We start from the raw sequence: 72,089 nt of genomic DNA on the forward strand, positions 1-72,089 counted from the left end.
AGAAACATTACTTAATTCTTTTCTTTTGTGATTTGTCCTTTGCTTTTAGAAACAAGAAATGTAAAGCTAAAAAAAAAAAAAGTATGCGACTCTTTTCAAAAACTGGAATATGTTCTTGAAGAAGGGAAGATGCATGGATTAATAGACTGAGCACTGGATGGTGATTCAAAAAAACCCTGAGATAATTTTTATCTGTCTTTTGATTCTTTTATCCATTTTGCCCCAAATTCTACAGTAGTCTAGGGGAGGAGCATCAAAAGGAGGAGTAGGCAACAATATAAGGTTATGACTCCCACATCTCTACCTCCAGCCCCAAACTCTTCCTTGAATTCAAGCTTTTTTTTAAATCTATTTGGATACCTCCTCTTGGATATCTAATAGACATTTCAACGCAACATGTTCAAAATTACACTCTTGATTTCTAGCTCTCATAAACCTGTGTCTCTTCTAGTTTTCCTCATTTGACTACCATTCTCCTACTTGCTTAGGCCAAAGACTTTGGAATCATTCTTGAATTCTCTTTTTTTCTCCCCAACTCCCACAAACACTTTAGGAACAAATATGGTCCACTTTCCCTGGAAAAGGTCCCTCAATCTGACCGTTCTCATCACCTTCACTGTTACCTCTCTGGTAAGCACCACCATCGTTGAAGTAGAGAAAATACATTTTCTCTAGTGTTTTAATATTAAAGTGGAGAGAATATATTTTCTAGTTTGTTTTAGTATAGCTATATAAGCTGTGGTTAATCTCTAGTCTTTGAAAAATGGTGCACGTTCTGCTCAAGATATGGCTGAGCAGCCAGTTCTGCTCTTAACATAACAAGCATGACTGAGCTTTGTTTTCCAAATGGCCTTCAGCCTGCAAGACAGCAGCTAGGAAGGCTGCCTGACATTTTTTGATCTGCAACTTTCTTTCTTGCACCTTATCTCAGTCAGAGTGGACTTGGCAGAACAGTTCCACTAGCCGAGAGATTCTTATGTAAGTTTTTTTTCCAGCCTGTTACAAACATACAAATTGGAGTTCAGATGTCTGACATACATATTTTTAGTTTAACAGAGTTTCTTGTAGTTGTTTTGTGATGTATAAGACCATCTGTGGGCTACGTGCTTAAAAACATTAGGTAACCCTGACCTCTCCCCTATGAAACCCTCCCATTAGCTCTTTAGAGTTAGAATTTGGGAGAAATTTAACCCCTTCTGTCTCTTGGATACTGGTATTCAATAAAGCCCTCTTGCTGCTTACCTCCTCCTGTCTCAGTTTTGGCTATGTGGCAGGTGGCTTGAATCTGCGATTTGCGGTAACATTACATTTAGCCTGAAAAATGGCAGTGTCCTGTCTCCTTGCATCTACTCATGTGCCCTTCCATTCTTTTTGCTACCCAGCAGCCACAGTGATGCTTTAAAACTAAGTCAGATCGTGTTCTGCATTCACTCAAAACCCTTCAGCAGATTATCCTCACCACATCAGAGTGAAATCTGATCTCCTTGTGTGACCCATGAGGCTATGGTTTGGCCCCTCTGCCTCCCTGACCTCATCTCTTTCTTTCTTACTCACTGGCTCCATCATGCTAGTCCTCCTGCTGTGCTTCAAACATGTCCAACCCCTTCCCTGCTCAAGGCCTTGCTCTGATTGCTTTCTCTGCCGAAAATGCCTAGATACCTACATGGCTCCTCTCCTCGCCCTTCACTCAAGACCGCGCAAATGTCCTTGACTTAATATGGCTTTTCCCCAAGGACCTTTTATAAAATGGCACCCCCAGCACCCTTTATCCCCTTCCTTAATTTATTTTTTTCACAGCATTTTTTTTACCATCCTTTATTATTTTTAGATTTATTTGTTGATTTGAATATTGTTTGCCTCTCTCAGTAGAATGTTAGCTTCTTGTGGGCAGAAGTTTATGCTAGAATGTAATTCGTTGAGAATAGAGACCTGCCGATAGTAAATACTTAATATTTTTTAAATGAATACTGAGGGCGAGGATGGTTGGGTAAGTAGATCCTTCAAAAAGGCTGAATTGTTTATTTGTGGAGCTGGAACTATTTTAGAGCAGACATGAAGCCTTCTAAAAGAAACTGCTGAGAAAAGTATCAACTTTCTGAAATTGCTGATTCATATATAAAAATATATCTAAAATTTAGCAAATCAATGCACTAGAATCATTGGGCTCTTTGAGATTCTGGCGGAATACGTTGTAATAGGATTTTTGACATCCCATCCTCCATAGGGGCAGCTGTAAACACATTTACTAACCAACCTCAAAAGCTTACATTAGCTCTCATTGCATTACAGGCCTGGGATTTTATAAACCCAAATTAAACAAATTGCTAACTATTTATATAGATGTGCTTTTTTTCCTTTGGCAGATGATCTGAGATGGACTGACATGTTACATTTCTCACCTGGTCTGCTGCAGTTTTCTTATTGACTTTCTCAGTCCTTCTCTCTTCTGACCTCTCCTCCAACTCATGTCAGAACTGTATTGTGAAACAAGCAGTTCGATTTTGTCCCAAAGTATTTTTTAATGATACTTGGATATAAAGAAAAGGATGTCTGATAAGGAATAATGGAAAAGAGAGTTAAAATGTGGATATGTGCATTAAAAAAGAATCCTCTTTTGGCCCTCAAAATTACGCACTAATTTCCCGCTATAATTTATTTACAAGCCTGCTTTCCTGTTTTGCCCTTAGTTCAGTTCTGAGAGTCTGTTTGGTGGGAGCAAGGCAGAGGTTGTGCCACTGTGAGTAGAACAGAATGTCTTTTAGTCTGGTCATGTTGACAATCCACTTTGGGATGGGAATGGGGCTAGAGGCAGGTTGAACAGGTGAAGATGATCAGAGGATGTGGTTCTTCCTTTTACCCAGGTCTACAGGGGAGGGGGAAACCCTGGTTTTGTAGTGGTTAAGTACTACAGCTGCTAGCCAAAATGTTGGCAGTTCAAATCCTCCAGGTGCTCCTTGGAAACTCTATGGGGCAGTTCTATCCCATCCTATGGGGTCACTATGTATCAGAATTGACTCGACAGCAATGGGTTTGGTTTTTGTTTTATAGGGGAGGGAGGGAGGGAGAGGATGACCTCCAAGAAATATAGAAAGTATTTTTACTAGAACTCTTCCATGCTTCATTAAGGGAGTCTAAATCCCCAACCTGTTGACAGCATTGTATATTTCTCTCAAATGGCATTTCATTTGGTAATTTTAGCTGTGAAAATTCACAAAGAACCTTCAGTATCATTGCCTGTAAAGAGAAATGACTAAAAACAGGAATAAAGGGAAAACACCTGGATGATATGTAAATGAAAACACTGTGAAGACCTGGCGATCATTTATATATATTTCACACAAAATTCTAAATAAAAAACTGCACGGTTTGTTGCCAAAAGAACAGAAGACCTAATAGACAAAGCTAATTCTGTCGTTTCCTGTAACATTAATGGAAGACAGCTTGGTTCTAACCACAGAAAATTATATGCAGAGCTAGTAGGTAAACTACAACCAGAATGAATCCCTAAGTCCCTTAGACTAAGGGCTTCTGGGCTGCCCTTAAACTGTCATCACCAAGGTTAGTAAGGCTAGTACAGAGAGGTCATCATAAAGTGTTCCATTCCCTCTTACTCCCCAAAGAGAACTGTACCTTGCTTGGCCCAAAACTATTACTTTAAAAAAAAAAAAATTTTTTTTTTTTTTTTTACACTCTGTTACTCTGAAGCCAAGTATTATAAATTATTTCTGCACAGAGTTCTTGTATCATTGAAGACCTAGATGTTCTGATTGAGTTAGGGCCCAAACACAATTACTGTGTCTTGTTCTTTAGAGAGACTATATCTTTCCAAAATACATACTAATTATACCTGGGAGCCAGGAGTTCTCTAACTCAACCAAAGGACAGTGATTTACAGGAATTTTTTTTTTTTTTTGCGGGGGGGTGAGGGTTACCCACAGTCAGTATATTTATCTGATTATTGATTTAATTTGGAACTTGGAAAAGAACAATTTCAGGTCAGTGATTATCAATCCTCATGGTGCTACAGTTCAGCTGGTCTTCAGCTATCTCACTGAATATAATCAGCCCTCCAAAATATCTCAAAACAAAATTAATTCTAACTGCTTCAGGGACAATGATAGAGCCCCTCTAGACTGCCAGAGACTACTCAAAGAGCTTTGCATATTTTCACTCATATATTTAAGCCTCTCAACATCCACAAGAGGTAAGAACTATTCTTATTCCAACTTTGCAAAGGAGGAAACAAAGAGAAAGTTTAGGGGATTTGACCAACACCACACAGAGAAAAATGGGAGATCCGAGGTTTAAATCCAGTCATTCTGACCCTAAAACACAAGCATTATTGCCCTCAAGAAGATTCGTTTATTTAATGAAGTGTCTACAAGACGCATGCCCTTGGGCTAGGATTGGAGTCAAGGAGGACTTCCAGGCATCTCCAGGTTGTGGGTTCATGGCTCTGTGGTCCCTGCCACAGTGGCCAGGGTGCATGACCTGCATGGATCATCACAGCATCTTGATCTCCTTGTTTATTTTTAATAGATATTACAGCTTCATTGAGGTATCATTCATATACCAAATAATTCACCCATTTAAAGTGTATAATTAAATAGCTCTTAGCATATTCACAGAGTTGCATAACCATCACCACAATCACTTTTAGAACATTTTTATCACCCTGAAATAAATCCTGTACACATTAGCAGTCATTTCCTATTTCTCTCCAAACTCACTCCCATCCCCTCGCCCCAGCCCTAGGCAACTACTGATGGCCTCATTGTTTTTATAGATTTCCCTATTCTGGACATCTCATATAAATGAATCATACAATATGTGGTCTTTTGTGTTTGGCTTCTTTCACTTAGCATAATGTTTTCAAGGTTCACCCATGTTATAACAAGTATCAGTACTTCATTCCTTTTTATGGCAGAATAACATTCCATTGTATGGATACACCGCATTTATTTATCCGTTCAGCACTTAATGCACATTGGTGTTGCTTTCACTTTCTGGCTGTTATGAACAATGCTGTTAGGAACATTTGTGTAGAAATTTTTGTGTGGACGTGTGTTCTCAATTCTTTTGAGTATATAGCTAGGAGTGGAATTTGTAGGTCATATAGTAAAACTCTGGGGGTGCAGTGGTTAAAAGCTACGGCTGCTAACCAAAGGTTGGCAGTTTGAATCCACCAGCAGCTCCTTGGAAACCATATGGGGAAGTCCCATCTTGTCTTTTAGGGTCACTATGAGTTGGAATTAACTCTATGACAAAGGTTTTTTTTTGTTTTTAATGCTAACTTTATGTTCAACTTTCCGAGGAATTGCCAGTCTGTTTTCCCTCCTTGTGGTGTGGTACTAAGAAACTCTCCTCAATGTTTTTGCAAGTAATTCTTTTCTCACTCCATAGAGGCAGCTTGACACTGGAGAGCAAGAACATCTGACCTTGTCTTCAACAGCCAAATATTCAGCATCTGGTTGACCACAAATAGCCACTTCGGGTAAGCTTATAGTAACTTTGAGTAATTGCCCTATCTCAACTTACTACCAAGTCTTTTCAGTGAAACAAATTTAATAAACCATGGCAATAATTGCAGCTAGTTGTTGAACAGTTTAGATGTGCAGTGTATAAAGTACTTTACATGTATTTCATCATTTAATCTTAGAACCACTAAAATGTTTTAAAATTCTTACATTGTCAAGGATGATTTTAAAAAAAAAAGAATGACAAACAGCTGTATTCTATCTCTACTGATGACTAAGTAAAAAAACAAAACAGAACAGAAAAACAAAGCTTGAAGAAAAACTAAAACAAAAGGATGAACGGCCTTAAAAGAAAAACTATTTCATTAAGGACATTACAGTCAAGAGGCAGGAAACAGAGGGAATGACTGTTGCTATTTCTTCTGGGCCTGTATACTCATGAGATATTATCTCAGGGTTTACAGTTTTCTATAGGTACACCGAATTGGCTGCAAATAAAGTTTGATAGAAGCTAGTAAATATTAGCAGAAGAGAAATGAGGAATTGTTTATTTTATTGGCCTCCATGGAAAGTTTTCCTGTTGCAAAGTTCCCATTTCCTGCCTGGTATGAAAACTCATTTGCTTAACATAACCTATTTCAGAGAACAGTGAGTACACACAGAGTTAAACAAACAACAACTAAGCCCTACGCAGTATTTTGTTTGTGATATGTTTTGAAGTAGCAATTAGAAAATTTGTATTCATCATAACAAATGTCAAGGCTGCAAAATCCACTGCTTAGAAAGGCCAATAATTATAATTTATAAGGCAACCACACTTCCTCTTAAAAAATTATGTTTCAGAAAATCCACAAGTAGGCTTCTTCCTAGGAATAAAATTCAAAGGAAACAATTTGCTTCAATACATTGGGCAAGAAAATAATAATAGGTGTCTAATAGGAGAGAGTGTGTTGTGTTGATTCTGATTTTGTATAAAGTTGGCCATATAGGAGTTTTTCTTTTGGATTAAATCTCTGAATACATGGCTGTGATAAAACCCAGAAGCACGATTATCTTCAATGAACTCTAAATTACCCTTAGAATCGAAGGCTGTGGGAAGAATCCCTATCCTACATTCTGCTTCAGTCCTTAATATCCAGTTACAGCTGCTTGTAGTCTTCATTTTTGGGGAAAGACTAGACTTTTCTATTTAGCAACCAATCCAGGAACTTGATTTCAGCACACTAACCACATCTTCCTTCTCCGTATCATACTTGTATGCTTTTGGTCCTGAAAAGAAGTAAATGTAGCCTAAAAGAGACAAAGTTGAGATTATGGTTACCAGATGACTTGCAAATATATAAATGGAAGAATTTGTAACTGCAGCATTCTCGAGGTGGCACCAGAGGGCAATTGAGAGTTTGTAGGTTCCAGTTAGCTAGTCCACTGCTTGGCTCTTGCAAAGCCCGAGAACTGGTCACCCCTAACTTCTCTATCATCTCTCATGTTTCCTCTTTGTTCCAGCTAGGGGATGGCCTTTCCTTTGAGGTCACTCATACATGTCATGCTCAGTTATGCTTTGTGCTTCTCCTAAAGTTCTTCCATTCCAGGAATCCACGCCCCGTCTTTCCTCTCCCTAGTCAAATCTCTAGCCATTCTTCAAAATCCAGCCGAAGTTCCACCATGAAATCTCCAGCTAATGCTGCTAACTCTGATCTTTTCTTTCTCAGATCACCTTTTGCAGTTACTGTGAAGATGATATTATATGATTCAATGTCAAGTTATAGGTTGTCTTGTTCTCCAGTAATTTCATATGTGTTGGATGAATGGACATTTTCCAAAGATGCTGACCGTTCCTGGAGAGCAGAGGCAAAGTTTGGAACTTTCTTTGTGTTCCTGAACAGTACCCAGCTCTGTGCTAACACTCAAGAAGTATGTGTTGGCCGGCTGATGCAACAGATTCAATTGCAATCTTCCAGGCCGGTTGAAATCAACTTTCCCAGCTGTGTATTAAAGTTCAGGTGTTGGGGTGATAGGCTGGGGAAAAGCACTGGAAAGGTTGTTTTTAAAGATGAAAAAGATAATTTTAACCTGGGGGGACTTTATGATCTAGCCAACTAATGGGTTGAATGTATACTTTTAGAACTTTTCTATTAGCAAGGAGAGAATCACAATGGCACACCTTTTATAGTGGCTCTTTCTAATGAATAACCAGGTTAGCTAAACTTGCAAAGCAACGAGGACTCTCATTTGGAAATCCATTTTCTGTTGTGTTAAAGCAGAGCCCAGGTGTTGTATTGCAATTTCCACTAAGAAATAGTTTTAGATGGAAACAAAAAAAAACAAAAACAAAAACAAAACAAAACGCTCACCATTTAATTCCACAGCAGCATCTATTTGGCCACTTACTCCTGAAAATTCTTCTTCAGTGTTCTTTGGATAGTCTTTTTCCATTTTCCCTTTCCTTTCATCATAGCTGGAAGAAGTGTTATTTCATAAATAATATTAACAAGAGGTTTTTATTGGTTGTGGATGGTCAGGCATATTTAACCAGGGCTAATTCATGATTTAATTTGGAAATTTCTCTCTCTCTATCTCACGCACGCACTTGCACACACACACACAAACCCACAAGTTTTTTGATTTTAATTAAAAAAAGAACAAACCCACTGCCATCGAGTCAATCCCAACTCATAGTGACCCTATAGGATAGAGTACAACTGCCCCATACAGTTTCTAAGGAGCACCTGGTGAATTCGAACTGCTTACCTTCTGGTGAGCAGTCGTAGGTCTTAACCGCTACACCACCAGGGTTTCCTTTTTTTTTTTTTAATTAGGCCTCTTGAAATACTAAAACCAGATTGCAGATCTTTATTACTACTATCCCTGGGTGGTGCAAATGGTTCACATGCTCAGCTGCTAACCAAAAGTTTGGTAGTTCGAGTCCACCAAGAGGCACCAAAGAAGAAAAGCCTGGAGATCCGCTTCAGAAAAATCAGCCATTGAAAACACTAGGGAGCATAGTTCTACTCTGACGTACATTGGATCACCGTGAGTTTGAATCCACTTGATGGCAGCCGGTTGTATTACTATTCTCCCAGGCTCCTGAGATTATGGAACCGCTAGGATGGGAGTAATTTATTCTAAAGAGCCTCTTGAAAAATTCCCAGATGTATTGCTTAGAATTAGTCATTCTATATATCATAGTAACATATTCCTATAATCCTTTTTAAAATATTGCCTTTCAAAACAAACTCTACGTGTATTTTTAATGCTTTATTATTTATTGTAACTATTCTCTCTCTTTCTTTTCATGTCTTCACTCACCAAATAATTGGAAGCTTATTGCTGTGTGCTCTTGGAGGAGAGGTTGAACAAATAATGCATGTTGAATGGACAAAGGTTTGTAAGTGATCAACAGATACGAAGCAAGAAAACCTAGAATAACTAAGCCTCTAACTTTTAAATAAATTAATTGAATTAAATTGGTTTTTTTTCCTGGAAAGGTAATATGTCTGACCTAATAGTAAATTAAAAAAAATTTTTTTTTTTTTTTTAATAGTAAATTATGTTTCTTTTTCTGGATCAGCAATGCCCATTCAATGAAATCCCTGAAGATTTGTAACTGCTTGTGTGAGTCAGCATGACAGTTCCCGTTTGAAGGCAAAGGGGACCCTCATCTCTTCAGTAAGACTTCTATTAAAGTGTGGAAAAGCCCACTCTTCATCGGCACAGAGCTCCCACTGGGGACATCCCAGGGTGAACACCCGAATCCCTTCCCACCAAAAGGTCAGACAATTTTTCCTGATGTTTGGGCTTCTAGGCAGTTTCCTGGGGTAGCAGATTACGCCTACCTTCTCCTGAAATGTGACTCTCATGTAGCTATGACTACACAGACTAGAGGACAAATGTCTCGTGACACACAGCAGGAGTCAAACCTTAAGAAAGAACTATTCAGGCTGAAACTGCCCAGACAGTTGCACTGCTTTATGGGGAGTCAGGGACAGAGGTGGAAGCTAACTTCTCTAAACTCCCTTCCCAGGAGAGTCATTAGAACCCTCCTGCAGGCCAAGGGGAAAACTGAACTCTCTGAGTTACCTGGAGCACAAATGAAAACGGTAATAATTTACGGTATTTCATTGTCATCAGAAAGTACCAAAAAAGAGGATGTGGGAACAAGGTACTCATACACTATCATTGCTGTTAGTTGCCATTGAGCCTATTCTGACTCGTGATGGCCCCATGTGTGCAAAGTAGAAGTGCTCCATAGTGACCTTTTGGAAGCAGAATGCCAGGCCTCGCTTCTGAGGCATCTTTGATTGGGTTCGAACTGCCAACCTTTTGGCTAGTAGCTGAGCACTTAGCCATTTGTGTCACCCAGGGACTCCCACACTATTAGGAGGAGTGATTTCATGGCATCAGGAGTGGAGTTAGGGGAAAAAAAAAAAGGATAAATAGAGGAACAGCTCAGGGACACTGGCACCTCAATAGCCTAGATTTCTTTTGCTCACACTGTTGCAGTGTCTGACATCCCACCAATAAGAATCCTTTTAAAAAAATGGAAATACTGGTTATTTACAGATTAATCTCTGTTCATTAGGTTGATTTCTCTCACTTCCCTGAGACAGCTGCACTGAGGAAATGGAAGCTTTGATTGGAGGGAGTGAGGAAGGGAATTCCAAAGTTTAAAGTATTTATGGGGGTGGGACTTAAAAGCAAGGACAAACCTACCAAGAGGCCTTTGGTATGTCTGTAGGTACAGAGGGAGACCTAAGTGGACCCCATGCTCAGGGAAAATGGTGACAAGCTATTAACCTCCTTTGTCATCCTCTGAATAGAGAATTTTAAGATGAGTTACTCATCGTTATTAGAGCTATGCCTTACCTTTGTGTATGTTAAGTAGATATTGATGAGTGAGTTTGGAAACTTAATCACCATTTATATTGTTTTATGGAAAAATATGTTCTCATTTACAAACAAGTGACTGACAAGAGAATATTTGTAACTGAACCTATTACAAGCTGGAATCTGCTTGTATTATAATTAAATTGGATGGAGAAGTCTGGAAAGCATGAAAAGACTGAACCACAGCCCCTCTTTTTTCTTGAGAATAAAGAAATAATTGAAATAATACAGGAATAAGTTTTTGAAGAGAAAACAATGAATATTAATCCAATAGAAAAGTCTGAAAAAGAAAGTTTTCTCTTTTTCTCTATTTAGTTCACTAACAGGGGTGGTACTAAAAAAACCAAACCCACTGCTGTCGAGTCGATTTCGACTTATAGCAGCCCTATAAGACAGAGTAGAACTGCCCCATAGAGTTTCCAAGGAGCACCTGATGGATCCAAACTGCCAACCCTTTGGTTAGCAGCCATAGAACTTAACTCCTACACTTCTAAAATCTTATATAATACCTATTCGGAGTATAATGGAGGTAATAATACTATATGTAAATAAAATATCAGAAGAAGTTTTAGAAAAGCTACATCTAACTGAGAATTTAAATCCTCAGTAACATGTATAAAAATTTAGACTTAATCCTTGGCAACAGTGTGACATCACTAAGTTGATTTCCTTTATTCTTTCTACCACTTTTATGTTTAATAGCCCCTATCCCTTCTACTAAGGAGTTCCTGGGTGGCAGAGATGGTTAAATGCTGGACTATTAATCAAAAGGTTGGCGTTCAAACCCACCCAGAAGCACCTTGGAAGACAGGCCTGGTGATCTGTTTAGATAGATCACACCTTGAAAACTTTATGGAGCACAGTTCTACTCAGAATAACAATACACATGGGGTCACCATGAGTTAGAATCAACTCAGTGGCACTAACAATAACAACTAGTTCTTTCTGCCCTTCCACCTCTTATTCTGTAACTGCTTTCTAAAGAATATTACTTTCAACAAATTCTCATTCACAAGATCAGTCTGACACAAATCACGATTTGGGGGTTAGCTGGGAACTAACTGAAACCTAAAAGAATGAAACTTGAATGATGGATTTCAGAAAGTAAAAGGCCACTGGGATAAAGAAAACCAGTGTTTCTTATTTTTATCACTTCATGCCAGGTATTGTTTAGTGCAGTAATTCTTGGACTCCGGATTTTATGGACAGGTAATATTTCAAAAAGAATTTTGGTACTAACACTGGTTTATTGACTTTTCATTTTACCAAGTAAGAACATTACCATCAAACTATCAAAAAATTATCATCTATTTCCAGGCACTCCTTGGAAACTATAGGTCGCTATGAGTCGGAATTGACTCAACAGCACTGGGTTTGGTTTTTGGATTTGGTATTTTCATTATCATTTCACGAAGATAAAAAAATGTAACCCCCCCCCCCAAAAATGCAGAAAGGACATAATTTCAGAATAAAATCCGGTTCTTGTCGAGAATATATCTTTACATTGACATCATCCTTCTCCCCCCTCCCCCGACTGCAAACATGATTATAATACTGTGCTTGTTTTTCTCATTTTGCTCTGGACTGATGAAGACTTTCTGATGAACTAGCCTTTGGTTTGTGGACAGACATTTGGGGATTTCTGTTATAGAGCAAAGAGTACCACATACACAGTCAGATGGCTCTGGGTTTGAACTCTGAGTCTGTTATGTACTGGCTCTGTGATCAGGAGAAAGTGCTCTGGAAAATAGTGGTTTCAAGGATAAGAAACAATTTATACACACACACACACACACACACATACACATATGCACAGGTAGACACCCAGGTCAGGCCTAAGCCATAAGGCTTTTGTAGTTTATTTTGACCCCAAGAGCCATTAACTCAGGCTTATTTGTAGGAGCTTCAGTGAATTTTGTAACTTCATCTGGGATCCCAAGGTATAGAGGAGTTTAATCTTTATCTAATCTTTAAACACAATTTATCAGGATAATGTTTTGCAGTAGTAGCCAAGGTTGAGAATGGGTGAAGAAAGGAGAGATAGAAAATGTTGGAGATGGTCCAGGGAAATTAATTAGAGATGGGATTAAGGTTAAGAAGGTCTACTGCGTGTTGAGGATTTTCCAGGAGGATAAAAGACAAATTATGTGACGAGAATCATGGGTATAGGTATTTTGACTGACGATAAATTAATGGTGAATGGGAAAGAGTCCTTAATTTGACTTCAGAGAACATAAGTTATATCCTCCAATTGACTACTTTTTACCTGTGTGACCTTGAATTAATCACTTAACCTCTCCGGGTTACAATGTTTTTTAACTGTTAAATGGAGATTAACAGTACTTACTTCTCAAGACTGTTGAGAAGGCAAATAGGAAAATGAGAGGACATGAGATAATACCCAGTATGATTCCCGACACATAATAAACCATTGAAAAATATTAGTTGAATTTGAATATTAAGGAAATAAATAAAAGTTTATTGAGAATGAACTCTGTCCTAGATACCTGCTAAAATTATCACATACATTTTCTCATCACTAAGGCCTTGTTTGTTGAACCTAAATATCAAACTAAAAATGATTTACGTATAACTGTTCATTTCCTGTATAGGCATTTGTTTCATCATTGAATATTGATTAAAGGATGTAGAGATTAAATAAATCCTCGCTAACAGTTAAACTTTACTAGCAATATCATAGTGCTTTGGATCTGAAGTAATTTTTCAGATGTGTTATTCTTTTTTATCTTACTCTCCACCTCTGTAATCTCAGGACTTGGAGACTGTTTTGGTAAAGGCCTGCAGTTTTGTTTAAGTCAATATGTATGCTTAGAGTTTAGATTTGCTAGGAATTTCCGGTGTTTTGATTGTGACCATGTCTATCATGTATCAATGGCATAACTGATTCCATTCTGACTCCTTTGAGTCTGCTAAAGGATGTTTAGAAAATGTAAGAAAGGATGGCAAATGGGTGAACTTACTGATTAGGTATCTAAGACACGTGCTTTCAGGAAATTTCTCTCAGGTGACCTTTCTGGTGTGGATCAGGAGGGACAAGGAAATGGAAATCTGGGATTTCCCTGTGAGGTTAATAATCTGCTTCTAGCCAGGAATCACATGGTTTTCATGGTGGAAGGGGCCTTTGTGATCTACTCTGGAAAAGGGCAGGGGGCTGAGAGGGATGGAAGAGTGATCAGGAATGAATAGAAGTGAGAAGAGCAAGAAGCTACCATGTTCCATCTTAGATGGGAGTTAGGAACCAGGACCCCATGGAGAAAATGGCCAAAGACCGTGAGAAGATTTTGAGGCCAGGAGTTTGTAACAATTTGGAAAAATATCCACGTAAAACATTAAGTGGGAAATGTCAGAATACAAATTTATGTATTTAACTATATAAAAATGGGGGTGAGAAAACCAAGGGCTGGGGCAGGGAACAGAAGAAAAACTATTAAAATGGTTATCTTTTGTGCTGGCAATTGGTGGAATTTCTTTCTCTTTGTTATCTTCCATGTTTTCTATAATGAGCATCACAGGCTATCCTTGGCCCCCTTCTTCCTGGGCAGGTTTATACTCTCACATATACTCTACCACCTGATTGATAAATTCCAAATCCATCTCTCCAGCGTCTGGTCTCTTGAGTTCAAGACTATACATCCAACTCTCTTCTGGACAACATTCCCATTCTGGGGTCCCACTGTGACATCAAACTTCACATGTACAAAATAGAAACTTCTCTTTATTACCCCAATTCTGCTTTATTTCTTAACTCACTAATTTGGTGGATGGCAAAATCAAAACCCTGATTATTGAAGAAGTGTCTCCCAGCTAATCAGTCACCAAGACCTTAATTTTCTATTTCTTGAAAGGCAATCAAATCCACCCCTAGCCCCAAACTCATCAGCTCTGATAGGTTTATTGTAATACTTTGTCTCTCTCTCTCCTAAGAATTTAGTGATTTTTACCATATTCACAGAATTGTGCTATCATTACCATCATCAATTTTAGAACATTTTCATCACTCTAGAAAGAAACCGTATACCTTTTAGCCATCACCCCTTCAATCCCCCTACCCCACTAAGCCCTAGGCAACTACTAAGCTACTTTCTGTCTCTATAGATTTGACTATTCTAGACATTTCGTATAAATGGGATTGTAATTACATTTTTTCACTTAGCATGATATTTTCAAGGTTCATCCATGCCATGGTGTATTAGTACTTCATTCCTTCTTATGGCTGAATAACATTCCATTGTATGAGTATACCACATTTTATTTATCCATTCATCACTTGATGGACATTTGGGTTATTTCTACCTTTTGGCTCTTATGAATAATGTTGCAATGAACATTCACGTACATACTTTTACGTAGTTTTTGTGTGGACAGATGTTTTCAGTTCTTTTTGAGTATCTACCTAGGAGTGAATTGCTGGGTAAAACAGTAATTCTGGATTAACTTTTTGAGAAACTGCCAGACTATTTTCCAAAGTGACTGTACCAATTTACATTCTCAGCAGCAGCGTATAAGGGTTCTGATTTCTCCACATCATTACCAACACTTGATAATATCTGACTTTTGATTATAGCCATCCTACTGGTGTAAAGTGATGTCGCGTTGTGGTTTTGATTAGCATTTTCCTGATGACTAACGATGTTGAGCATTTTTTGTGTGATTATGGTGTGGTGCTTAAGAGCTATGGCTGCTATCCAAGAGGTCAGCAGTTTGAATTCCCCAGGCCCTCCTTGGAAACCCTATAGGGCAGTTCTACTCTGTCCTATAGGGTTGCTATGAGTTGGAATCGACTCAGCAGCAGTGGGTTTTTTGGTTTTTGTCATTTGTATATATTCTTTGGACGAATGTTTATACAGATCCATTGTCCATTATTTAACTGAGTAATTTGTCCTTTTATTATTGAATTATGCATTCTTTTTATATTCTAGATACAAGCTTTTTTTTCAGTTATATGATTTGCCAATATTTTCTTCCATTCTGTAGGTTATCCTTTCACTTTCTTGATAGTGTCCTTTTAAGGAAAAAAGTTTTCAATTTTAATAAAGTTCAATATCTCTTTTTTTCTTTTATTGCTTGTGCTTTTGGTGTCATATCTAAGAATTCATTTTCGAATCCATGGTCATGGAGATTTACCACTATGTTTTCTTCTAAGAGTTTTACAGTTTTAATTCTATAACCTGGAACAAAGAGTTTGTAACAATATGAAAAATATCAGCTCTTTGATGAAGTTTTGAGCTAATTTTTACTTTTTGCATGAGGTGGCGGTTCAAATTCATTCTTCTGCATATGGGTATTCAGTTAGCCCAGCAACATTTGTTGAAGAGATTATTCTTTCCCATTGAATAGCCTTGGGATCCCTGTAGAAAAATCACTTGACCATAGATGTAAGGGTCTGTTTCTGGACTTTCAATTTTATTCCATTGATCTGTCCTTATGCCAATACTACACTGTCTTGATTACTGTTACTTTGTAGTAAGTCTTGAAATGGGTAAATGTGGGTCTTCCAAATTTGTTCATTTTTTTCAAGAATTTTTTTGGCTATTCTGAGTCCCTTGCAATTCCATATGAATTTCAGAATCAGCTTGTCAGTTCTATAATGAAGTCAGCTGGTATTCTGATAGGGATTGAGTTGAATTTATAGATCAAATTGGCACACAATTGTTCACAATATTCCTTTATAATTCTTTTTTATTTCAGGAAGGTCAATATTGATTTCTCGTCTTTCATTTCTGATTTTAGTAATTTGGGCCTTCTCTTTTTTACTTGTTCAATCTAGTTAAAAGTTTGTCAGTTTTGTTGATCTTTTACAAAAACCAGTTTTTGGTTTTGTTAGTTTTATTATCTACTCTCTGTTTAATTTATTTTCACTCTAATCTTTATCATTTCCTTCATCTGCTTTCTCTAGGTTTAGCTTGTGGTTCTTTTTCCAGGGCCTAAATGTGGAAGACTGGCTATTGATGTGAAATCTTTCTTTTACTATAGGCAATTACAGCTATAAATTTCCCTCTAAGCACTACTTTATCTGTATCCCATAAGTGTTGGTATGTTGTATCTGCATTTTAATTCTCCTCAAAGTATTTTATAATTCCCTTTTGATTTCTCCTTTGTACCGTGGGTTATTTAGGAGTACGTTATTTAATTTCCCCACACACCTGAGCTTCTGACATTTCTTTCTCCTATTGATTTCTAATTTTATTCCAATGTGGTCAGAGAACCTACCTTGTATTATTTTGATCTTTGTAAATTTATTGCATTTTTTTTTATGTACTAGAATATGATCTCTCCTGGAGAATGTTCTATGGGCACTTAAGAAGAATGTATATTCTGCAGTTGGGTAGAGTGTTCTATTGATGTTTGCTAGGTCTATTTGATTCAGAGGGTTAATCAAGTCTCTGTTTCCTTCTTGATCTTCTGTCCAGTTGTTTTATCCATTATTGAAAGTGGGGTATTGAAGTTTCCAGTTATTATTGTTGAATTGTAAATTGTTAATTTCTCCCTTCGTATCTCTCAGTTTTTGCTTCCAGTTTTTTTTTGGTTCCATTCTTAGGTGCGTATATGTTTAAAATTGTTATGTCTTCCTGATGAATTGACATTTTTATCTTTATAAAATATCCCTTTTTGTTTCAAGTAACTTTTTTTTTTAAGTCTATTTTGTTGGATATTGCATAACCACTCTAGCTTTCTTATAATTGGTTTTCATGCTGTATCTTCTTCCATTCTTTTACTTTCAATCTATCTGTATCTTTGACTCTAAGTATTTTTTCTGTAGACACATGTAGTTGGATCTTTTTTTTTTGACAGCCTGACAATCTCTCCTATTTAATTGGATTGTTTAATCTATTCACATTTAACGTTACTGTTTTATTGATAGAGTTGGATTTACATCTGCCATTTTACTTTTTGTTTTCTATGTATCTTGTCTTTTTTTATTCTTCTTTTCTTCCTTTACTGCTTTCTTTTGTATTTATGAATATTTTCTAATGTAAAACTTTAATATCTTTAATGGTTCTTTCATGATATATTTTTTGAGTTATTTCCTTAGTGGTTTCTGTAGGCTTACCATATAAATCTTAATTTGCTAGAACCTGCTTCAGATATATACTAATTTAATTCCAGTAAGATATAGAAACGTTACTCCTATGTAGTTCTATTCTCCCCCACCTTTTTGGTGCTATTGCTGTACATATCAAATCTGTATATATTATAAACCTGAGAATACATTGTTATAATTTTTTTTTAATATAATGGTATATTTTTCAAAGAAGTCGAGAGAAGAAAAGAGAGCAAATATATATTTATAGCTCTTCTTACATTAACCTTCTTCTTTACCATCTCTGGTTCTCTTCATTTGTCCCTGTGCATTTTAGTTACTATCTGGTATAATTTCCTTCACCTAATACAGCTTTGTTCCCATACAGCTTCTTTGTGCTGTTACTGGAAAATATATTTCTGTATGTTACAGGCCTGACAATACAATTATATATTATTTTATACAATTGAATTTTAAATCAGTTAAGAAAGGAGAAGAAATATGCATTTATATTGTTTTTTATAATTTTATAATTACATAATTTCCTTTCCTGGTGGCCTTTTAAAAATGTTGATTCAGATTACTCTCTGGCGTCTTTTGCTTTCAGCCTAAAGAACTTCTTTTAGTATCTCTTGTAAGGCAAGTTTTCTAGCAAGGGATCCTCTCAGTTTTTGTTTATCTAGGGAATGTCTTTATTTGGCCTTTGTTTTTGAAAAATAATTTTGCTGCACATAGGATTCTTGGTTGAGAGCTTTTTCTTTGAATACTTTGAATATGTTATTCACTGCCTTCCGGCCTAACTGAGTTAGGTGGCTCCCAGTCTTGCACCAGCTCTAAACCAGTGACACCGCTGCTAGAGTGATAGTTTTTTTTAAAACAAATCTGATTGGGTTATTCTCTTATTTAAAACATTTAAAGATGCACTTCTTTTCTATTGGAGCCCTGGTGGCACAGTGGTTAAGAGCTGTGGCTGTAAGCCAAAAGGTCAGCCGTAGGAATCCACCAGCTGCTCCTTGGAAACTCTATGGGGCAGTTTTACTCTGTCCTATAGGGTTACTATGAGTCGGAATCGACTTCACTGCTACGGGTTTGGTGTTTTGCTTTCTTTTCTACAGAATGAACACTGAACTCCCTAGAAAGGCATAGGCCTTCCAAGATCTACACTCTGCTTATCCTTGGGCCACATCTCTCATTTTAGCCCATTTTCTAGTCATTCTGAACTGCGTATAAATTTCCCCATACACACCAGCTATTTCATGCATCAGTGCCTTTGCTTCAACTGTTCTCTCTGCCTGGAAGCCACCCCCCTTTCTACCTCCCTGTGTAGGAAACTCCTACTCAGCTCTCAGACTGGGGTCAGTTATCACTTCCTCTATGAATTTTTTTCTGGCAACTTTGCTGGAGTTAGTGGTTCCCCTTTGTTTTGCCCAACTGATCCCTGTGCAGACTTTTGTCAAGGTACTCGTGGCGATTAGATTGCTCTTAATTATTTATCTATATATTTATTCTCAACTATAAGAACTGTTGGGGGAATTAATAACACCCAACATGAACTGAGTGCTTATTATGTGTCAGGCATTTCACATTTTTGTCATTCAATCCCATAACTCTATGATGTAGGTACTAATTTTATCTCCATTTTGTAGGTAAGGAACCTGAGACAGAGAGGTGATCTAGATTGCCAGTTGATTGCTAGTAGAGTCAAGATTAACACCATAGCTCTTACTCTTGGCCACACTGTTTACCATCAAACTCTATGTCTTCTCGTGAGTGTCAAGAGTCTAGTATAGAGCCTGACCCATAATCATGCCTTACAAATGTAGGCTGAATATGGTGATTTTATAATGAAAATAATGTTTTTTAATTTAAGACATTAAAAGTAAGATTTTGGACTCTTCATCACCTTTCTTACTTTAACTGCTTACTCTTTATTTCTCTATGGTGACTTACTTTAAAATCCTTAATTATAAAGAACCATTTTCAGTGGCCCTGGGACATCTAGGAAGGATATAATGTGGGATGTTGTGCCCTACTTTGCAGCGATGATGCCTCTAGTATATCTGGATAGAAAGAATGATTTGGGGTGGTAATATGATTAAAAAGGGATGAAATCTATAGATTTGAAAATCACTTCATATAATATTCCAAAAAGATTGACTATGTATCCCAAAGATTGATGGAGTTGATGGTAACCCCACAATATCCAGAAACCCCTTGATATAGTCACTACTGTACTATTGGTAGGTGAGGGAGAACGTCTAAAGGGGGAAATTAACCGTAAGTGATGGAAGTAATGTGAAGAAAGAAATGCTGGCTGGATTACTGAGGGCTTGCTAGAAAGAGGAAAGGAAGGAACAAAAGTAAATAGATGTATGGGGAAGTAGCCCAAGCAGGCAACATTTAACCCATATGTTATTTGATGATATAGCATGTAATATCATCCTTATAGTAGACACCCCTTTCTTGGTTTCACTTTGTGGTTCTGTGGCTGCTCCCTATAAATTACTACTGTGCTGACATGTAGATTCTCACTCTTAGAGCCTATACCAACCTGTGCCCAAGTGAATCCTGAGTTTTTAGTTGAGGAAGTTCTCCAATAGTTTTCTCAGAGCAATTCATTTGCTAAAACTGGGCCCAAGCCCTAGGAGTTCATGGAGAATTTCCCTAGCAACAAGCATATCCAGAGACTTTCTTTCTCTTAGCACATTATTTGTATCACAGACTGAACTAGCATGAGGACTAAGGAAGAACTTCAGAAAAGGCCAAGGATATAGGACCCGACACGTTGTTGGTGGATGTCAAATATAGTAAAATTCTAGGTCTATAATTTGGGGCTTAAGACCCTCTATATTATTGAATGTGGCCATGTGCTTACCTAGAAAACTTCATTTGTCTCCTTTTTACCCTTTCTTCCTCCTTCTATCTGCTTAGGATAGAGGTATAATGACTGAAGCTCCATTGGCTACCTCAAAACGTAAGGCAATCATGAGAATGGAAGCCATGCCTTAAGAATAGTAGAGCAAAATATTAGAAGGAACTTGGGTCCCGATGACCATGAACCCTGATGATCATGGACCCAAATCAGACTTTTTACATATATGAGGAAAACAAACGCTTATGTATTTAAGCCACAATTATTTTTTAGGACTCTATTACTAGCAGCTGAATACAATATCTAACCAATACAGGGGTTCACACAGCAATAAAGTATCACAGACATGAAGTGCATTGTGTAGAACACAGAACGCCACATAAGTAGGTCTGATCCCGTAGTTTTTTTTTTCTGAACTTTCAAGCTGTAAGTCAGGGTTATTTCTTATTCCTTAGCACATAAACCAGTGTGTGTTGGAGTGTGTGAAGTAGAAGAGTTGTGTCACTGAAAGGTTTGTCTGTATTTTGCCAAAAGCAGTAATTTCAGCCCAATGTCAGGACCCTTCTGTATTTCAAAAAGAAATTCCAATTCAATCTAGCTCGTAGACTGGATTGACATTCAGAGGAATACTGAGGTTTAAGCAATCATTTGTTAATTATCACAATGTTTCAAGAAATTATTGGTTAATTAGTCCATCAATTCCTACTCTCTCTAAAGAGTTACTTTTTTTTTTTAAGAGTTACTTTTTTTGAGTGACTGCTATGTGCCAGGCACTGTGCTAGGTATCTACATTATTTCATTCTATAGTCTCAATAAACTGGGAAGGTTAATATTATATTTGGAAACCCTGGTGGCGTAGTAGTTAAGAGCTTGGCTGCTAGCAAAAATGTCAGCAGTTCGAATCCACGAGACACTCCTTGGAAACTCTATGGGGCAGTTCTAGTCTATCCTATAAGGTCCCTATTAGTTGGAATGGGACTCAACAGCTATGGGTTTGGTTTTTGGTTCTAATGATTTATGTGTACTTAATCTTTACAATCTTATAAGGTAGGTATTGTTGTTAATCTCACTTTACAGATGAAGAGACTGAGGCACAGACCTTGCTCAAGGTCTCACCAGCAACTGAATGTTGGAACTCAAATCAAACCCATGGCCATTGAGTTGATTCCGACTCCTAGTGACACTATAGGACAGAGTAGAACTGCCCTATATGGTTTCCAAGGAGTGGCTGGTGGATTTGAACTGCCGACCTCTTGGTTAGCAGCCATAGCACTTAATCACTACTCCGCCAGGGTTTGCTTGGGGACATTAGAGATCACTAAAATCAGAGGATCCCTTCTCCTCAAATTTACAGAGAATTTTAAACCTCTGCCCTTATCAAACCTATTGTCTCAGCTATTAAGTCTCAATCCTGCCTGGCTGTAGGTACTTGTTTTACTGCAGGCACTAGCAGGCAGTGGATTTAGTCCAAAGATGAAGAGATAAATGGAGAAGAAAGAAAATGGAAGAGTGAGTATTCGCCCCAGTGAGAAACAGGTTGCGAGTAATCTTTGAAAAATTAACTGAATAATTATAATAATGATAACATAAACATCCACAAGCTCCTACACAGACTCTCATACATGTATTTCTCAATCTCATTTTCTGAAAATCCACTATAGGATTCACATTTCTCAATACATATTTTCTTGTACGTCAGCACTGTGATTCCAGTAAACTTATCTTAAAGAAGGACTTTGAAGAATCATACTCAGCCCAGCAAATAGTAGGTCCTTAATAAACGGTGTGACTACAATCACTATGTTTCAGAATGGAAGCTTTGAGAGAAAAAATAGTTCACACACTGAACTGAAAGTGGCCACTCATGGTGCCACATGATGCTTTGAGCTATGTTACCCAGCCTCTCAGGAGCACAGAACAGCCAGGGGCCCCACACTGTTTGGCATTCTCTTTTTTACAAAATAAAATTTCTTTCTCTTGAAATATATCTGTGCTCTGGTTACATTACTTTCCCAGCTCCAAATTGGGGTAGTACTATTAGTCAGATGGAAGAAGACAACAAACATTTATAGATTCTTTTATGCCACAAATGGCTATTAAAAATGGGTGATATTAAGTAAATTGAGAGTTGTTGGACTCAAGCTTCCAACTAGACCCTGTCATGGACTGATGGTGTTTAGCATCATTATTTCCTTGGAACCTGTTTTTGCTTCTTTGTTTTGAAGTCCAGGGAGACAGGCATTCCTGGTATAAAATTACATGTTTGGGGATGCTGCATCCAGGGCTTTGAACTGGTTCATTCCAGTTAGACCTCTTGCTGAGAATCTGAATTTCTACCCCAGATATACTGAATCAGAATCTACATTTTAACAAGATCCCCAGGTGGTTCTTATGTACAATAAATTTTGAGAACCACTGTTCTACTAGTGGCTCTCAGAATTGGTCCCTAACCAGCAGCATTAGCATTGCCTGGGAACTTGTTAGAAACGAAAATTCTCAGCAGTGGTTCATACCAGAATGAACTGGTTTGAAGCCCTGGCTGCCTCCACTCTTGTAGACCACTGGGTGTCCATTAATGAGTGCACTGACAGATCAAGATGTTTGGTATCCCGAAGACCAAACAATGGAATTATTGAGTGAGTGCTTCACTTATCTTTTGGATGGTTCGTATCTTGAAACAGAGTCAACAAGTTCTGTAAGTGGCACCCCAATGGCCTGGAAGAGTCAGTAAGCCTTCACTTCCTTTGTGTTCTTTTTTGTGAAAGATTTTTTTTCTTCCCATTGAATGCATCTGGACAATCAAAAAGACGAAGGAGAAAAGCCATACCTGTAGTATTCATCTCCCACAAAGAAAAGGGTCTTCTGGGCATTCTTGAGATAGACAGCAGCATCTATTTGCTGCACAAACCTTGGGAACCCAAAGTCATAAATACTCCTAGGAGGACCTTGCATTTGGAACCCTCTTGTTACCCAGTAGTGGGGACCTGAAAACAGAAATCAGAGTTTATAAACGCAGTGTACCACTTAGTAATGCCCTTCACTCATGAGGATGCCTGTGCAGCGTCACAAATGAGGTGAGGTCAGGGGACATTTGCCACGGCTCTAGCCCAGTAGGAGACGTAGGCCTGTAACTATTCAATTCAATAAAAGACTTCCAACTTTCCCTGGAGGCAAAAATGCCTTAGAAGCAATAATATTTATACCATTTTATCTTAAAATGTATCATTTTTTTCAAGATACTTTTCACTTACAGTCTCATTTCTGTCTTATATGGCTAGAAGAAGGGCAAGTGACATCAACTGCTATGACTCTTACTTAAGTCACACCGGCCTTCTACCTTTATCCCTCAGCATGAAGAAAATATAAGCAAAAAGTGATAGTTACCATTTATTGGCTAACTTCTATTGGCTAGCCATTGTCACAAGACATCTTCAAGGTTAATAATTCTGTAATCACTTTACAAAGGAAGAAACTGAGACTTGGGGAAGTTAGATAACTTCCAAAAGTCATTCAAATAATAGAGATCTGGGCCAGAGTTTGAAATAATGTGTGTCCAACTCCTAAAGTCACAGGTGTCACTATACTCCTAGCTGCCTTTGAGCATGGCATAGCAGCAAGGGCATTGTTTACTTTGAGTTGGATTCATGTTTGCTTTTGTTAATTAGAGGACCTCAGTAGAGTGTGCCACGTCTTTCCAAGCAGAGCCCCTAGAAGATAGGGACCAGGTTTCTAACTCCCTGGGCACCATCACTTAGCACAGTGCCACACTAGACTAAAAGGCCTGGCTCTCAGAGCCATCTGAGTCATTGTCATTCATGCCATTGATACAATACACAGGGGTGGCATTTTGTACCCAACCTGAGGAGAAGGAGCAATGGGAACGCGCTCCATGATCACGGAACAAACGCTGATAGTGCTAGATGTTGCAAGCATAGTAGGATACCTTTGAAGAAGTAAGCGGCGCCTCTCTCAGCCACTTCATAAGCTGCATCCACATTGGCCATTATTTGGGGGAAGGAGCTGGTAATAGTGCTGGGCCGGATTCCTGCCATCAAGTGCGCCTGCCGCCGCCAGAAAATCCTATTGGATGTTCCAAAAGAGATCAAGCGTTGATTTAGGTCTTACATTGAATTGGGAGTGAACTGTACTGCAAACCACACTTCAGAGGCCATTGTTGAATGCCCTTTGACATTGTAGGGATGAACACATCAGCCTATGATGACTGTACATTTTTTATTTTGTTTGCTGTCTTTAATTTTTGCTTCGTTTTTTAGGAAGGAGAACACATTTTTTTGACCTTAGTGTACAATTTCTTGTCCCTTTTCATTGTCTTCGCATCTCTGCAAATCTCCTTTTTCCCATTTATTCAAGGGTATTCAAAACACGGAAAGAGATAGCAAGGAGTTTACACCGATGTTTTATATACTTAAGCTGTGCATTCTCTTTTTCCAAGTATCATTTGATGGAAATTTCCCTTCCCTTGTCTGATTTTTTTTTTTTAGATTAAAATCTCACAAAGATGAGTATGACCCAGAAGATGAACATTATAAATGTTATATAAATGAACCAAAATTTTACGGTTGGGGGATGCTAATTATACCCCATAAAAACAGCAAAAATATTAGCATTCATAAGTTATGGTATTGCCTATATAATTATCTATCAAAATTGTTTGCATCTGTGGGCCTGATAGCTCATTAACAGAAAATCTAATACACATATATTAATTTTAGGCTTAGCCACTCAAAATGCTCCATCTACTTATCCAATATTATTTCCATAAAAACGTGGCTGTATAAAAATGAGGGTACTGGGATGAAATTTCCAATGTAAATGTGGTTCATTTTGTATTTTGGAGATGAAAATCATTTTTATAAAACATGAATAGTATATTTGGCTTTTTAGAAGCCTAGAACCAGTGCATAAGATTATTTGTGAACTGGGAGACCCTAATAAAGTTTTGACATTTAACTTTTCATGTTGTGAGTTTAGGAGCTCCCCAAGTCTTCTGTTGTGTTTTGCTATTCAAGAAACAAATATTTATGAAGCACCTATTGCCAGGCACTGTGGTAGATATCAGGAATGTTAACATTGAACAAAACTGAGGCCCTGCCTTTAAAGAGCTTACAATTGAGTAGTAAAAAAAAAAGTAGAGGCTGGTAAATAATTAAGCAATTATACTTCAGAATGATCAGTGCTATGAGGAGCTAAGTTTGGGATGCTTTGGAAACACAAGAGGGATAACCCACTGCCACTGAGTTGATTCCAACTCATAGCAACCCTACAGGTCAGAGTAGAACTGCCCCATAGGGTTTCTAAGGAGCAGCTGGTGGATTTGAACTGCCAACCTTTTTGGCTAGCAGCCGAACTTTTAACCGCTGTGCCACCCAGGCTCCTCTAGTGGAATAGCGTTTTGCATTTAGGAATTTGGGGAAGTTTTTTTTTTTTTCTCAGGTGAGGCAATTTAAGTTGACGATGAAATCTAAGAGAGAGATATATGGAGAAGAGAGAGATATTTCTACGGGCAGCATGGGCACATTGTGTCTCAGAAGATGTAGGCTAGAGTTCTGACTCCACTGCTGACCATCATTTCCAAGCCTCAGTTTCATCATCTCTTAAGTAGGAATAGTAATACCTGGCCCATCTCGTAAGATCATTGTGAAGATCAAATGGAATAGTACATATGAAAGCTCATTATAAACTGTTAGGTGCCATAGAGATAGATATTGCCTATTTTTTAAATTATTATCTGCCTAGGCCTTAACTACCCACTAATCAGGCACCCACCATAGACAATACATAGGGTGGCAGTGGAGGGACAAAAGTCCATTTAGAGTATATTGCCTGCCCCAGGCCTGAAACATTATGGCTTTATCTAGAACATATATATTAACAAACGAAAAACTGAAACCCAGGAATGTTGATGGGCCCAAAGGTCATCTAGTGGTTAGGGGCAGGCAGACCCAGGATTAGACCAGCTGTGTTGGTTTTCAGTGTCCCTGGGTGGTGCAAACAATTAAGCAACTTGCCAACTGAAAGGTTGGTGGTTTGAATCCACCTAGAATGACCTGCAGAAACCCTGGTAGCGTAGTGGTTAAGAGCTACGGCTGCCAACCAGAAGTCTGGCAGTTCAAATCCACCAGGGGCTCCTTGGAAACCCTATGAGGCAGTTCTACTCTGCCCTTTAGGGTTACTATGTTTTGGTTTAGAGTGATCTGCTTCAGAAAACTTAGCCACTGAAAACCCGATGGAGCAGAGTTTTACTCTGACACACATGGGGTCACCATGAGTCAGAATTGACTCAACAGCAACTGGTTTGTTTTTTGGTCTTGGTTTTCGTCACATAAAAAACCCAGTGCCGTCGTCATCACGTACCTAATCTTGTCTTCTTGCTTATTCTCAGCCTTGGAATCTCTGATTTTTCTGTTTATAACTGGCCCCCTTGTCAATCAGACCTGGCCTTTTCTGAAGGCAGGAGGCACTGGCTTCTCCTTCTCTTTCCTCTCCAGCACCACACAACAAGCTCTGGCTTGGGTGCCCAGGAGAGCTCAGCAACTGTTTCTTGGATTAATTAGGAACCTGATGACGAATCTGAAAAGCGAGTGTTTTGCAATTAATTCAACTCAATAAGTAGTTATGAAATGCCTACTGTGTTCAAGTCACCGTGCTAGATGCTTTGGCATATAAAGATTACTAAGACATCAAGAGTGCATTTCAGGGCCTCATAATGGTTGAGGTGAGGAAGTGGGGAAGTGAGGGCGGGGGAGGCAGACCTTCCTCTTGTAGCTAAGCTCCATCTGAATTACATCTCCGATCTGGTGTAGCTGACTTCCAGCTGCTTTCTCCTTGGTACCCTAAAGCCAGTTTTTTTTTTTTTTTCCAGCTCTCATTTAAAAATCAACAAACGACTTCAGACAAAGTTAAACCCTATCTTTTATTTGAGGTTACACCCAACATTGATGTCCTGAATGACTTGATCTGCCAAGTAGCAAGTGTAGTGGTTAAGAGTGCAGGCTTTCGATTTAGAGTCCTTGGGCTCAATACTTGGCTCCTTCGTTCACTAACCACGTGGCCTCGGGCAAGTTATTAAACACCTCTGTGCTGTGGTTTCATTGTTGATATTACTGCGTCCGAGTAAAGCACTGAGGATGGTGCATGGCATGTAGTAAACCCTTGATGTTGAATATTATCATTATCTGTGACAACTGGTTCTAAGGAATTTCAATGTCTTGCTTCTGATTTGAACCCCAAGTGTAATTTTGGAACTTTTCATACATAATTGAGTCTTAAATTCCTTACTGAATGAACACCTATTTCTAGGGCATGGTGAGGACTAAATTAAAGTAGAGCAGTAGTTCTAAACTAAGGGCTATTTTGCTACCTGGGATACCTTTGGCAAGGTCTGGAGAATTGCTGTTAAATATCCTACAATGAGCAGGCAGGACAGCCAAACACAACAAAGACTTATCTGACTCAAAAGGTCAATGATGCTGAACTTGAGAAACTCTGATTTAAGCACTGCAATGACATATCATTAGGAAGAAAGGCCTGGCAATTTACTTCTGAAAATCAGCCAGTGAAAACACCATGGATCACAACGGCCTAATCCCGCTGTGCGGGGGGTTGCCATGAATCTGGGGCCAACCTGACAACAGCTAACAACAACATGATGTACTATATAATGTAGCATTGTAGATATAAAGTCAAAATAAGCTCTATTACCTATATAAATTACCGCAAATTTCAAAGAAATCTGTAATCATGAAAATTTTTAGTATCTAATGAAGAAAAGGAAACACTGGTGGCGTAGTGGTTAAGAGCTGATCAAAAGGTCGGCAGTTTGAATCTACCAGGCACTCCTTGGAAGCTCTGTGGGGCAGTTCTACTCTGTCCTATGGGTTGCTATGAGTCGGTATCTACTTGACGGGGTTGGGTTTAGGTTTTTTGGGTTTAATGAAAAAAAAGTACTCATGGTGGGACATAAAACCAACAGAGCATATGCTCAGAGGATTTATAACCTTAAGGCAAAAAGATCACAGTAGCAAATGGATTAAACTGGACAAAAAGTATAGCACGTAACCTCCTAATACACTTGTAGCTGAATTTAAAATACAACTAAAAAGCTATGAGCCCGCTGGAGAAGAACAGTTGCAGGGTATATTGGAACTGAGTCATGAAAACAAAGAATGCATTGGATCAATAGTCCCTATTCTGATCTTTGATAAGGACAGTGAAACAATGGAGTTTATTGATGTTACGAACCTGCTGATTAGATGTTTATCTGCACCATTTATCTTTGCGTGCCCAGGAGCTAAAATTGTGCCTGGCACATTGTCAGGGCCCAGTAAATATTTGTTGGCTTAAAGAGGGTTGAGCTGAACTTATTTGTCCAGCAATTTTCATTATTCTCTGAAGTTTTCACTCCCTTTTACTAAAGAACAGTAACTAATTCACCAAACTTGAGATTAAGTCGCTGGTAGCCTTCACCTCTGCCACCCATCTGTCAGTTTGTCAGAGTGTTGTGGCTTGTGTGCTGCTATGTTGCTGGAAGCTATGCCACTGGTATTTCAAGTACCAGCAGAGTCACCCATGGTAGACAGGTTTCAGTGGAGCTTCTAGACTAAGACAGACTAGAAGGAAAGACCCAGCAATCTACTTCTGAAAACGAGCCAGCGAAAACCCTATGGATCACAACAGAACATTGCCTTATGTAGTGCTGAAAGTGGAGCCTTTAAGGTTTGGAAGGCACACAAAATACACAGTGGCTGCAACAATGGACTCGAGCTTACCAATGATCGTGAAGATGGTGCAGGACTGGGCAACGTTTCATTCTGTCATGTGTGGGGTTTGCCAACAGTCAGAGCCGACTTGTAACAACAACCTTCACCTAGCTTCTTAGAACTTCTTGCCAGTCCTGTGAGCTCTTGGGGCAGGGTTATGTGTTACTCATCCTTTTATTACTGGACTGCATATTGCCTGGCACATCTAGGCATCCAAACTGGTTGAACCTTTGTTCTTTTTTTGTTGTTGTTATACCAATCTTCACCGCCCAGTTACGTAAGCTGATCCTATGTCTTCCATTTTCAGGAGATGCCTTCATCTCCTACTTGCTGGGCTCTCAAGACAATTCAGCAAGAGCTGAAGGAGCACCTTTACTGCCATCCTCTTCAACCTCACATTCTCCTTGCCTCTATCTGCCTCTGTCCTCTCTGTTATCCTGTTCCTTAGTTTCATGGGGGGAGGAGATGTCTCCTTTTTGTCTTTTCGATGTTCTCAATTTAATTACTGTTTCTCTCCTTTGAGATCAGGCAGTGTTGTGCATTGGAAGAAACAAGGGGTACCTGAACCCTTGTTTTATCATTGAGTGTGTGACCTCATAAGAGTCACTTAATTTTTCTGAGACTCAATTTCATTCTGTCAAATAAGAGTGAGAACAATAATATGGTCTCCCCTTTTTGAGGTCAAAGGATCAATTGAGATAGTGCATATCAAAGCATTTTTTAAACTCTGAAATTCTCTACAATTATTTATAGCTACTTAAAAAGATATGTTTCCCTCTACAAAATTCTTAATTGATTAATAGAAAATGTAAACCTTGAGTTTATCTATTATAGCTACATTTCCTTCTAAATTTATTTCATCAATGGAACATTTTTTTGGTCACTGGAAATGGCATTGACCAAGAAGCTATTCATTCTGGGGAGTTCAGTAACCATGGTCCCTTATCTTGGAATGCTTCAGAGGTCAAGTTATCAACCAGGCATCACCCACTTCACTGAGCCCAAGAAAAATACAGTTTATAAAATCAAAGACCTATGCGTAGATACTGGCATTTTTTAATGCATATATCAAAAGCAAACCTGTTGCTGTCAAGTCAATTCCGACTCATAGCAACCCTATGCATAAACAAACAAACAAACCCAGTGCTGTTGAGTCAATTCCGAATCATAGTGACCCTACAGGACAGAGTAGAACTGCCCCACAGAGTTTCCAAGGAGTGCCTGGTGAATTCGAACTGTTGATCCTTTGGTTAGCAGCCATAGTACTTAACCACGATGCCACCAGGGTTTCCACCCTATGCATAGTGCCTTAAAATAAGGGTGTTTATAGTTTTTTTTTTTTTATACCCATCTGAAGAAGGGCAGTGGTGGATCAGTGGTAGAATTCTTGCCTTCCATGCGGGACGCCTGGGTTTGATTCCTGGTCAGTGCACTTGTCTAACAGTGGAGGCTTTCATGTTGCTATGATGCTGAACAGGTTTCAGCAAAGCATCCAGACTAAGATGGACTAGGAAGAAAGGCATGGCAATCTACTTCTGAATTAGCCTACGAAAGCCCTATGGATCACAACAGTCTGATTCACAACAGGACTGGGCAGCATTTTGTTACATTGTGCCTGGGGTCATCATGAGTCCGGGCCGCTTGACAGCAGCTAACAACAACATACCCATCTGAGGAGCCTATGGGAATCCATATTCATAAGCTGTCACCTGTGAAGATGTAAAGAGTCCCATCCTCACACACAAAGAAGGAGTTCAGAAGAATTGACGAGTCAGGGATCCTAGTATACTTCCTTTCTCTTTGTCTGAAATTCTTGCTATATCACAGAGAACAGGTCTAAGGAAACCCAAATTCATTCGTTGAGTTTCAGTGAAGCAATATTATAAGCAGAAAAGACATCCCCAGGGAGGCCGTGAAGCAGGAAGACTTCCTCTTCACGTGTGCAGAATTTCTTCAAGCCTACGGAAATCTGGGAAACACCAGACTCCAAACACACCATCTCAGGAGTGCTTACAGTTTTTATTATCCCTTTTTTCTCCCTACTAACTCCTTTTCATGTCTTCAAATATGCCCAGGTATTTTCCACCTTGAAAAATCCTTGTTTGAAAAAAAAAAAAAATTCTGTTTGATCCTGCTGCCTGTTCTACTTCCAGCTATTAACTTACCCTTCACTCTGTTACTAACAAGAACCTCAGATGAATGATCTGTATCTACCAGTTCCATTTCCTCCCACCATTTGCTCTTTAGCATGCTGCGATTGGCTTCTCTCCTGACTATTTCGTTACTGTGGCCAGTCCTCAATCCAGCGGCTTCTGCAGCGTTTTACAGCGTTGGCCACTTTAAAAGAATGAAGAACAAGCCCCTCTTTTTTCTGATTTATTTGGAATTTTGTCACAGGGATTCTGTCTCTGATGACAAGAAGATCTAGATTAAAATTCTAGCTGGGACAATAACAGTGTGGATTCAGTGAGTCCGTGTCTGTAAAACGCTTAGCATAACACACCGCATATCATAAATGATCATGAAATGTCAGTTATTATTGGAAGGCTGCTTCTCTCTGGCCTTTCTTGAATCCTTTTTCTCAGTGCTGCCATTTTCTAGGTTCATTCCTTAGACTTCTTTCCTTTCTCTTCATTCTCTCTTTAAAGCTGTTATCTATTTTTTCACATCTTTAACCGCTTCCTCTGTGGGAGTCCACAGCTATGAAGCCTAACTGTGACCTCTCTTCCTGAGCATACTCTGACACCCAGTAGAATTGTCACCATGTGACAATTCAACACGTCTACAATTGAGTTTCTCTTCCTGTGTCCAATAAATCCTTCTGATTTTCATATCTATGTGAATGATGCTATTGTGTGTTCAGCCTTGAGACTCAGCCTTCTTGGCCACTTCCTTTTCCATTGTTCTCACCAAACTAGTGTATGAGTCCTGCTGCTAAGTCCTTCAGAATCCCTCGTAAGTTCATCTGTCTCTCAATTCCTACTTGCATAACCCTTAAAATGTTCTTTCTTTGCATTCTATTCTAAAATATATAAGGTACAAAACAAACAAATGTATTTTGTAAAGAAGAGTATTTTGAGATTAAGAAAAGAGCATGGAAAGCCTATCAAACATGCTTGGGAAACCTAGCTAGGCTAGAACATCCCCTCCTTGTGGCCGCCTACATGCACAGGGCCTGCAAGTACGTGCACAGTCCTGAGTGCCTCTCCTACTAACTCAAATGCATAAAAGCCAAAAGACATACGTGCATTCAAGTAAAAACTCAGTGCTTCTCTTGGTAGTATCAGAGCATTAAAAAAAAAAAAAAGTTGCTGTTGAATTGACTTTAACACATGGTGACTCTGTGACCCCATGTGTGTCAGAGTAGAGCTATGCTCTGTAGGGTTTCCACTGGCTCAGTTTTCAGAAGTAGATCTCTAGGCTTTTCTTCCCAGGTGCCTCTGCAAGGACTCGAACCTCCAAATTTTTAGTTAGCAGCCATGTGTGTGAACCGTTTGTGCCACCCAGGGATTCCACCATTGCACAGCCAGAAGGCTTCTATATAGGTGATAGAATAGACTCTGGACTGGGAGTCAGAAGGCCGGGGATTGCAGTGGAGAATCTGTTGGACTGAGAGACCCGGGCCTTGTTTCCTTATCTCTAAAATGAAAAATTTGGATGTGATCATCTTTTATGCTTACTTCATTTCTAAAATTTACTATTCTTCTGAGGTTGAAAGATGATTTTGATATTCTTGATTTTATCCTTAGATTATGTAAAACCTAGAATAATCTGAAAGATGCAAATACAATTTTGGTATATCTGCAACTCCAGTCATTTCTCTTTTCTCTTCCCTAAGTGACTGATAAAACCTGGGATATTTTATCGGTAGTATAAACAGTAAATATATGTGAAGTAAATATGTATGTGTGCACGTATAGAAATACATGCCTGTATATGTGTATGCGTGTATATATATAATGCCTACATATTTTCGAGTTAATTATTTGTTGTTGTTAGGTGCTGTTGAGTCAGTTTTGATTGAATGTAATTATAGTCAAAGTTTATTTCCCTTCAACTAGAAGATCACTTAAATGTACCTTTATACGTTATGGAGAATATGTAACAATCTCACGGTGACTTTAAAAGGTACTGCATTCCATTTTGCTTTGGAAACAAACCATGTGGTTATATCCACAACTTGAAATGTCTCATCAACAGGTTATTGTTGGTGATGGGGAATTCCAGGCTGGTGAGTGGGAAAGAACAGTCTGGGAGCTCTTTCATAATCACTTGGCCCCCAGTTGCCATTATACTTATGACCTGAAAGAGTTCTTTGTTCTTTGTCCAGGCTTAGCAGGACTTTGGGATTTGGGTGGCAGCTGGTAGAGGATCAGAGCTATAGAGTTATGGAATGCTAGCTCTGGGTGGCACCTTGGGGAGGCAGCACAGAAGGGCAGTTAAGAACATGTGCTCTGGTGCGTGATAGGGTTGGTTTCAATCCCAGCTCCACCCCTCACTAACTATAGGCTTTTGAGCAAGTTGCTTATCTTTTCTGTGTCTTGTAAAGAGAGAATAACAATTCATATCTCAAAGAGCTGTTGTAAGGAAACTAACATAGTAAATACTAAACTGTTTAAGTCACTGTGATTATCAGCCAACACTCTCATTTTACAGAGGAAGAAAAGAGCTTCAAAGTCCCATGGCAAGTTAGTGGCAAATCCATGGCTAGTTAGTGCCAGAAGGAACCACTCCTGACTCTCTGTCCTCCTTCTAGGTCTTCCTAGTTCTTTGGAATTACCTCCCTGACCACAGTAGCTCATCAAGTCTAAAAGGGGAGAAGATGAGGTGATGATTAAGGTGGGGTGACAGATATATATTAGTCAGTCATCTCTCCTTTTCTAATCTTTCCCCTGTCTTGTTTCTAAATGTCTCTTGCTTCTATGCCTCCCTTTCTATTCTGCTACTGTCTTCAGTGTTTATATTCAAGGCTTTGTCAAAGGACGTATCATTAAATAGCCAATGGTGATTGCTAAATGCTCATAGTTTGACAGGTAAGTTGAGGGGTTTGTTTTTTAGAGAACAAATATAATTGAATAATAGAAGGGTGTAATTTCTTTAATCTCACTGCCTCCTTTGCTCCTACAACAACCACTAAGCCAAATGCTACACCATGGCTAGCACCTCCCTTTATCACTGAATGAGTGACTCGCGCTCCTTCTGTGTCTGGGCGGCATGGAATCTACCCATGTCATCCCCCAGATGAAGCTGGCATTACTTAGCATGGTGTTCTAGGTTCCTCACGGTCCGCCCTTGCGTACCACTTCTCATTGGCTACCAGTTTTGTTTCGGTTTACTTTCTGGTAAATATTCAAGTCTGGTTCTCTAAATACCTTATATATTTCAAAGCCTTCATGCCATTCTATATATTTTTGATTTCTGCTTCTAAAAACAAACAAAATAACCTGTGGCCAGCTTATGTGTGTCAGAGGAGAGATGGGGTTTCTAATGGCTGATTTTTCTGAAGGTCGCTAGGCCTTTCTCCTGAGGTCCTTCTGGGTGGACTCAAACTTTCAACCTTTTGGTTAGTAGCTGAGTGCATTAGCTGTTTTGCCACCCAGGGACTCCCCTAAAAACAATTAAAAAAAAAAAAAACAAAAACTAAAACCAAACCCGTTGCCACCGAGTCTATTCAGATGCATAGCGACACTATAGGACAGAGTAGAACTGCCCCATAGAGTTTCCAAGGAGCACCTGGTGGATTTGAACTGCCGACTTTTTGGTTAGCAGCCATAGTATTTAACTACTACGTCACCAAGGTTTCCCTAAAAACAATAGCTGCTATTTATTACTTCCTATGTGTCTGGCATGTTCTTTGCCCATGGTCACCGGATCAGTAAATGATAGGGCCAAGATTTAAATCCATTTAATTCGATGCCAAAGTCCTGGCCCCAGAGCTCTGCTCTAAATTGTCTTTGATAAGTGAATTCCCATTCATTCTTGAAGATTTGGTTCTAGTGTTTCCAACTTAAAAAAAAAAATCAGAAGCAATCTAGATGTTCATAAGTGTGGGATTGGTTAACTAAGTAATGATGCATTTGTTTATTGAAATAATATATACATATATAAAATACAGATGCAAAATAAAATTTATCAACAAGGAAAAATGACATATTGCTGAGTGAAAAAAAGTTTATAACTCAACAAAACTAGTATAGTCCTATTTTTCCGGAATCCTCCCTACCCCCTACCTTCCGTACTTACAATATATATCTCCCTACCCAGAGAGAGAGAATCTGGAAGGAGAGGCACCAAAATAGTTAGCAATGTGGTTAGTCCGGGTGATGGAATCCTGGGTGATTTTCCCTTCTTTTTTTTTAATATTTTGTTTCTCTCTCTTTTTAGAACGAGCAAAAAGTATTATAATAATAGTGTAAAGTATATTAAAAAAAAAAAAGTCACCTCTGTGAAGCCTCTCGGGATCTTCCCAGGCACCTGTGCCCTGTTTTGTCTTGCTGTTCTATGTTTTATGTACTTGGGTTTTTTTTTTTTTAAATAAGCTCATGCCTTACTGTCTTGCAATGCTTTTTGGATGCTCTTCTCTCTCACGTAGCTGTGAGGTGTGCAAAGGCAGGGGGAATATTAGTCCACTTTTCTGTCCCCAGCTGCTACAACAGTGCTTGGCACCCAGTGTGAAGCCAACGAACAGTTTATGGATGAAGGAAAAGGAATAAAAAAGGTCACACATGCATATTCTTGAGCTACCTCTGCCTATTCTGGTGTGATGGAATTCTGTCTGCAGTGGGGGCAGTAGAGGGAGGAATGGGAGTGATTGGTGGCATTTTTCTCTTTTTCTCCTTGGAAAGAAGTAATTACAGTGACCATATTATGGACAGAGACATTAAGCTGCCTGAAAAACCAGAATACAGGAAGAAAAGGACTCTGCTTTCTCTATGCTATTTGACAGCTGTCGGGTAAAAGGCCAGAAGGCTTTTAAAAACAGGAAGAGTGTTGACTTTGGACTCATTCGCCCATCTATATATCCATCTGATCATCCATCCGGTCATCCATCCAATCATCCATCCATCCGATCACCCATCCATCCGATCACCCATCCATCTGATCACCCGTCCATCCGATCACCCATCCATCCAATTACCCATCCATTTGCTCATCTATCCAGCCCCCATTCAACAAGTTTTTATTGATCATCTACTATGTACTGTCACTAGGGATACAGTGCGAACAAAACAGACATCAGATGAACCTAGACTAGTGTCCTAACCCAGTCACTTACAAAATGGTGTGACCTTAGAAGAGTTACTTGATTTCTTTGAGCTTTTTTACTTATAAGTTGGGGGTTCTATTTTCTACTTCAGTCCCTAGGTGGTACAAATGGTTAAGCACTAGGCTACTAACCAAATGGTTAGTGGTTCTAACCTACCCAGAAGTGCCTCGGAAGAAATGCTTGGCAATCTGCTGCTGAGAGGTCACAGCCATGAAAACTCTACGGAGTAGTTCTATCTGACACACCTGAGGTCACCATGAGTCAGAATCGACTTGACAGCAACTGTTAACCTCTACTTCACAATGAAAGGGATTAGAAGAACTACTGTACATATATGGAGAGCAGCACAGTGCCCAGAACATAGTAGGTGCTCCACAGATGGTTGTTTTGGAAGTTTCATATCTCCCCAAAGACCCGCACCTCCTGCTCTACCTCCACACAGGACATTTCAACTTAATTTTCGCACATAGCAGCAGCAAGAACCTGTAGAATGGTGCTTGCCTGGGTACGGAGTGGGGGCCTGGGATGACTTGGTGGTGCTTACCTGTAAGTTTATGCTTACCGGTCCTTGAAGAAAAGTAGCTCCTTTCCCAGCATTGTCACGGCATCAAAGGACGAGCTGGAGTCACAGAGGTCAGGGGTCGATGGATTTTGTGGGGGGCCGTGGGGCACAGTGGGCTTTCCTGGGAATGTTTTCCGAGGTCCTAGGATTCAAAAGGACTTGGTCAAAATGGTACCAGGAATCTGAAGTCTGTACATTTCTGCTCTAGAGACCTGGGAAGCTTGCACCCTTTCACTCTCTATGTGGTGTTGTCATAAAGGGCATGGCTGTTGATGGCAGGCCGACCTGGGCTTGAATCTTGGCTTCACTAGTGTGGTGTGGGGCAAATAATTTAACCCGTTTAGGCCTCTGTTTCCTCGTTTGTGAAATGGGAGTGATAATAATAGTACCTAATGCTAATAGTGGAGCCCTGGTGGCACAATGGTTAAGAGCTTGGCTGCTAACCAATAGGTTGGCAGTTTGAATTCACTAGCCACTCCTTGGAAAACCTATGGGGCAGCTCTACTCTGTCCTACAGGTTTGCTATGAGGAATTGACTTGATGGCATTGGGTTTTTTTTGGTTTTAATACTAATAGTGGCACCTAATAATAGTACCTAATACTAATAATAGTGGGAATAGTAGTAAAATACTTAGTAGAGCCCTTGGCACATAGTAAAAAATTTAAGTATGGTAGTTATTATTTTATTTAGTCCCTGGGAGGTGCAAATGGTTAACATACTTGGCTGCTCACCAAAAGGTAGGAGGTTTGAGTTCACCCAGAGTACCTCAGAAGAAAAGCCTGGTGATCTATTTCTAAAAAATCGGACATTGGAAACCGTATGGAGCAGAGTTCTACTATGAGTCACATGGTTTACTGGTATTATTTCATTGGTATACGTGATTTCTTTGATAGATGCTGGTGCTCCAAATTAGAGATGTACTTGAAAAGTTGCCATTGATTGTTTCTTTGTAATTTTTTCTTCTCAAAAAGATGACAACTTTTTTGTGTGTTGATTATTTCCATATGCTTTTTGGCATCCTGCCCTATGACACCCATGAAGACTGGAGGAATTCTTGTGGAGTTGGAGGACACTGACGGTATTTGCTATTTGAAGGCATCTTTTTTTTTTTTTTCTGGTGGGTCCTCTTGTAAAACAAGGGCCAGCCCGCTTCCTGGGAGTGCTGTCTGACTTTTCATCTCCCACTGAGTGTCTGAGGGCTGTCTACTAACTACAGAGAATGAACCAAAGCTGCTAGGACCATTGCCTCTGCCAATTCCATGCTCTCTCTCTCTTTTTTTTTTTTTTAATTTTCATTGTGCTTTAAGTGAAAGCTTACAAATCAAGTCAGTCTTTCACACAAAAACTTATATACAACTTGCTACGTACTCCCAATTTCTCTCTGCCTAGTGAGACACCCGCTCCCTCCCTCCACTCTCTCTTTTCATGTCCATTTCGCCAGCTTCTACCCCCCTCCACCCTCTCATCTCCCCTCCAGGCAGGAGATGCCAACATAGTCTCAAGTGTCCACCTGACCCAAGAAGCTCACTCCTCACCAGCATCCTTCTCCAACCCATTCTCCAGTCTAGTCCATGTCTGAAGAGTTGGCTTTGGGAATAGTTCCTGTCCTGGGCCAACAGAAGGTCTGGGGGCCATGACCACCAGGGCCCTTTTAGTTTCAGTCAGACCATTAAATCTGGTCTTTTTATGAGAATTTGGGGCCTGCATCCCACTGCTCTCCTGCTCCCTCAGGGGTTCTCTGTTGTGTTCCCTGTCAGGGCAGTCATGGGTTGTAGCTGGGCACCATCTCGTTCTTCTGGTCTCAGGCTGATGTAGTCTCTGGTTTATGTGGCCCTTTCTGTCTCTTGGGCTCATAATTACCTTGTGTCCTCGGTGTTCTTCATTCTCCTTTGATCCAGGTGGGTTGAGAGACTCATCAATGCATTTTAGATGGCCGCTTGCTAGCGTTTAAGACCCCATACACCACTATTCAAAGTGGGATTCAGAATGTTTTCTTAATAGATTTTATTATGCCAATTGACTTAGGTGTCCCCGGAAACCATGGCCCCCAAACCCCCGCCCCTACTACGCTGACCTTTGAAGCATTCAGTTTATTCAGGAAACTTCTTTGCTTTTGATTTAGTCCAGTTGTGCTGACCTCTCCTGAATTGTGTGTTGTCTTTCCCATCACCTAAAGTTGTTCTTATCTACAATCTAATTAATGAATACCCCTCTTCCACTCTCCTTCCCTCCCCGCTCTTGAAACCATCAAAGAATGCTTTCTTCTCTGTTTAAACTATTTCTTGAGTTTTTATTATAGTGGTCTTATACAAAATTTGTCTGTTTGCAACTGACTAATTTCACTCAGCATAATGCCTTCTAGATTCCTCCATGTTATGAAATGTTTCACAGATTCATCGTTGTTCTTTATCAATGCGTACTATCCTAGTGTGAATATACCATAATTTATTTATCCATTCATCCGTTGATGGGCACCTTGGTTGCTTCCATCTTTTTGCTATTACAAACAGTTCTGCAATGAACATGGGTGTGCATATATCTATTTGTGTAAGGGCTCTTATTTCTCTAGGATATATTCCAAAGAGTGGGATTGCTGGATCTTATGGTAGTTCTATTTCTAGCTTTTTAAGGAAGCATCAAATTGATTTCCACAGTGGTTGTACCATTTTGCATTCCCACCAGCAGTGTTTTTTGGATTAAGGCCAGCCTTGTTGGAGTGAGATGAAATCTCATTGTACTTTTGATCTGCATTTCTCTAATGGCTAATGATCGTGAGCATTTCCTCTTGTATCTGTTAGCTACCTGAATGTCTTCTTTAGTGAAATGTCTGTTCATATCTTTTGCCCATTTTTTAATTGGGTTGTCTTTTCGTAGTTGAGTTTTTGCAGTATCATGTAGATTTTAGAGATCAGGTGCTGATCAGAAATGTCATAGCTAAAAACTTTTTCCCAGTCTGGAGGTAATCTTTTTACTCTTTTGGTGAAGTCTTTGGATGAGCATAGGTGTTTAATTTTTAGGAACTCCCAATTATCTAGTTTTTCTTCTGCATTGTTAGTAATGTTTTGTATACTGTTTATACCATGTATTAGGGCTCCTAACATTGTCCCTATTTTTTCTTCCATGATCTTTATTGTTTTAGATTTTATATTTAGGTCTATGATCCATTTCGAGCTCGTTTTTGTGCATGGAGTGAGGTATGGGTCTTGTTTCATTTTTTTTGCAGATGGATATCCAGTTATGCTAGCACCATTTGTTAAAAAGACTGTCTTTTCCCCCATTTAATTGTCTTGGGGCCTTTGTCAAATATCAACTGCTCATATGTGGATGGATTTATGTCTGGATTCTCAAATCTGTTCCATTGGTCTATATTTCTGTTGTTGTACCAATACCAGGCTGTTTTGACTACTGTGGAGGTATAATAGGTTCTAAAATCAGGTAGAGTAAGGCCTCCGACTTTGTTCTTCTTTTTCAGTAATGCTTTACTTAACCAGGGCCTCTTCCCCTTCCATATGAAGTTGGTGATTTGTTTCTCCATCTCATTAAAGAATGTCATTGGATTTTGGATTGGAATTGCATTAAATCTATAAATCGCTTTTTGTAGAATAGACATTTTTATAATGTTAAGTCTTTCTATCCATAAGCAAGGTATGTTTTTCCACTTATGTAGGTCTCTTTTGGTTTCTTGCAGAAGTGTGCTGTAGTTTTCTCTGTATAAGTCTTTTATATCTCTGGTAAGATTTATTTCTAAGTACTTTATCCTTCTTGGGGGCTACTGTAAATGGTATTGATTTGGTGATTTCCTCTTTGATGTTCTTTCTGTTGGTGTAGCAGGTCCATGCTCTTTGATAAAGACTTTTTGTAACCAGAGGGGAGGATCAGGGAAGGAGCGAGGTACAAGAAAGAAATAAGGCTCAAGGCCAGATAATGGCCAGAGAAGGGTGAGATCAGGAATGGAGTAGCGGTCAGAGCAATGTGGTGAGGACCAGAGGTGGGATGAGCCTGCGGGAAAAGATTAAAAACAGGAAATTGGCCAGATCAGAAATGTGGTGAGGTTCAGGGGTGGAATGGTGGCCAGTGATGTATATGCTGCCTGGCAACACAAAATCATGTTTTTACATCCTGTTCATCTGTGTGAAAATGGCCATTTCAGCTCCAGGCCCAGTGACTGTGGCCATTAGGATGGCAGTGACTCTCCAGTGCACAAGGACTTGTAAAGGGCATGTAAGCCTCTGGGCATGGCCCTTCTTGGTGGCCCACGGGAATGTGTGCTGGAGCTTGGCCACTGAGCACACAAGTTTATAAAATGGACACAATGACAGCATTGTTCCTGTCACTCTAGGGAGAAGCAGAACTGGTGCCGACCTGCTCTCTGAATGGCTGGAGCTGGCTGGATGCTCTTTTGATAATATCTGTCTTTTACAGCCGAAGGCTAAAGCTGACTGTTTGCAAATGCACGTGCCCATTTCTGAACAGTCCAGTGGGCTCACTAGCATGCAGGAAGGCATCTGAGTGATCTGGACTCTCTAGACCTTTTAGGTTGGGAGAACAGGGAAAGGCTCCGATGAGCAGAGATTGAATAACCACGTTTCTTCTGCTCAGCTCCATAGATGTTTCTGCCTTTTATCAGTAAAACAAGTGTCAAGGGCTAAGGATGTGTCAAGATTCCTTCTCATGGGTTAATTGATTTGTTTTTCCTTTATGGAAAACTGGATATAGAGTTTCTTCTTCTTCTTGTTAGCTGCTATAGAGTTAGCTCCTGACTCATGGTGACCCCACGTGCAATGGGATCAGATCATTGTGATCCGTAGGGTCTTTATTGGCTGATATTTGGAAGTAGATCACCAGGCCTTTCTTCCTAGTCCTTGTTGGTCTGGAAGATTTGCTGAAACCTGTCCAGCGTCATAGCCACATGCAATCCTCCCCTGACAGGTGGGTGGTGGCTGCACCTGAGGTGCATTGCCTGGTAATCGAACCCGTGTCTCCTGCACGGAAGGTGAGGATTCCACCACTCTACCACCGCTTCCCCCACAGAGTTTCTAATTATCCTTTATTATCTTTCCAAGAATTTAACCCTTGAAATAGCTTTGAATATCTTAGGACACTTGCTGTGTTTAAGCCTCTGCTTTCTCAGCTACCAAACAAGAAAAAACACATCACTACATTACACCCCATAGGCTTGTCATGAGAATGGTATAAAGTTACACATGTGAAAGGTTTTATACCGCAAAGACAATGCAGATTGTCTGTACAACTGGGTGCTATGGTTACTATCAGCATCATTACTATTTTTAGGAAGATAGGGTTACTTATCTGCAAATAGGTGAGCATCATTTATATTTAACTACAGAATACATCATCTTCTCACAGTACGTAAATCCTGATCTGTACTCAAAAAACTAGACAAATGATTGTGTTTTCTATAGAAAACAGTATTCGTAACTGGTAAAGAAGCTCTTCATAAAAGGACATAGCTGGGGCTGTGGTTTCTAGCTTAATCTTTACCAATGCAGTACATGTTCTCTGAGCTGGAGTCTGAATGCCTGTCACTTTCAGAATTCGTAGTCAAAGAAGTGCAGGGACTATACCATACAATGCCTGGATCCCTTTCACATCGTCCTTGGGGAGGCGAAATCCATAGGGATGCTGGTACTTATAAGTTGGATACATCAGTGCTGACGGATCTGTGGAGTGGGCCAGGCCCAGTGCATGGCCAAATTCATGAGCAGCAACAGTGAATAAATTGAAGCCTAAATAATAGGAGAGAGAAAAAGACAGCATCAACACAGATTTTTGTCTTTTCCATCTTCTGTCTTTACAGGATCATTTATGACACTCTTAGAGTTAATTTCATTCCTTTTTCATTATTATTCAAAGGTTGGTAGGTTATTCAGGTACTTTGATGACTTTAGTTCTTTCCACCTTGGCTAGAAGGGGCCTGGGAGGAGTGGAAATGTAAATCAATTCATTCTGCTTATTGTCGGTGACTGTCCTATGAAATGATAAAGACGGTCCTTAGTGTTAATAGTGGTGATGATATTTAGCAGTAATATGTAGAGTTCGACCATCGGTGCTTTGCTGGCTTCCTTCTACCACAGCCAACACCTTCTGGTCCACACAGGTACCACACTGCAGATTTCTAGATAAACTGCATGCTATTCTGGGACTTTTATGCCCATCCCAATCAACTTCTCAGGAGAGTCCTGATTCCCTCAGATCATTTCTGAACATAGCCTGTTGCCAAGTATAAGTAAGGAGCAATAAATCCTACGTAGTTTAAGAAAAAGAGAGCTGTGTGTTGAGGAGCGGACCGCTGATTCTCGAGATTATATGCTATGAAACAGAGATCAGACAAGTCTATAGCACATTGAGGGTGAATCGTTTTCCCTTATGGTGTTCCCTTTCGGATTTTTGGCTTACTTGTTTTTCCTAGTCAGCCCCCCTAGTTAAAGGGTGGCTTGGGACGTTGAACCTCAAGGTTTCATGATGGAGGCCCAGAAGAAGGTACAATATTTTCCAGGTTATGGTGAATTGTGCATATATACCATTCATTCCCATAGTCCACTTCTCAGCATTGTCGAAATGTGTATCTCCTCCCAGGCCTTCTCCAGGTGCAAATGCATGGGCCAGAGTCCCTCGAGGACCATCGAATGGGTAGGAATCCCCGTGATCTAAACAAGTGGGGAGAAACGCCTGTGAGACCTGAGTCCTTCTAGCAGTTCTGAGGGGCACGCGACAGTACAGAGAATGGACACCGTTTTGAATAGCATTGACACTTACCACGCAAGTAAATTTACTTTGTGATATTCGCATGTCAATGAGTAACCTGTTCATTGAAATGTAAAAAAGGCTGTTTTGTTCTTCAAAGACAGTAACCATTAGGTGTATAAAGCTTTTTATGTTTTTTAAAATTTTATTGCAACATCTGTTAACTGGCACGTGGCATACTGTGGACTATTTACCTGCCATAGGTTGCAAAAGGAGAAAGAGCAGAGAGTCACTAGCATCCTAGGCTGCTTTTTGGAATGTGACGCTATTGACAGAGTATGGCTTTCAGTATGTCATTCGGGTAAAAGTAAATTGAGCAAGTGTGGGCTTTCTGTTTCTATAGCGCAATATAATATGATTTAAGGGCATGTCAAAAAAAATTTCTCTGAATCTAATTTTGATATACAACTTATGAAAGTAGTAAAGGTGTCTATAAAACCCTAACATTATGTTTTGGTTTATTATCTTCATTTTTAATTAATTGTTCATTAGAAATTTAATAAAAGCAGGAGGAAGAAAAGGAAAACAATAGAAGCTACATTTCACAATTTTCCGGGTTTTGGTGAGGACACCTTTTGGGGTTTTTTTTTTTTTTAAACAAAACAAAACAGTTCTGCTATGCTATTTCCCCAGGTTCCAGTGCTGTGTAGTCTAATCAGGTTGCGTGCCCTGAGGACCTAATGCAGTGGCAGCACAGTCCCCAGTGAGCTTGTTTTTTGAGGTACAGGACACCAGCTTGAAAGATCAAAAGAGAGCCAGGTGTCATCTCCATGGCCTCCAAAGCTCCCTGAGCCATGCTGCCCTGACACTTCATTGGTGGTGGCCTTAGCCGTCCAGGAGGAACAGGAGACCCAGAGTTAGAGCTGTTGGTACCCTGGGCCAGGCGACATCCAGGGCTTGCTTGATCTTCTTTCTTCTAGTGCCTCAACATTTTTTACTCTAGGGAAATCAGATTAAAATTAAGATCAAGGCTCGAATGGACTGGGACAAATATAGAAATGTTATGTACGGAGGTGAAGAAGCAATGGCAAATACTTCATTCTTAGGAAACTGAGGAAGGTGAGGAAATTCACGGGCAACTGATCTTCCCATTATCTACTAACTGGACAAGTTTCTCTAAAAAAGGGCTCAAAGTTTTCCGCCAATTCCTGTGCAAACTTACATCTCTACTCCTTACCAGCGTGGGTGGTGGGGTGGAGAAGAAGTGGGCCAAGTGATAGGCAGGCCTCACAGACCTCTATGATGTTAATGAGGCAGGATTAGAGGCAGTTATGTTTAACGAGGCAGGATGAAATCTACGGGATTAGGTTGTAGATAGAGTCAATCTTTTTTGAGATATAAAAGAGAGAATCGAGCAGAGAGGAGAGAGACCTCCTACCACCAAGAAAGAAGAGCCGGGGGCAGAGTATGCCCTTTGGACCTGGGGTCCTCGTGCTGAGAAGCTCCTAGATCGGGGGAAGATTGATGACAAAGACCTTTCCCCAGAGAGACAGAGAGAGAAAGCCTTCCACTAGAGCTGGTGCTCCGATTTGGACTTCTAGCCTCCTAAACTCTGAGAGAATAAATTTCCCTTTGTTAAAGCCATCACTTGTGGTATTTCTGTTATAGCAGCACTAGATAACAAAGACAACTGGTAGTGGGGCAAAACCTGATGAAAACTGGTTACGTTGAATCCCTTCTGCAGCTGAGTCTGATGATGACAAGAAATGCCAAAAACTCCCCTGTTTCTATTTTATGGCCCTAAGAACCAGTGGGCTTTGTTGGGATCTCCACCTCTGCCCATCACATCATTGTGTGAAGGAAGATTGTGCTGATCAGATAGGTTAAATTTTGTAGAAGGAACAGTATTGAAACAGTTTCAGTAGACAAAATCCAAGAAGCACCACAGTACCTCCAGTTTCAAAAGAGATCATTATGTCTGCTTCTCCCGTGTTTAATTTTACAAAGCTCAGAGGGATGGCACTGCTCCAGGCCTGCAAGGCCATCTCGATTGCTTTGTCCACATCGGCTGAACTCATGGAAGACGTGTATTTGGATATTCTGTGAAAATAAAGGGAACACGTTTTCCTTTCAGAAAATGCTTCCAAGTGAAGAAGGCAAAAATTACGTTACAGATTGTATTATAAATAAAAATATTGAACATAAACGTACAATTTAGGTGAGATTTTCTTTCCTCCAAAACAATAATTCTTATTTTGCTTTTCTATTTGTTAAAATACTGGAACATGCTAGACAACATGAAACATGAAGGGGAGAAATGAGAGATAATTGAGAAAATGGGGTTGAAACAGCTTGGCTTTTATTGTTATTATACTACCACTAATTATAAAGAATAATACCTTGTGTAACTTTACAAGTAGCAAGAGGTCCATTTTCCTGAAAGTGGTTTTAATTGCAAAGGGACCTCTTTCTCCCCAAAAGGGACTGAAAAATTTCTACTGTAAAAAATATATCTGTGTGGAGTTTTGAGGTTTTGCAAATTGTTATTTGAAAGCCACTGGGATTTCCCTAGGGCTGTTGGGGAATGTCTTTTCTAAAAAGAATGCATTTCTTAAAGAAGTGCTAGCTTTAAAAAAGTATGCTTATTCAGACTGAAAAATGGGTGAACCTCTCAGCAAGTCTTCTTGTGAGAATGACATGGGAAGGTAGAACAATGTAGAGCTTTTGGACAAAGGTGAGTGCAGGCAGAGTTGGTGAATCTCCAGGACTTGAGTTCTGGAGCCCAGGGGCTGGAGGCTTCTGGCAACATGAAAAGGCATGGTAAGAGAGAGAAACTTCCACCTTGGACCTTGGGCTGGGCTGAAATACGGATGCAAAGGGAGAAGCCAGTTCTGTGAGTCAACGGTCTAGAGTAATTTGAGAGCAGGAGGTGAGCGTATTTCTCTCTTCCAACTCCTAGTGCAATGTTTTGCACATAGTAGGAGGTTGGCAAATACTTGATAAACGGTTGAATTAATGAATAAAAGCTGATGGTTTAAGGGTCTGCCCAGTGGTTGTCAACTTTAAGACCTATGATAACTACCTGGGAAATTTGTTAAACACAGAGGTATGGTCCAGGATTCTGCGTTTTAACCACTATCCCAGGTTGCACCTAACCATTGTACCACCAGGGCTCTATTCTAATGTAAACAAACAAACAAACAAAAAAACCCAAACCCATTGCCATTGAGTTGATTCTGACTCATAGTGACCCTACAGGACAGCGTAGAACTGCCCCATAGAGTTTCCAAGGAGTGCCTGGTGGATTCAAACTGCCGACCTTTTGGTTAGCAGCTGTAGCACTTAACCACTATGCAACCAGGGTTTCCCTATTCTAATGTGGGTGGTGCAAATTCAACTAGAAACCAACAGCAGTAATCCTGGGATCTAAAAGGGAAGGGATCATGTCTCATAGAACCCCCCGAAACAAACAAACACACACACACACACACAACCTCAAACCCATTACTTTCAGGTCAATTTTAACTCATAGCAACCCTATAGGATGAAGTAGAAGTGCTGTATAAGGTTTCCAAGGAGCACCTGGTGGATTTGAACTGCCAACCTTTTGGTTAGCAGCTGAGTTCTTAACCATTGTGCCACCAGGGTTCCATGTCCCACAGAGACACCAAAAACCAAACTGATTGCTGTCCAGTTGATTCCGACTCAGAGCGACCCTATAAGACAGAGTAGAACCGCCCCATGGGTTTTCCAAGGAGCGCCTGGTAGATTCAAACTGTCGACATTTTGGTTAGCTGCTGAACTCTTAACCACTGCACTGCCAGGGCTCCAGGAAGACCTTTAAGGGACCATCTAATGCTTTTGAAATATGCCAAACCCACTGCATAATACAAATCGGTGATTTACCTTGACTCTGTAGAGTTGGGGCCCTGTTAGGCCTGTGTAGTTAGTACCTTGAAATTCCCTCTCATTAAAGACAAGTCAGCCGTATCTTTGAGCTGACTGCATGTTTGGGTTGGAGAAGACGCAATTGGAGAAAGCAGTAGCACCAGAGAAGAACATTGGGAAAGGTCTACTCAGGCTCTAGAAACTGATAAAGCAACAGTCATAACAGCTAATATTCTCTGAACGCGAACTGTGTGCTGGACACTGTTCTAAGCACTTTTTAGTGTAGTATCTCGTATAATCCTCACAACAACCTTTAAGAAATGGGTAATAATAAAAATTATCTACATTTTATGATTAGTCAGGGTTTCAGCCCAGGTCTGACTCCAAAGCTTACACATTATGTTCTATTTTGTCTTTTTTATTCTCAGCATTACAGGAAGCTATCCTGAGATCCAGTAGCTATATGGATAGAGTACTAAGCCTTTCTTGTTATTGTGTGCCTGTTGAATCAATTTTTAACTCATAGCGACCCCATGAGTAAAACTTCCCCAGTGGGTTTCTGGGCTGTAATCTTTACGGAAGCAGGTTGCCAGATTTTTCTCCTGTGGAGCTGCTAGTTGGGTTTGAACTGCCAACCTTTCAGTTAGCAGCTGAGTGCTTAACCATTGTGCCACGAGGGCTCCTTAAAGTAGCCTCTTGTGCCCTTTTTTGGGAGCCCTGGTGGGCAGAGATTACGAACTATGGCTGCTAACCAAAAGGCCGGCAGTTCAAATCCACCAGACACTCCTTGGAAACCCTATGGGGCAGTTCTACTCTGTCCTGTAGGGTTGCTAGGAGTCCCACTCAGGGATACGGTTTTTTGTTTTTAGTGCCTTTTATTGGAGGGGTCGGGGCGGGACGGGGTGGGGGGGGGGGTTGTTCAGGAACAAGAGCAGATGGGCACTGTGTGTTGAGGAGACTGCCCTTGCCCAGGGGTGGGGTTCTTTAATTTATCACAAGCATACTGTACTTCAAGTTCCAAATTATCCTGATTTTTGATCTTGGTTGTGTATGGTCCCAGCCTGAAATTCTAGGATACAGTTTATTTTCAAAAAACGATGGGAAAAACTCCATGGATTTATATAAAATTTGGTATCTTATAATCACTGCTATGTTCGACTCCTTATGGGGTTTTTCTTTCCCGGGGCTGTTTTTGTAGACGTCGCAGTCTTGAAAGCAATAATTGTGTTCAGAGCGCCACCTGCTGGACGTATAGGCTAACAGCAGGTAACAAGTAGCCTAACAGAATCATCCGGCCTCCCTGTGCCTGACTCCCTCATTTGATCACTTGGCCACCTGGACTCACAGGTTTGCCGGTACAGTTTAGCACCTGGCTCTGTGGAGAAAAAAAGTTCTGATTTGTAGGGCTTCCCGATTTCCATGTTCTGAGTACTCTCTCTATGGATAATTTCAAGCTGTAAGCTTGCCATCACGAAGGGGAAGTTGGAAACAGATGAACAGTAACACACCATTGTATAGTATTGTCTTCCATACAGATAAAATAGGTGTAAATAACCTTATAAAGTGGTAAGTTTCAATTAACCTTTGTTTATGACATTTAATTGTAAGTTTATAAAATTTAACTTGTAGTGAACGCTGTATTTAACAGCCAGCTTATAAAATTCTTAGAAGTTTAACAACTGGCTTACAAAATTCTTGAAAAATTTAAAGATGACTGTTGGTTATGAGATAGCGCAGCGCATCAGTGCTTGGGCTTTTGCAACAGTCCAGCCTTTTCCATCCTTTCCCCACCCCTAGTCATCGTCCAGGTGTGCTCATTCTAAATACAAAACCTGGGCCAGATCCTACCCTGGCTCTCCACCGCCCTGGGATAAAGTCCAGACTCCTTAAGGTCATATTGTAGCTGCCCTCAGATTGCCTCTCCAGCTTCACTTCCCAGCAGCCCCTTCCTGCACCCCCTACTCCTCTTCACACGCTGGTTGCTGCTGAAACACACCAAGCCCCCTCCCTCACTCCTGTTGTTTGCTAGCCCTGTTTTTCTACTTGGAAAACCCCTACCACTTGCAAGGCCTGGGGCAAGGATACAATAGAGGCACGTGGCCAATAGATGCTCCCTTCTCTTCGAACGCCCTTGCCATCCGGCATTTGAGAGGCTCACATATCCATGATCTACCCCTGTTCCACGGGAGGGGTGAATACTCTTGGTTGGCTGGACCTTGGAGGAAGGCCTACAGTGGCCCCAGAACCGGGTCCAGTCTGCTGGGGTAGGGGATCTGACCCTGGGTACCAAGAACATGGGGAGGGCATATATTCTGGTTGGGTGTGTGCCTTGGACGACACAGAGTCCTCGTGCCAGGGGAGGACAAGGTCAGAGGATCCAGAGGATGTCCAGATAGGGGGTTCTCTAGAGTGTGGAGATGGGGGGACTGGGCATAAAGATAGACCGCTCTTACTTATCCTTCAAATCAGACTCGCATGTCACTGCCTGCCCAGCCCGTGGCCTCTCTCCCCAAAGAACTGTGAGTTCCCGGAGGCCAGAGAAGATGATGCAGTCATGTTTATATCCCTCAAATTGAATGCTTACAGCAGGCACTTAAAAAATAATAACTGATTTTTTTGAATGAATGAAAAAAGCTAATTTAATTCATGAATTTTATCCTAACTGAGCAGGTTGTTTTAGGGAAACTGGCTGATAAGTCAGTAAACCAGTTGCCTTTGGGTCGCTGCCAACTCATGGTGACCCCTCGTGGGCTGAGGTAGGATTGTGTTCCATAGGGTTTTCAAAGGCTGATTTTTCAGAATTAGATTGCCAGGACTGTCTTTGGAGGCACCCCTGGGCAGACTCGAATCTCCAATCTGTTGGTTAGCAGCCAAGTGTGTTAACTGCACCACTCAGAGTTGATACCGTCAGGTTATTAATCCTGACTAAATTATTTTTATTTAAAGAAAAATGAGTTGTTTCTAACTGGTAAAATTGTCCCTAATGCCTAATGATGGCTAGTCATTATGATAATCCTGAGATCGTATTTTCTAGTGAATTACCGTTGTCATTGTCTAAAGGTCAGACCGAAAACTTTCTCATGATTGTAATGGGTAATGATTTCATGCAGATCGAAAGGGGTTATTTTTTAAAGAAAAGAAAAAAAAGAGAGAGAGAGGGTGTTTCTCTCTGAATTTGGGAAGACTCGATCTCATTACCTGTATGTCAAAGTATTTTTTTTCCATTTGGGTTCACCTGGGAAGAGGCGATAGTTTGCCACATCAGGAACTCCACAGCGAGGCTTCTTGATCACGTCTATGGTCAACTGGTCTAACTTCCCGGTGACTTTGAGGCCAAAGAATGCTTGCAGCTCCTTTATCTTCTTTACCATGGCATTGCCTCCTCTTGCAACCATCTCACCAATCTGGTGTCCTCCTTCCTTTGTGTAATACTTGTCAAGATATGCCTGAAACGAAAAAGCAGGCTGACATGTCTGTGGCATAGTCTCTGGGAAACACTCTTGCTTGGATAAGAGAGGGGACAATATTCCTGATATATTACAAATGGAATGCAGAGTATTGGATTAAATTGTGCTCCCTCCCCCCCGCTCCTGGAAAAAAAATGTTGAAGTCCTAACCCCTGCACCAGTAAATGTGACCTTGTTTGGGGAAGTAGGGTTTTTTTTTCCCCAGGTGTTATCAGTTAAATTAATGAGGTCCTACTTTTACTATAGTTAAAAAAAAAAATGCTATCAGGAGGGACCAGTCCCTGGAGAAGGTCATTGTGCTTGGTAAAGTAGAGGGTCAATGAAAATGAAGAAGACCCTCAACAAGATGGATTGACACAGTGGCTGTAACAATGGGCTCAAGCGTAACAATGATCATGCGGATGGCGCAGGACTGGCAGTGTTTTGTTTTGTTGTACACAGAGTCTTTACGAGTCAGAAACAACTCAACGGCACCTAACAACAGCTACAGTCAGGTGGGTCCTAATCCTAACCCCTGTGAGTGGCGTTTTATGAAAGAGAAGCATAGGTATGAAAACAGAGTCACACACAGGGGTAGACACTGTATGAAGATACATCTACAAGCAGCAAGGGAATGCCAAGGGCTGCTGGCAGCCACTAGAAGGTAGGAGAGGCACGGAACATGTCCTGTCTCAGAGCCCTCGGAGGGAACTGATATGACTGATACTCTTACCCGGACCTCTAACCTTCTGAACTGTGAGAAAATAAATTTCTGTTCTTTAAAGTCCCCCACTTTTTGGCATTTTGTTTTGCCAGCTCTAGGAAACTAAGACAAGTATATTTTTGAAAAAATTAGGTATATCAGCATAGATAAAGCTTAGAATGGTATACTCCAAATTATTAGCAATGGTTATCTTTGGGTAGTGGAGATTTTAGATTACTTCAATTTTTTCTTTTGGCTCGTCTGCATTTTACAGTTCTATAATGAATGTGTAATTTTGCTTTAATATTTTGCCATCGAAGTTCTTTATCCAATTTACAAAACACAGACTATCCAGTTTCTCTGATAAACCTTACAGGGATCACATTTTCATTGTACATACAAGACCAGGATTTTAAATTCTCGGAGACATTATCTTCCAGCCCCTCATTCTATACTAAGCCAGAGGGTCAACCTAGTTCCCACCTGAGGCTTTTAATCAATTCGGGTGCCTTCAGCACTTCAAGGGGTGGAGGTTGTTTCTATGGGGCAATTTTCCTAGGACAGGCTCTTTGCCCCTTGAAGCAAGTAAAATTAACCATACAGTTTAAGATTTTTGTAAAGGCTTAAAACCCCTAATATATTGTTCAAGGAACCCTGGTGGCACAGTGGTTAAGAGCTCAGCCGCTAACCAACACGTGGGCAATTTGAATCCACCAGCTGCATCCTGGAAACCCTATGGGGCAGTTCTATTCTGCTCTATAGAGTCGCTATGAGTTGATAGGACCGCAACGCGTTTGGTTTGGTTATATTGTTCAAAATACTTTTCTGTGGCTCAGGGCTCGATTAGGGAGAGGCAAATGAAGCAGGGCTGTGCAAGTGAAGGGTCGGAGCCTGGCTTTCAGGAAAATAAGTGCGGCTACAGATTTATGTACATTTTATCATACATATAAAAAAGTTTATGTTTACATATTATGTATGTTATTTATGATATATAAATCATGTATTATTTATTTACATATTACCTATTAACCAAACATTTATATATTATATGAATCATGTATATTATTTATTTACGTATTCTATATTCATATCTTTATATATAAATAATAAAAAAAGTAGAAGCAGACTTAATATTAACAATAGAGGATTTGGTAGATGTTATATATCCATGTGAGGTAATACTAGGTCTCTACTATGGTCACCTTTTTGAAAAATACTTAATGACATGGAATAATGCTCTCAATATAATGGCAATATACTGAGAAAGGCAGAAATCATTATACAGATTATAATCACAATTTCATAAATAAACCAAACCAAGTATTTATACACATATACATATGTGTCTGTATATAAATTTACATGGATATATGTGTATATACATATGTATACATATACATAGGAAACCCTGGTGGCATAGTGATTTAGAGCTTGGCTGCTAACCAAAAGGTCGGCAGTTCGAATCCACCAGGCGCTCCTTGGAAACTCTATGGGGCAGTTCTACTCTGTCCTGTACGGTCGCTATGAATTGGAATTGACTTGACAGCAACAGGTTTGGTTTTTTTTTTTTTTTTTAGTTATGGAAGCATTACAGAGTAAAACCACTCCGTTCGGTTTTCTTGGCTGTAATCTTTATGGAAGCAGATCACCAGACCTTCCTTCCGAGGTGCCACTGGGTATATTCGAACCACCAACCTTTCGGTTAGGAGTAGAGTGCAAACCGTTTGGGTCACCCAGGGACCTCCTATTCTTTCCTCTATCCCAAAGTTTTCTGCAGTGAAAGTGGACTGTCATTGTTGAGGAAAAATAAAACGGAGTAAGAATCACTTGCTTGCAGAGGATGCCCCATTTCCTCCCTGGCCTGCACTTGAGAGGAGCTTACACCTTCCTGGCGGTAAAAACGCATTGCTGTCGAGTCGATTCCGACTCATAGCAACCCTATAGGACAGAGTAGAACTGCCCCACAGGGTTTCCAGGGAGGGGTTGGTGGATTTGAACTGCTGACCTTTTGATCAGCTGCCAAGCTCTTAACCACTGCACCACCAGGGCTCCTTCCTGGTGGCGGTTCCTGGTAAAAGATCCTAGGTGAGATGAAAACCCAAGAGGAGGAAAAGGGAGAGGCGACACAGAAGGCCCTGACCCTGAATCCTGAGTGAGGTGTCTCTGAAGCAAAAGTGTTTGTCTCTGTTTCCCTCTCTGATTGGGCAACCTTAAGTAATCATGTTAAGTTTCTGATCTTTTTTTGTATGATGACACTGATTCTATAAGTCATTCCTGTGTGCTCAGGTTGATGCTGTGACAATGTGATGCGCATGGCCGTGCCTGGACCCTGCTCCTCAGAGCTGTGCTCTGTAAGTAAGACTAGATGTTTCAGATTTTCTGAGACAGTTTTTTTTTTTCATTTAGGTTTATTTAAGCATAATTATTGATCTTTTTTTAAATTGGGATAATGCTAAAATTATATATTAACTTAAGGGGAATTGATGATTTAATTGATGATGGTGGGTTTTTCTAGCCAAGAATATGGATGCTTTTCTATTTGATTTTAATTTTTGGCTATTATAAATAAAGCTACTATAACAATTCTTGTATATGCTTTTGGTGGGCATATGTTTTCTTTTCTCCTGGATATAAACCAAGAGTGAAGTTCCTGGGCTGTAGTTTGGTGTGTGTTTCTGAGACAGTTTTGACTTCAAGTATTTTGTTCTTTTGTTAGGTTATGTGCTATACTCTATATTCTGATTTTGGTTTCACAAATTAAGGCCATGTAAGGAAAGATGCTCATGATATGTTCAGTGTAAAACATGTTTGCAACTAGTATTGCAATATAAACTGTGTTAGTGAACCAAAGTGTTTGTGTATGGTTACAAACACGTAGATATATAGTCATGAACCAGTATAAGGGTGAAGTGAGTGAGGAAGTACCAGAAACTCAGTGATTAAGACAAATAATATTTTAATGCAATATTAAAAAAAATCAAAATTTATGCAAAAAATCCACGATAAACAAAATATCAAACTTTTAAATAAAGACAGGCTCTGACCCTGCCTCACTTGCCTCACTCTAACCCTGGCCTTGAGTCGTAGGAAGTTGTTTCGAAAGACATAGACATTGAAAGCCCTGTGGAGCTCAGTTCTACTCTAGCACACCTGAGGTTGCCATGAGTCAGCCAGCTTGATGGCAACTGATTGGTTGGTTGGTAGACAACATGTTACCATTAAATAAATAAACTAAACACCTGCTTATTCTTTCAAGTGTAGATTATAGTGTCCCTCAGTGTTGGAGGGAGAAGTGTACAGTATTTGGAAACATTGTCTGGTTTTTCCAGGCACAAGAAGTCATTTGTTCTCTCTTAGTGAATGATCTAGAAAGAAGAGAGTTGTACTTGACCTGACCCAGGCTCCCAGATAATCAGCTGGCCCTGGCCTATCTCTGGAACTCATCGAGTACCCCTCTTCCTTCAGTCTCTTCACTCTAGCCACACTCCAAGCTCCTTCCCACTCAAGACCATTGCACTTGCTTTTTCCTCTGTCTGGATTGTCCTGTCCCTAGACCTTACACGACTGGCTCTTTCATATAGTTCAGGTTCCTCTCAGATGTCACTTCCTCAGAGAGGCCTCTCTGGCCTAACCAAAAAAAACCCAGCACTGTCGAATTGATTCCAACTCATAGTGACCCTATAGAACAGAGTAGAACTGCCCCATAGAGTTTCCAAGGAGCACCTGGCAGATTCGAACTGCCAACCCTTTGGTTAGCAGCCATAGCACTTAACCACTACGCCACCAGGGTTTCCTCTCTCTGGACTACTCAGCTGAAAATGTCCCTCACTGTCCCAATCACTCTCTATTATTTTGATTAATTTTTTTTCAGTGTCACTGGTCACTTCCTGAAGTGATCGTGTCTACTTATTGATTGGCTTGTCGATCTCTTCCTCATCCCCATGTAAGCACCAGGAGAACAGAGGCTTTGATTGTTCACTGATGTTTTTCCACTACTTGGAAGGGACCCTGGTTCACAGCACACAGTAGGCATGCTGTTGAATGAGTCAACTGAAGCTGCCTATTTTTCATGTCGCTTTCGTTTGATATTTTGTAAGACTGAGAAATTTGTTATGTATTTCTATAAACTGTAAGGTGGGACATTGATCCTTTCTAGTCACTGGAATCAATGTCAGAGGTATGACCAGATCATTCCAACCTCCTAAAGACTGTTGAGTCCCTGCCTGGAGCTGATGATCAGATCTGCTGGAGGCAGGAGTAGGTGATGTTTGCCAGGTGAAAAGCTTCCTTGCTCCTTGATTTAAGGTCTTTCTGAGAGTGTGTCATAAGGCAGACCAGGGAGTGCTGATTTATTTTGGAGAGGAAGAGATAAGGAATCACTAAAGGTCTCCAACGTACCGAGGCTGCCTCATTCTTCCCAAACACCCCTAGCAAGGATAGGTTCTGGCCTTATTCCTATATAGACTGGTCAGGGGTTGGCTAATATTTGCCTGTCAAGGGTCGGATAGTTAATATTTTCAGCTTAGCAGGCCATACACTAGCTGGAAAGCAGCCATAGACAATACGTAAATGAATGAGCGTGGCTGAGTTTGGACAAAGGACCGTGTTGGCTGACTAGACAAGAATCAGGGTCTCTGGCCACCTCAGATCTATTCTGACTTCAGCCTGGCCTTCTGGTGACGACACAAAACCTCTATAGTTCCTGGGTCACTGAGTGGCATGAGGCTGGGTGGGGGCAAGATACATGTGGGACTAAGAGCCCACATCTAGGTGGCACCAATAAATTACAATCTGGAATCGAATCTAGTATTCTGAGTTATTATGAATTTAGCTCATCTAAAAGTAGGCTCAAGTCAAAGGAAGTTCAATTCAACAGGCCTGTACTGAGCATTCACTGTGCTGGTTATATGCAGGGCTGATATTCAAAATGGCTAGCAGCTGGTGTGATGGGCAACTGACCCATTAGAATGGGCAAGTGCTGTCCACAATCTGCGGGGACATGTGGGTGCGAACTGTAAAACCAGCTCTGAGTGTGACTACTGGACCTGTACACAGGTGTAGTCTGGCAGGTGGGAACGCAACCTTGAGGTCAAGTTGGTAATCACAGACTCTTGGCAGATGGGGCCCTAGAGCAAAAACATCTCAGCCACACGCCTTTCACTAGTGTTGGAAATTCCAAGACTAGAGACCCGACCTTTAGGTTAAAGATCTCCATCTTCCACTCACATGCAAAAACACTTTTGAGTCACTTAGTCTTTGCAAAAATTCTATTAATTTTTTGTATTGGATCCTTTCCAACAGTCAACAGGGGAGAGATTTTAAATGGAAAAAGCAGAAAGTGTAAGCAAAGAAGATAGTTCAGGAATATGCTTTAGAAAGGAAAGCCTAAAATGAGAAGTGGTTAGGCACCCAGGAAAAACTTGGTCTACCTTAAATTTTAAACAAGTTTATCATGAATCCAAGAGTCATTTAAAAAAAATGTAAACCCTGGAAATCTTTTTGTTGTGAACTGCTAGGAAGTGTAGCACTAAATTTACCACCCCCATCTGCTATGCAAATCTTACATTGTATTTTTCTACCCTTATTTTTCTTCCTCCATGATTCCTCAAATACTTCTTTTAAAAATTTTTTGTATTGCATGTATTTTTGTAAGCCATTTCAAACTTGAAAGGGACAAGATACATTTTTTTATGATTCCTCAAATACTTCTTTTAAAAATTTTTTGTATTGCATGTATTTTTGTAAGCCATTTCAAACTTGAAAGGGACAAGATACCTAGATAGACATTTATTCTTTCATTTACTCAGTCATGCAACATGTGTTCACTGGACATCTAATATGCACCAGATGCCGGTCTTAGATGCCATCTATTAGTACATGGAGATAGTATCTATTAGACTTCAGTGGACTTACAAGATGTCTTAGAAAGAGTAACTGATTTTTACTTATTTCCTGTTTTAGCTTTTCCTGGACGGGGGAGGAAGATGGAATTGTGCAAAGATTTACAAACCTGAGCAAGTTGGTAGTTGTTCCTCGAGGTCCTGGAGGTGGCTGCAAATAGGGAGGGGGCTGCAGTGGAAAACTTCAAAGTAGTGATGAAGAGGACAGCGAGACCAGATGCGGGGAGCACCTTCATCTCTTCCCGGTAGCTGAGTAATTATATCAGCCTGGGGGACGGCAGACAGAGCACGTTTGCACTTCGACCTTGAGCTGCTTTTATAGAGTGAAACATGTCTGAGCCCTCAGAGCAAGGATGATTCATGTCTCAAATGGTAATTACACAGCTTATTTCTCTCCCTGATGACGGGGTAACTTAACGGTACACAGGAGTCAGGGAAAGCTTCATTCTTCATGATTTATCAAGTCACAAAGAAGAAAATAAGTCACTTTTAAAGTTAATGAAGTTTATCAGCTACTTACACAAACTAGTGCTCAACGAGATTAATTTAAGCCCAACTCAACTGGAGCATTTGATTAGTCTTAATTTGGGGGCCTTTTCACATTCTGATTGCAGAAGAGGCGAATGATTAGAATAGAAATTAATTTGGTCTGTCAATAATCCTGGGCTCCCGCACACATTCAACCCAATCGCCTATATCTTCTGCATCCTCTTTGACATTTCTTGGTAACGAAGGCTGTTTATAATGATGGTTCTGAGACACGTAAGATCCTGAATCATCATGGAAACCTTACATTACAATGTGCTGACTTAGGCGGAAAGTGAACTGATACCGGTGAGGAAGATTTTGAATGAATTAATACAAGATTTCCCTAGTTAACCAAAACATTATCCAGAATTCCCCCTTCCCTGACCACTCTGGTTCACAGGGGTCATATTTTTTTTTTCCTGGTTCCAATTAAGATGGATTTGGATCTAGAGATAGCATAGAGAAATGGCCTTGGGTAGTGGGAAAAGCACTTTGGAGTCGGACAAAGTGAGGTCAAGTTTTGGTTGAGATACTTCCGAGCTGTGTGACCTAGGGTAAGCTATTTAACCCCTGTGAACATCAGTTTCATTATCTGCAGATGACTGACAACATGCTAGTGGACCGCAAGCACCGCAGTGGTAGAGGGGTGGTACAGCATACAGCTTGATGTCTGCTGACACCACCTTGGCGTCCATTAGACTTGAGTTCAAATCTTGGTTCTGACACCTGTTCGTATATATGACTTTGGGCAGGTTCCTTAACCTCTCTAAGCTATGATGCTTTCACCTGTAAAATATGGGAAAAGATACCTACTTTGTAGGATTGTTATAAAGAAGTAAATCAGGTCATAACAAAGCCTTTGGTAGAGTGGTCAGTAGACATTAGTTCTTACAAAATAATGTCTGGTTTGTCTTTTAATTTTGGTGTCAGGCACCTGGTAGGCTTTTAGCAAATGTTTTTTGAAAGTGAATGGATGACTAGATCAATGCTTCTCAAAAGTATGGTCCTAGACCAGCAGCATCACTATTACCTGGAACTTGTTAGAAATGCAAATTCTTGGATCCCACCTCAGATGGACTGACTCAGAACCTCTGGGACTGGGGCCCAGGAGTCTATGTTTTAACAAGCCCTCCAGGTAATTCTGATGCACATTAAAGTTGGAAAACCACTGGATTTGTTGAATAAATAGCATTATGAAGCCTTGGATGAAAAAAAAAAAAAAGTATGAAAATTGCCCGGAACATCCCAAGCGCAGAAGGTATTCAACACCACCCTTGCCATTGAAGGCAGTGTTTTTCAGTGGTGACACACTTGCTATTTGAAAGTCATGTGTGAGGTCTGTTGCAAATAATTTATTATTAATAATTGTTAAACTATTAAGGTTTGTGCATGAGTTACCTCTGCATTTAGACTTGATTCAAGGTTATTCACATAGTGATGTTTCTGATATACTTTCCTGCATGAGGAGACAGGATGAAGTTACAGCTGGTACGTATCTTCTGTATCCTAATGAATTACCCCGGGTACTCAGTGGGCATTTGTTACATGTGTGAGCATCATCTCTGCCATGTAATATGTGACACACAGAACATGTGTCTCAGAAGTAAAAAGAAAGAATACTACAGATCCGGTAGAATCTTTTAAATTAACTGAGTTGTGAGCACCTTTAAGAATGTGTGATACAAAAATCACTTAATCAAGTTCATTTAATGAATGAATGAATAAATAAATAAATGTGTAAACATACTCATTGCCACTTTTTGGTCTGAGGAGAGGAAAAGAATATGACAATAATCTTTCAAAATTTGCTTTTATATGCCCTCCTGTTCTGTGCTACCCTACTGCCACCCTTTCATAGCAGCTGCCAAGAATGAAGAACAAGGACTGATGTATTGGAACTTCTCTTTAATTGGTCACCTTGTTCCCCTGTTTTCTCCCCAAACCACTCTTCCAATTCATCATGGTGACCCCAAGACAAAGGCAGGTGGAAGATGAGTGTTGGAATAGAAGGAACGACCAGTGCCAGTAGATAGAAAATGTTCTCATCTCAAGGGTATGCTAAATTCCGTTTTTGGAAATACACTGAAGTCAATAACTGTCTATAAGGTGTGATCTAGATACTTTTAGAAAGTTCCAGTATCCACTCTTCTCATGCATAAATGCAATCAATTTCAATGTTTCCAAGTGTAAGACAATAATTGTTGTCTAAGAACCCTAAGAGGGAATAGCAATTCATGTTCTTGTAAATCATTTATACATTACTTGGAATAGATTTTACCTCAAGGCCAGTGCTAGGCAAAACCCTTGGTCCTTCCAAAGAATGAAAGACCTAAGCTGGTCATTTTTCCCTAGGCTTTTCCTTTTCTTTATTATTTTCTCTTCACAGGGGAGCAAAAGATTCTATCATCTTTTTATCAAACCTAAATTTAAATATGAATCATTCCAACCTAAAAAGATCATATCAATGCAAGTCAACAACTAGAAGGAAATGAAATGAGAAATCCTATCACAGAGAAATATGGAAACCATAGTGTCTGTAGAGAAATTGGAATATAAAAATAATATACTTGAGACAAGACGTTGGAAGCCCCTGGGGAGGAAGGATCCTTTGGAAATCAGATTTCCTAGAAATATTAAGCAGAACCCAGGGTTTCAGACTAATACAAGAGGGTAAGAGTTTTGAATTATTGGATCAGGTTTACTACAGAGAACTTCTCCTTGTTAGATCCCAGCTGAGATCAAGTCCATGAGAGTTTTAGGTTTCTGAGATGATACCTGCCATTAATGTGAGGCATTGATGAATGAATAATTGTTAAATAGATGACTAGTTGTATTACTTGAAAAAAGAGAAGAAGGGGCAGGTTTTGTAGTTAGGCAGATGTAATCAAATACTGACTTGGTTCACTTTCTAGATGTGCTACCGGTCAATGTTCTTAGTTTCAAGCTACAGAAACCAGCTCTGGCTAATTTAAGGGAAAAAACACATTTCTTAGAAGGCTATCAGGTAGCTAAGAGAACTTCCAGGAAGACTGAAGAATCAAGTTAGAAGAAACAGCAAGAAAAAGAACTGTAGAAACCAAAGCAAAGGAATGACCTGTTGCTGGAACCCTTGTCTCTTAACACTTGACCACACTCCAGATACTGAAGAACAGAGTTGGAGGACTGATACTACCTGACTTCAAGACTTACTACTATAAAGCTACAGTGTGCTACTAGAGAAGGAGTAGACAAATAGATCAGTAGAAGAGAAAAGAGAGCCCAGAAATAGACCTGCATAAATATAGTCAACTGATCTTTGACAAGGAAATTCACTGGAGAAAGGGTGGTCTTTTCAACACATGGTGCTGGAACAATAGGATATCCACATGCAAAAAAATGAATCTAGACTCAGAGCTTACATCTTTCACAAAAAATTAACTCACAATACATCATTGACCTAAATTTAAGACACCAAACTATAAATCTTCTAGAAGGCAACGTTGGAGAAAATCTGAGTGACATTGGGTTTGATGATGACTTTTAACATACAGGCCCAAATCACAATCTATGAAAGAAAATTTTGAAAAGTTAGATTTAATTACAATTAAAAACTTCTGCTCTGGGACACACACCGTTAAAAGGATGAAAAGAGAAGCCACAGACTGGGAGAAAATATTTGCGAAACACATATCTGATAAAGGACTTGTATCCAAAATATATAGTTGTTGAATAAATGAATGCATGAATGATTGAGTGATTGAATCATTAAAGCTAGGGAATAAGTGAAACAAGATTACTCTTAGACAATGGTGAATCTGGGAAGCATTTCATAACATGGATCAACCTGGAGGGCATTATGCTGAGTGAAATAAGTCAATCACAAAAGGACAAATATTGTATGAGACCACTACTGTAAAAACTCACGAAAAGGTTTACACACAAAAAGAAACAATCTTTGATGGTTATGAGGGAGGAGAGGGGTGGGAATGGAAAAACACTAAATAGACAGTAGATAAGTGGCAACTTTGGTGAAGGGTAAGGCAGTACACAATACTGGGGAAGCCAGCACAACTCATACAAGGCAGGGTCATGGAAGCTCCATAGACACATCCAAATTCCCTGAGGAACCGAATTGCTGGGCTGAGGGCTGTGAGGACTGTGGCCTCAGGGAACATCTAGCTCAACTGCCATAACATAGTTTATAAAGAAAATGTTTTACACTGTGCTTTGGTGAGTAGTGTCTGAGGTCTTAAAAGCCTATGAACAGCCATCTAAGATACTCCACTGGCCTTCCCCTTTCAGGAGCAAGGGAGAATGAAGAAAACCAAAGATACAACGGAAAGATTAGTCCAAAGGACTAATGGACCACATCTACCAAGGCCTACACCAGACCTAGTCCAGTACAACTAGATGGTGCCTGACTACCACCACCGACTGCTCTGATAGGGATCACAATAGACAGTCCTGGATAGAGCTGGAGAAAAATGTAGAACAAAATTCTATGTCACAAAAAAAGACCAGACTTGCTGGCCTGGCAAAGACTGGAGAAACCCGGAGAGTATGGCCCCTGGACACTCTTTTAGCTCGGTAATGATATCACTCCCGAGGTTCACTCTTCAGTCAAAGATTAGACAGGCTCATAAAACAAAAAGAGACTAAATGGGCACACCAGCCCAGAGGCAAGGACTAGAAGGCGGGAGGGAACAGGAAAACTGGTAATAGGGAACCCAAGGTTGAGAAGGGAGGGTGTTGACATGTCGTGGGTTTGTTAACCAATGTCATACAACAATATGTGTACTGTTTAATGAGAAACTAGTTTGTTCTGTAAACCTTCATTTAAAGTACAATAAAAAAAATAAGAAAAAAAAATATAGTGGGCAAGACTAAGCAATAGTGTTTAGGAATGCACACTTGAATGATTAAAAAAAAAGGGATAAGTTTTAACTTAACGCATATAGTGGATCAAACAAAGATGTGTAGTCACCTTAAGGAGTCATATCCATTATTTTACCCTTATTATGCTAGGCATTGAGCCAAGCACCATAGTCACATTTTCATAATAACCTTATGACAACTCATTTTCAAGTGAAAAGCTTGAAATCAGGATGGTTAAATAATTTGTTGAAGTTTACAACGATACTAAGCAGTGGCTCCAAAGTTTTAACCCAGTCTGTTAGACCTCAAAGACTGTGTTCTTAACAGTTGCAAGAAGCAAAATCAGTGCCTATGCCAGGCAGTATGGGGGAAAGTAACGTCTAGTTCACTGGGAGGTAAATCCCTTGGCTGATTCCAGGCTCCCTAGCAGTTCTCTAATACTTTGACTTACATGTATCTTGCCTGCAGAGAAGTTAGGCTAACCAGACTGCCCAAGCTCCCTGACTGATGTTTCTCTTGCAAGTGATTCAATAGTCACTCTGGTTTTTATGTTTCAGTCTCTGGTAAATTTAGCTTTCATAAATGATTAAATTTCTGGACTTCCAACTTGGACAACTAATTACAACTTAGTAAATTTTACAAGTGAAGAATGCCTCCAGGTAGCCTTGTATCCCGTGACCCAACCAAACTTCTCTAGTAAATATACCACACTTTGAATGCTTGATTTCTAAGATGTTCATTTATTTAACTTGTAAATCATATCATACTCTATTTTGTGATGGTATTATTATTTTTAAAATCTTTGTAAATTTTAGATAAGAAAAAAGAATGTCATTAATTGACATTCTGAATTTGTAGGTGGAAAAATTCTAGAATTAGATAGAATTAAAAAAAATAAAAAGTATGTTTGAAATCAAAGACTACCTTCAGAATTCTGTACATAAAATGAGCAAATATTGTTACCTCAGAGAGGGCCTAACAAGCTTTTATCCACAGCCTGCCTGTTGTTTTGTCCTCTCCAAGAACAGGAAGAGAAAGAAAGAAAGTGTGAGAGAGAGACAGAGAAAGAGAGAGGAGATGTCATAAAGCACCTGTTTTTAAGAAATTAAAGGTTTTGTAAGTACAAGGCCATTTGTGATAGGACCAAGAGATGGGGCAGAGACCATCTGTTGGAAGACATCTCTTACCCACAGTTCTGATGACTGAAATAGGAAGGGAGGGGTCAGGAGTCATGTGCTGGGCCAACCATGACCAAAGGTCAAAGCCAGGAGAGCAAGTTCTAGCCCAAGATGTGGATCCAGGGTCAGGACAGAAACGAGGCTGCAGGGCACAGAGCTGCCAAACGGCTGCTGACAAAGCAAAGAAGACAGAGAACAGGCAGCAGAAACAGCATGGAGCAATTCTGGAGCAGCCACAGTCACACCAAAGGCTTTTGAGGGCTTGCTGGGTTTATTTAAAGGGCCTGGAGGGGAGTGGACTGGGCAACGTCATGGCAGCCTTACCTGCCAGGCTACGGCATCTAGATATTAATACCTTGTGATGGGAAACCACTGGAGGTTTCTTCCCTGGGAATGATGTGATTGGGTTTGCATTTAAAGAAGGACTGCTCTGAAAGGAGTGTGGAACTCACACTGGAGGGAGTCAGGTTGGATTCAAGGAGGTGATTGAGAGGTGCACTCAGAGGACTAACAGTTATATTTATCTTATATCATGAACTGCCAGAGAAAACCATGTTAAGTTAAGTAGCATTTTGTTTATCCTTGTAAAATCCAGGGCCTATAGTGCAATGATCATCAGCGTGAGCTTTTGAGGTCGGGTAGCAAATGTGTTAACAGCTGCCTGTACTGAGGGTGGGATGTCAAAAGTCCTATTAGAGCACATTCCACCTGAATCTCAGACTGCCCAATCGTTTAGTGAATCAATTTGCTAAATTATGACCTATTTCAGTACACGAATCAGCGATTTCTGGAAGTTGGTAGTTTGCCCAGCAGTTTTCTAGGAAAGTCTTCAATTTTTTCCTCCAGAGTTTTGTCTACACATAAAACTAATTTAACCATTTTGAAGGATCTACAATACCTTCAACATTTCCGCCTCTTTAACTTTCTTTTATACGTTCAAAAATGCTTATGGAGTGTCCTGTATGCATGCCAGCCACTATTCTGGGTGCAGGGGTATCTTAGACTGGGTTCTGTAAAGGTGCAAAACCAGGGAAGTGTATACCCAAAACCAGACCCAGTGCCATCGAGTCGATTCTGACTCATAGTGAAGTGTGTGTGTGTATATATATATATATATACATAGTCAGATTTATTTCAAGGAAATGGCTAATGTGATTAAAGAGGCTGGCAAGTCCCAAGTCCCAGCATCAGGCTGGAGACTTCTCCTGACTCACGTGGTTGCAGAGGCTGAAAAACTGAAAATTGGCAGATCGGGTGGAAGGTTGATGGCTCATGTGGTTGTGGGAGCTGGCAAATCCCCCAATTTTCAGGTCAGGAGGCAGGCTGCTGGCTCACATCCCAAAAACCAGAAGTCAGAAAATGACAAATTGGATGCAAGATTGATAGAAAGTGAGTTTTGCCAGAATATCCATATTTATTGGATGCAGGCCACACCCATAAGGAAACTCCCCTTACATCAGATCACAAAACAGAGGATAATTACATAATACTGAAAATCATGGCCTAGCCAGTTGGACACATAACATTAACCATCACAGTCCACCCCTTATCAATTTGGCACCTGTACACATCTCCTTAAATCATACATAATCTCTAAATAAAAACAATTATAAAGCCACACTCGTACCTAACTGGATAAAATTAACATCTGTACAACTGAAAACACAATAGACCAGTTTACATCTTATGTTTATAATAAGTAATGGGATCAGGAAGGGAAGAAAACAAAAATAATGTCTATATATATACACACATACACTTATAACAAAACAAGGAAGAAATATGCATAACATTTACAGTTCTCATTTCTGCAACCGGTCACGTGGTCATAGCTAGCATTTAGCACTACCTTCTTCTACCCATTTCGTATTCCCTTTTCCCTCAGCAAGCACCTCAGCTGGTTGTGGTTCTTTAACTGGTAGGGTGACCCAAACTTTCATTCCTGAAGCCATTAGCATTCATGTCAGAATTGGGTTGCTATAGTTTTCCATTGACTTTAATCACAAGGCATGGCAGTACTAAGAGACATCCCCCCCCCCAAAAAAAGAAAAACCTGTTGCCGTCAAGTTGATTCTGACTCACAGAGACCCTATAGGAAAGAGTAGAACTGCCCTGTAGGGTTTCCAAAAAGTGGCTGGTGGATTTGAACTGCCAGCCTTCTGGTTAGTAGCCAAGTGCTTAACCACAGTACCACCAGGGCCCCACAAGAGATGCCCTAAGGGATCTTCTGTATTCCAGAATACTCTTCTTTATGTAATATTATTACATACTTCATTATGTAATACCAATCGCATTTTTCCTTGGTAATCAGCATCAATTACACTAGCCATTATGGTAACTCCCTTCTTTGCCTGTTGACTCAGAGGCATGAGGAGCCCAAAGTGGCCAGGCGGCATTCTTAACTTCCAGTTCAATGGAATCAGTGCTGTGTCTCCAGGTGGGGGCATTCTTCCCTTTGGAACTAAGATCTCTAGACCCACAGAGCATAGGGTCACGGGGCAGGAAGCAAGAATTTTACAAATGGGTCACTGGGGGTAATAGTGAGTGGTTCCACTCCCATTTCTACCTCTTGATTCCTGGGCCCATTAATTCTGGCTGTCTTAGGCTGGATTCTCTAGAGGAGCAAAATCAGTAAATCTAATAAATATGTATATATGGAGAGATTTATATCAAGGAAATTTCTTACATGGTTGTAGAGGCTGTAACATCCCAAGCCCATGGGTCAGGAAAGAGTCTTATCCTGATTCATGTAGCCACAGAGGCTGGTGAACCCAAGATTGGCAAGCCAGAGAGCAGGGCCGTTACTCACAGACTGTGAAGATGGATGAATCCCAAGATTGGCAGGCAAGACCTTAGAAACGCTGCTAGCTCAAGTACCAAGAACCTGAGGTCAGACAAACAGGAGCCAGCTGCAGGATCCAGAACGAGCAAAATCCCCAGAGCCCTGCCTGAACGTCTGCCACACACCCAAGGAAACTTTACTTCAACAGATTGGCTACTCACAGCATATCGCATCATGGGGGTGATCAAGTATCAAATCTCAACAGGGAATTGATCACAACATTATATGACTGCCAAAATACTGACAATCATGGTCCAGCCAAGTTGACACACAATCTTAACCATCACACTGGCTATGGGAGAAACAGCACCATACACTGGATGCTGGTTTAGAGCATATACAGACTCCTGGAGAACATTGCCTGTGTTAGTTGTCTAGTGCTGCTTTAATAGAAATACCACAAGTGGATGGCTTTAACAAAGAGAAGTTTATTTTCTCACAGTAAAATAGGCTAAAAGTCCAAGTTCAGGATGTCAGCTCCAGGTGAAGTTTTTCTCTCTCTGTTGACCTTCTCATCAATCTTCTCTCAGACTAGGAGCTTCTCTGCACAGGGACCCTGAGTCCAAAGGGCGCACTCTGCTCCTGGCACTGCTTTCTTTGTGGTATGAGGTCCCCTGTCTCTCTGCTTCCTTCTGTCTTTTATATCTCAAGAGGTTGCCTAAGACACCATCCAATCCTGTGGGTTGAGTCCTGCCTCACTAACACAACTGCTGCCTATCCTCCCTCATTAACATCATAGAGGAAGGATTTACAACATATAGGAAAAACACACAATACCGGGAATCGTGGCCTAACCCAATTGATACATGCATTTTGGGGGGGACATAATTTAATCCATGACATGGCCCCAACCCCTGCAACGTATTGCCACCTAGCTGGTATCGTAACTGTGTCTTTAGAAGGCCATTCCATCATTCCACCAAGCCAGCTGCTCATGGATGATGGGGAACATGGTAAGACCAGTGAATTCCATACGCATGGGACTATGACCACATTTCATTTGCTGTGAAGTGAGCCGATTGATCTGAGGAAGTGTTGTGTGGGATACCATGACGGTAGATAAGGCATTCTGTGAGTCCGTGGATGATAGTTTTGGCAGAAGTGATACATGCAGGGAAAGCGAATCCGTATCTACAGTAAGTGTCTATTCCAGTAAGAAAAAAACACTGTCCTTTCTATGACGGAAGCTGTCCAATGTAATCAACCTGCCGTTAGATTGCTGGCTGATCACCCTGAGGAATGGTGCCACAGCAGGGACTCAGTGCTCATCATTGCTGTTGGTGGATTGGGCACTCAGGAGTGGCTGTAGCCAAGATGACTTGGTGAGTGGAAGTCTGTGTTGCTCAGCTCATGCATAACCTCCATCCCTGCCATCATGGCCACTTTCTTCACGAGCCCATTAGGCAATTACAGGAGCAGCTGGGGAAAAAGGATGGCTGGTTTCCACAGAACTTGTCAACCTAGCCAATTGATTGTTAAAATCCTCCTCTGCCAAGGTCTCCCTTTGGTGAGCATTCACATGAGACACAAATATCTTCACTTCTTTGGCCCATTCAGAGGCATCTATCCACATACCTCTTCCCCATATCTCCTTGTCACCAATTTTCCAATCATGTCCCTTCCAATTCCCTGACGATCCAGACAAACCATTGGCCACAGCCCATGAATCAGTTTACAATCACACATCTGGCCATTTCTCCTTCCAAGCAAAGTGGACAACCAGGTGCACTGCTCAATGTTCTGCCCATTGGGAGGAATCTCTTTCACCAGTGTCCTTCAGGAAGGCCCTAGGAAGGGGCTGTAGTGCTGCTGCCATACACATTTGAGTGTTACCTGCAGATTGCACAGAACCATCTGTAAACGGAGCTCTGGTGGCACAGTTGTTGAGAGCTATAGCTGCTAACCAAACAGGTGGCAGTTCGAATCTGCCAGCTGATCCTTGGAAACCCTATGGGGGAGTTCTACTCTGTCCTACAGGGTGGCTATGAGTTGGAATCAACTGGAAGGCAATGGGAATCTGTAAACCAGGCACAAGTTTTCTCTGCCTCAGGCAACTGATTATAAGGAATTTCCCATGAGGCCATAGGTGCAGACTGGGAGAGGGAAGGTAATGTGACAGGAGTAAAGATCATGTGCATTTGGGCCACTTCCTCATGCAACTTACTTGTGCATTCAGGTCCTGCTCAAGCCTGATCTCACATATACCACTTCCATTTAATGATGGAGTGCTGCTGTGCACATCTGACTGTATGACTCTGTGGGTCAGACAACACCCAGTTCATGATGGGCAGCTCAGGCTGTATGGACCTGATAGCCCATGGTTAAGTGTTCAGTCTCTACTAAGGCTCAGTAACAAGTACAAAGCTATTTCTCAAAAGGAGAGTAGCTATATGCAGAGGATAGCAGGGCTTTGCTCCAAAATCCTAAAGCTTATCTGCTGATCATGGGATTTGTCAATCTTTGCAACCTGTGAACAAGAGCCCTGTTCTCTGACCTGCTGATCTTGCCAGCCCCTGTGGCTACAAGAATCAGAAGAAGCCTTGCTGTCTTGCCTGTCGATCTTGGGATTCGTCAATCTTCATAGCCTGTGAACAAGAGCCCTGCTCTCTGACCGGCAGATCTTGCCAGCCCCTGTGGCTATGTGAATCAGGAGAAGACTCTATCCTGATCCACGGACTTGGGACCTTCCAGCCTCTACAATCCCATGAAGCATTTCCTTGATATAAATCTCTCTGTATATATTTATATGTTTTACTGGTTTTGCTTCTCTACAGAAACCAGCCTAAAACAGTCATCAGTGTAATTGACCAGTGTGACATCTTGTGGACGGGAAAGGGGATCAAGGTATCTGCAGGCTAAATTATGACGTAGGGCTGGAAAGTTGATATACTTGAGGTAGGACAGTGAAGGTGTATTGCTGGCCTTGCCAGCTGAAGACAAACTGCTTTTGGTGGTCCTTCAGAACAGGTGTGGAGAAAAAGCAGTAGCCAGATCAACAGCTGCATACCCGGTACCAGGAAATATATTAATTTGCTACAGCAATGAAACCACATCTGGAACAACAGCTGCAATTGTAGTCACCACCTGGTTATGTCTATGATAATCCATTGTCATTCTCCAAGATCCATCTGTTTTTCACACAGGCCAAGTAGGCGAATTGAATGGGAATGTGGTAGGAATCAATACCACCACATCCTTCAAGTCCTTGATGGTGGCAGTAATCTCCACAATCCCTCCAGGAATGTGATATTACTTTTGGTTTGCTATTTTCCTAGGTAGGGGCAGTTCTAATGATTCCACTTGGTTTTTCCTACCGTAATAGCTCTTACCCTACATGTTGGGAATACATTGTGGGTATTCTGCAATTTGCTGAGTATATCTATTGCAATTATGCATTCTAAAGCTGAGGAAATCACTACAGGTTGGATTTGGGGACCCACTTGAAATAGACCTGAGCTAGAACTCCATTCATAACCTGACTTCCATACATCCCTACTCTGACTGGTGGGCCGCTGTGGCATTTTGGGTCTCCTGGAATTAGTGTCAGTTCAGAGCCAGTGTCCAGTAATCCCTGAAGAGTCTGATTATTTCCTTTCCCCCACTGAACAGTCACCCTCATAAAAGACCATGGATCCCTTTGGGGAAGGCTGGGAGAAAGATTAACAGTACAAATTTTTGGCAGTGTAGTGGAGTCCTTCCTCAAACAGATCTGACCTCCCCTCATTCAAGGCATTGTGGGTCTGTAAACTGGCTCAAGCCTGGGAATTGATTGAGGGGTAATTTGAGTTAGACTGGTGTTTACATGATCTAGAATTCTTCCACTTGTACAGATCAAGTATTTAGCAAATATGCCATCCACTTCATTCCTACAGACACTATGACTAAGTCTGTGCCATAAGTTTGTATGAGTCACACTATTCTGATTACTGCTTTGACTCTGCTGCCTATTACAGTAACCTTGCCCACCTTGTCTTGTCAGTTTAGTGTTTCCACTTGAACCATACCACCCCAGGATCTAATCAGCCCCATTGTAGTAGTTGTTGTTGTTAGGTGCTGTTGGATCAATTTCAATTCATAGTGACCCCATATGACAGAGTAGAACTACCTTGACCCATAGGATTTTCTAGGCTGTAATCTTTACAGGAGCAGATTGGCATGTCTTTTCTCACACCATCGTAGTTAGGTGTCTTAATTCAGTTAGGGCAGTTGCCACTGTCAAATCTGACTTACATAAAGTAGCAATCACAGCAGTCTTCAAGGATACTAGGGCTCCCTTCACAAATTTGTTCCTCATCATTGTGGTGAAAGGTGTGTCCTCTGGGTGCTCCATGGGTATGTCTGTGGGCCCAACCTGGTAAATCCATTCTAATATGCCAATTTCCCTAATCCTTTCGATACCTTCTTCTACAGAATACCAAGGCAGTTCTGGCATTTCCACTTAACTTAGTGTTGGCCACTGCTTACTCCATGCTTCAGTGAACCAACCAAATAAACTATTAGATTGAGCTGAAACATTGAATAAAGAATCTGTGCTTAATGACCTCATAACAATAAATTCAGATTGACTCAACTTCATGTTCCTTGCACCATTATCCTACAACTTTAATAGCCATTCCCACACATATTTCCCATGTTCCTGTTTGTATATATTAGAAAAATCATGCAGTTCTTTTGGAGTGTGTTGGTATGCCCTCATGGGCCACACTTTTTTTAGGAGTTGGGGCTCGCCGGGACTTAAGTATAATTGTAGGTCTAGAACCAAAAATGGGTGGTGGTGTGGGTCCTGGAGACATTCAAAAATGTCTTCTAAGGCATCTGCCTCAGGTGATGCCCCAGGAAATGCCCCAGACACCACCCCAGGTGATATCTCAGACAAAGACTCTTCAGACACAGCTGAGTTAATCTCATCAGGTGGGGGTGAAGAGATAATGGTTTTACTGTGGAGGACAGCTTAGCAGACAAAGATGGAGTAATCTCTTCAGATGGAAGTAAGGGATGGTTCTGTTTGAAGGAACAATTCAATGGAATTTAGGGGCTCAGTGTTCCCATCTTCCTAATTATCTGCCCATACATCCCCATCTGAAGCTTCAGGGTCCCATTTCTTCCCAATCAATGCTCTCACTTTAACTTCAGACACCATTTGAAGTTGGAAATTCAATT

The 72,089-nt window shown here is 40.4% G+C and overlaps 1 protein-coding gene across 1 annotated transcript; it reads right to left on the reverse strand.

Moving 5' to 3' along the window:
* Positions 1 to 6,309: 6,309 nt before the first annotated feature.
* On the reverse strand, positions 6,310 to 57,778 carry MMP20 (matrix metallopeptidase 20). The gene is made up of 10 exons (XM_003415602.4): positions 57,638 to 57,778; positions 50,677 to 50,924; positions 45,542 to 45,690; positions 43,428 to 43,553; positions 42,471 to 42,632; positions 36,885 to 37,026; positions 24,219 to 24,355; positions 23,103 to 23,259; positions 7,829 to 7,932; positions 6,310 to 6,767 (listed from the first exon to the last, which is right to left on the reverse strand). Exons 1-10 carry the CDS (start codon positions 57,761 to 57,763, stop codon positions 6,667 to 6,669), a joined length of 1,452 nt encoding a protein of 483 aa, XP_003415650.1. The 5' UTR covers positions 57,764 to 57,778; the 3' UTR covers positions 6,310 to 6,666.
* Between the last annotated feature and the right edge of the window lie 14,311 nt (positions 57,779 to 72,089).

Source organism: Loxodonta africana, chromosome 7 (assembly GCF_030014295.1).
Source record: "Loxodonta africana isolate mLoxAfr1 chromosome 7, mLoxAfr1.hap2, whole genome shotgun sequence".
Lineage (NCBI taxonomy): Eukaryota > Metazoa > Chordata > Mammalia > Proboscidea > Elephantidae > Loxodonta > Loxodonta africana.

Bases quoted from the DNA above. Each gene is read 5' to 3' on its own strand.
- MMP20 (XM_003415602.4), bottom strand. From the start codon at position 57,763: ATGAAGGTGCTCCCCGCATCTGGTCTCGCTGTCCTCTTCATCACTACT. The intron at 7,933-23,102 runs GTATGGCTTTTC...CACTTCTTCCAG, and splicing joins GTGGGAGATGAATACTACAG to CTATGATGAAAGGAAAGGGA. The intron at 6,768-7,828 runs GTGAGCGTTTTG...TGTCTCTTTTAG, and splicing joins TGCTGCTGTGGAATTAAATG to GCTACATTTACTTCTTTTCA.